Consider the following 72,089-nt stretch of genomic DNA (forward strand, 5'->3'; position numbering starts at 1 on the left):
GATGTTCAATGGAATGGGAAACCCCAAAGCCCACTTGCGATCTTACTGTGACCAACTGATCAGTATAACGAAGAACCAAGCACTCATCATGAGGCTATTCAACTGGAGTCTGACCGAAGAAGCCTCCGAGCGGTTCCTTTGCACAGGACACACGCTTGTGGGCCACATGGGAGACATGGCGAAATCCTTTATTGAGAGATTCTGATTTTACGTCAAGACTGTACCGGACCGATATTACTTGGAAAAGGTCAAACAAAAGTCTACCGAGAACTTCTGTGAGTATGGGCATAGATGGAGGGCCGAAGCCACCCGAGTGCATCCATGAATGAGTGAGGAAGAATTGGTCTCCATCTTTATCCGATCGCAAGAGACGGATTTCTATGACGAATGTTGTGTATGGCCGGGAGACCATTTTCTGAATTAGTAAAAATGGGAGAGGCCATTGAAGATGGACTCAAGTTGGGAAGAATCGTAAGTTTAGCTAGCAAAGCTACCAATCAAAGCACTGTAAGACCAACTAGGAAGAAAAAGGAAGACGTGGCAAACATTTCCCACACACCTAGCCCAAAACCCAAAAAGAGAGAAGAGCCGCAATCTCCCATTGAAGTTTATCAATCACCACCACCAAGTTCTTGTTTACCCGCACCATACAACCATGTGCCTGTCTTTTATGCACAACCTAATATCCAAACACCACCACCAAACTACCAAGCTCCACAGACAAATTTCAAAACACCCACCATAAATTACCAAGCTCCACAACTGAACTACTAATCCAAGAGTGCCCACAATTTAAAGTATTGATCCTTGTGCCAACTATAGCACCAATATCCCAAGAGATGGTGATTGCTCCAAGGAAAGAATTTATTGTCCAAGTGGCAGTTGCCCATGGAATGACTAGGTCTGGTAGATGTTATACTCTCGAAGAATTGGCCCAACGAACACCAAGAAAAGAAGGAAATCAAAGAAGGCTCATTTCCGAAGGCAAGGCCGAAGACTTCCAACGTAGAATGCAGCCAAAGGAAAACTCCATTGTGGAGCATCTGAAGAAAGCACCAGCTCAAATATCTATGTTGACACTATTGCTAAGTTCCTCTCAACACTTTCTAGCATTGGTGAAGGTGTTAGACGAAGCCCATGTCCCCGCAAGCACAAGTAGCGAAAATTTGGCCGAAATGGTGGCACATGTCATGGCCGAACATCAAATCTCCTTCACTAGGAAAGAGCTGCCCAAGGAAGGCACAACAAATAATAAGGCACTATATGTCACTATCATGTGTCGAAACAAGGTTATAACTAGAGTGCTAATTGATAATGAGGTTGGCCTCAACATTTGCCCTGAATCTACTCTTAGCCAACTGGGCTATGATCTTGGAAAGATCTAGCAAATCAGTACATATGTAAGGGTATTTGATGGAGCCCAACGAGATCCAATTGGAGAAGTGGACCTCTGTGTCCAAATGGGGCCCACCGAGTTCCATGTCATGGAAATTGTTGCCAATTACAACTTGTTACTGGGAACACAATGGATTTACATAGGTGAGGCCATGCCATCTTCTCTCCACCAAACGATAAAGTTTGTATGGGAAGGCCACGAGGTTGCGATCCATGGAGAAGGTAGCATTCACAACTACCCAAACAACTCTGTGCCAGTGATTGATGAGACTCCAAAAGGAACAGATTTCCACGTGGTAGAACTAGTGGGGGTTGCCCAAAAAGAATATTACACACAAGTGCCCATACCTGTGGTCTACAAAACGATCACCTCCACCATGCTCCAAAATGGGTTTGAACCCGGGCGAGGCCTAAGAAGGGACTTGCATAGCATCTTAGAGCCAATCCCAATTCCTTAGGATAATTTCCATTTAAGTTTGGGATATGTTCCCAATGATGATAAGGTCTTCAAAGCCAACAAAAGGAAAAAAGAGCCCTGCAAATCTACACAAGCCAATTCTGAGCTTGTACCAATTATTCCCAGTCTGAATGCCCGTGCCTGGCGAGAAAGATTCAGAGAAAGGGTTAGGGATGCTATTTAAGAAAGAAGCACTGAGATGCCCATCATCTGGGATGTTGATCCGGGCGAGCAACTATCCAATTGAACTTCTACCCCACTCTTGGCTCTTCAGTAGAGAAATGATGAATTTATGCTTTAAAATCGGGGAGAATCGATCGAGCCCCAATTACTCACCATTTGCACTTTAAATTATCTCATGATGTTTTCAAAAATGGAAATGACTCGATGTTGATCTGAGTCAGGACCACGGTCGTACTTTTTTTTTGTTGAAATTAATGAAGCCTCGGCTTATGAGAAAAATAACTCTTTTATTTACTCACGTATATGTTTTACACTAACCCTCGCTTTGCCTTGCTTTTTCAGTAATATAAATGATAAAAAATAAAAAATAAAAAAACTTTAACATCATGACATGTCGCAAAATGAGTGAGTCAAATGAGAAAAATGAAGAGAAATACAAAGAGTACGATAAGGAAACAATGTTACCTGAGGGTCTCGTGGAAGAAGTAGAACAGTTTGAGAATGAACAGAAACCTAACCTAGATGAAACAAAAGTAATTAATCTAGGAGATGATGAGACAGTCAAGGAGACCAGGATAAGCGCGCATTTGGAAGCACCTCAAAAAGAAGAGTTAATAAGCTAACTAAGAGAGTACGTGGATGTAACGACCCATTTTGTCGTTACTATGACTTCCGGGATATTCGCAGCATTGACCTCTTAAAAATGCCTCTGGATCCTTACGCTTTTAAAATCGCTAACTTGATCAGACCAGTCGTGCGAGTCGCGTGTAAATATTAAATTTGGGCCACTGGGCCCAGTTATGCCACTATAGCGATAGACACGCCACCCCTAACGCGCGCCGCGGCCGACATGAAGTGCGGCGAAGGGAGATATAGGATTAATCTTTGGGCCCCGCCCATCACCGGCCCCACATTGGACCGCCACGGCGGTTGACGGGCAGTTATTTCCCTATTTAAAACCCCATTTGTTGACTTGACCTAATATACATTGACCCAAGTACAGCCGCCAACTCGGAGATATTTTTAGCTTTTGAAACCAAAATATTGGGAAGGTAATCCCCTTAAATCCCTCATCTCTTCTCCTTTAATTCCTCTTTTACTTCTCACACCATTAGTGATTATGGTAGAATACTAAATGAGGGTTCTTTCCCAAATCTTATAAGACCCTTTGGGTAATGTGGTGATGATTGACTTAGAATAATTGGTAACTTCAAGATAATACTTTATTGCACACCTAGACTAAATTGTGAGTTATACACCTAAATCTTCTAATTTTCCTAAATGGGTTAAATTGTTGAAGGCTAATAATGGCTTATGAGAATTAGTAAGGTAAGTTTGACCTAGGAAAACCTTGTCTCCCATAAAAGAGGCGGAGTAGCTATAATGAAGCATCTAGAACGATTATTTTAGAAAAGATGACTTTACCCCTATGACCTGATTTCTTCAATTATTGCTTACTCAAATATATCCATCGTTCCAAGACCCTTGGATTTACAATCCCCTACAAAGATGGAAGATGGAATCCAAATGGACGTTCGCACGCCTGTTCAGCCTGAGGTAGGTTACGGCTTCATTTCCTTAGTAATGGATGGTTTGACGCGGCAAATTCAAGGTAAGGTGCCATGGTGCATGTTATTCACGGATGACATAGTCCTGATTGACGAGACCCGCAACGGAGTGAATGCTAAGCCGGGAGGTTTTGGAGACAAACTCGGAGTCTAAAGGGTTCAAGTTGAGTAGGGCTAAGATAGAGTACATGGAGTGCAAGTTCAGTGACGAGACACATGAGGCTGGCGTGAAAGTGAGGCTTGGTACCCAGGCCATCCAAAAGAAAGGAAGTTTAAAGTATCTTGGGTCTATTATACAAGGAGATGGGGATATTGATGATGATGCCACGCATCGCATTGGCGCAGGGTGGATGAAATGGAGGCTTGCTTTAAGAGTCTTTGTGTGATAAGAAAGTACCACCAAAGCTTAAAGGCAAGTTCTACAAAGTGGTAGTGAGACCGACTTTGTTGTACGGGGCGGAGTGCTGGGCAGTCAAGAGCTCGCACGTCCAGAAGATGAAAGTTGCGAAAATGAGAATGTTGTCATGGGCATGTAAGCACACCAGACAAGATAGGATTAGGAATGAAGATATTTGAGATAAGGTGGGAGTGGCATCGGTGAAGCGCGGCTGAGATGGTTTGGGCATGTGAAGAAAAGAGACACAGATGCCCCAGTGCGGAGGTGTAAGAGGTTAGCTATGGACGGTTTCAGAAGAGGTAGAGGTAGGCCGAAAAGTATTGGGCAGAGGTACTTAGACAGGACATGGCAGCGGTTACCGAGGACATGACCTTAGATAGGAGGCTATGGAGGACTCAGATTAGGGTAGAAGGCTTGTAGGTAGTCCCACATATCCCGTCGTACTAGTAGTTGCAGTTTTGATCTCCATTTTCTTATCCTTTGATTCGTGCAACTATAGTTTGTTCCTTGTACCACAATTATCGTATTTATCTGTGTTAGTCACTGTTTCTTTTTTCTCAGACTGCTTTATCATGGCTTTTTCGCTTTCGTTAGTTTCATTTTCGTATTACTTTGAATTGTTTGTGCTTATCTGACCTTTTCTCATCATGTTTTCTCTTGAGCCGAGGGTCTTTCGGAAACAGCCTCTCTATCTTCTGAGATGGGGGTAAGGTCTGCGTACATTTTACCCTCCCCAGACCCCACACTGTGGGATTTCACTGGGTATGTTGTTGTTGTTGTTGTTTTAAAATCGGCTATTTGTTAAAATTAAGTAATTGGATGTTTTTCCCCTTTTCTTTCTTTTAAGTGATCAGGCTCAGTCCAAATCGGACTGACCCGGCCCAATGCCCCTTTCTCTCTGCAGATTCAACCAAACAACCCGATATTTCATTATAGAAAAGGGTTGAGAAAACCCTAGCCGCCTCAGGTTTTTCTCTCCTTCACGTCACTTTTTTGCCTAAAAATGGCAAAGTTTCGGGCGAGGGTACATTTGGATAGTGTTGTCAAGCCATTTTGGGCAAGAGTAATTAATACTCTTTCCCTCTCTCATCCACGCCACCACGATTCAACCGTAGATGAAGGTAAAACCCCTCATCTCTCTCTTCTTTTGCTTTTTCTACTTGCAAGGACGAATCCTTAATAGTTTTTGTTGGTATTCAAATTTAAATGCTCGATTTTCATTGGTTAGTATTGGTTTGAGAGGGAATTCAAAAGAATTCCTGTCACGACTCAACCAGTCTTGATGGCACCCACACTAACCCCCCCTGGTGGGCGAACCATCCCCTTTACTAATCATTCAAACAATAACCCAATTATAAATCAATAACTATGAAGTAAAACCATAAACTGTCTAGTCATGCCATAATAAAATAAAATATGTGGAAGTCTAACTATTAATTACAACCCCAAAATCTGAAATTCATCGTACAAGGACTCTATAACATAAAGCTGTCTAAGAAATAATAGCTGTCTGAACAACATAAATGTCTGAAATGAAATAGACATCAAGATAAGAAAGATCTTCAGGCAGCATGGCATGGATAAGAGCTCACCCCTCTCGATCCGGATAGGAAATAGCCTCAAGCTAGATGTGAGGTGCGGAAGAAGTCTCGGCACACAACCGCACTCAAATAAAAAGTGCGAAGGGCATGACGTTACAAACAATACGTACCGGTAGATATCGTAGGCCGACTAAGATTAGTATCATGCATACGTTCATAAAATCAACATAATAGACAGATAGGCACAACAACACATAACCAAATAATATCCTCAAAAAGTCATCAACCAGTCACATAAATATGAATAAGTCAAATGTAATGCAACTAATGATAGCATCTTGATTGTACACACACGCCAACGACTATTTTCGCTCATTAGTCATGACTTGCGGGGACCCATGGTGTCCATATACCACTCACTCCAAAACTGACCTCAGATCACGAGTCCATAACTAGGTCAAATTCTCACCTCCTGTCAAATGTGCCTTTATACATATATATCTCTGTATCTGATCACGATATGAATCTCAACGTATTTCCAGTTCAACAATCAATACGGAACATGATCAGTCAATAACGTCAATGTTAATAAATGTAAGGCACCATCCCATAAGTCATAACAAGACTCAGATAAATCAATCCACAATAACATAAACATGCAACCATCTCAATTTAACAAGAAAAGTATATATTGACTCCTTTCTCCTCATAACACGGCAAATACACCTTAGGTTTCAGTTCATAAAGTAATGGCGACAAGCTCACACAATGAGAAATCATACCAACCTAAGTAATATCCAACCAGACATCATGTCCAAAGACCTAATCATGTTTTCTCCCATCAATTCTACTACATATACAATCAACTAACCAAAGTCTAACTCAAGTAAACAATAACCTACCTCAGATGTAGAACTGGAACAATGCAGGTTACTCCGTAAGAGCTTTCTCCTTTCGTAATGCTTCGGAACGCTCAAAGTCTATCAATATAACGCTAAGTAAGAAATAGACCTTCTAATCAAATAAGAACAACAAATGGGGAAGAAGACCCAATTACTTCTACCCTTTTCAAATGGGTGAACTATCATTTAATAAAGAATTTATCATAATCTTAATCCCAACAATCATAATCTTCCAATTTGTGAGTTTCTACTCCATTTACCCTTTTCGAAATAGATTTTGGGCCAAAGTTTCCATTTTTAATAGAACCTAAGTCTCAATACACAACTCTCATCATAAATAATCAATTTACAATCCCAAAAAGTGGTCGCCTACACTCCTAGATGATTAAACAACAATAAAATCAACCACCCATCAATTATTCAAGGGTTTAACAATTCTAGGGTTCTAGGATTTTCATTCACCATTAAAGAACCTTAATTAGTCATGGAACTTAAAGAGGAAAAGGAAATGAATAACATAAAGGTTAGGAATTACCCTCAAAGACGAACCAACCCAAGTCGTAGGAAAATCGCCTCTAACTTTCGTGGGAACTGTTTTTGGTGTTATATGGTGAATTACTTCAAAATTTACAATATAAAAGTGGGTTTCTGCCTCCCGTCGACTGCTGCAGAGGTCATTGCTTCACTGCAGCAGTCTCGCTGTAGCGAAAAATCCCACCACTATGGCGGATCTCATTAAACTCAAAATCCCGCGGCGGCGACCGCGCCCGGCGCGTAGTGGACTTCTACGGCGGTCCGCCGCAGCTACGCCGGTCTCATCAGACCAGTGACCTCTGGTTTTTTACCAGTTTTTCACCCAGCATCCCAACATCAATCTGAGGCCCTATAGACACAACCCAAACATGCACACATATGTAAAAACCCACTACGGACTCACCCATGGCCTCGGAATTCACAACAGAGGTCTAATTTACTAAGTCACCCCCCCCCCCAACGAATTTAAAATAAGTTTTCAATCAAATGCACAAATACAATCAAATGCCTATGTTTTAGAATTCTGAATCTTGAAGTTATCACTAGACACGCTCCTATTCTCGAAAAGGAACCGCAGGGGAAAAATGGTCAAAACTTACATAACGACCTAGCCGGTCATTAAAATTCCCCAAAAATCCCTTAGTCCCACATCGAAAATGAGGGTTTAGATTTTCAGATTTGGGGTTCTATATAAAGAACCCCATATCTCACAATTACACATCCATTCACAAGTATACACACCCAAAAAGCCTCAAATCAGGGTAAAGGGTTCAATATACTTAGGGATATAGCCTTTACAGGAACCTTTAACTTATTGAGCTTATGAGTTTAAAATTTAACTTATTTTCTTTTGTTTGTGGTTGAGTTTTTTTGAGAAAGGGATCTTCCAAATCCATTTTCGACCTAGGTTGCACAGAAAATATAAACTTTCTTCCTTTTACTTATTTTATTTTATTTTTAGTGTTCTTAGTATTTTATGTGTATTTAATTTAGTTTATGATTATATTTGTTATGTGTTCATATTAGTTTAGTTTAGTTTAGTCTAATCTAGCTACATGTTGATTAGTCATTAGCTTGTTTATGGTTAGTTTAGTAGTTTGTACATGTTCAGTTGTTAGCTTAGTTTAGGTTTAGCTTAGTTCAATCATTGGCATGTATAAGCATGCTTATTTAGCTTAATAAGTAGTAGTAATGTTTACTTAGCTTGTTTTTCTTTTGTTATTCAAACATGATTTTAATGTGATAACATGTTGTTAGAGTAGCCAAGTCGTTAGTGTGTACTATATGTTCTGAGTATTTTGCTCCTAAATTAGCTTGATTAGTTAGCCACTATTGACATGTCTATTATGTTCAGTTTGGATTAGTATAAGCTAAATGTTTCCCACTGGAATATGTGCTATGTTGACCCTCAGTATATTATAGTTTAGTCTAATCCATGTTTAGCATGTTATAGGCCCTAGTCAATCTTAAAATGATGGAAAATCTTGTACTTGGTTAGCATTTGTTTGAATTATTAAGATGTTAACATGGTTCAACCTGGTCTAGTTGATGTTCCAAATAAATGTGTGTTAAATCAGATTACTTGGCAACCAGCATGCCAACAAGCTCGGTCAAATTGAATATTGTTCAAACCCATGCTATGTGTGACATTTGTTAACCTATCAGTTTGTCTATAAGCTATTTTGGTTGAGTCCTGTTTGACTGCGTGTCATAAACATGCCTATGAACTTATTGGATGCTTCAATTACTGTTTTCTTACCTGACTATTAGCTCATATATGGATATGCCTAAATGATCTACGTCAATATCATCACATACTTATCAAGATAATTTCATATGCTGGCCTGTCCAGTTAGTTAGTCTGAATGTGATTTGTTAACATATCTAGTAAATTCTCCTTATATAGGAAGATCAATTTGACTCTCATATATGCATATGATTGATTTGTTAGTCCAAATCTTGCTTAAAAGATAGTGTGTCCTATGATGAAACCAAGCTTATGTCCCTGTAATCATGTTAAACAAATCATTGAACTAGATAAACCTTAAGGAATGCTCTATCTTATGTATGATCTATTACAGTTGTCATTACATCACTTGTGTCAATCTGTTATACATATTTCAGGCAGCAAATCAATTAATTTTTGTCAAACTTATGGCTATGCTTAAAGAGTGATTAAAGAATGATGTTGGACTTGCTACATATGTTGGTTTGATTTGGAGTAGTTTGAATATGGTAAGGTGTTTGATTAAAATGATGCATGACTAAGAATTCATGATTAGACTGAGTTAGTATGTTTCATGAAAGGCAAATGATAATCTTGCTTAAGATCACTTAAAGGTAAAAAGGGTTAAGAGGTTGTCAATCGGATATGACAAGGCAAGGATTGACTTACCTAGGGCTAGGGAAAAGTAAGGAAAGGCTTTGAGTTCATCAACTCAGCCTAGTACTACTGATCCTAGGTTGTTGGGGTTCCTCCATGTTGAGTCACACCCCATAGGACCCTCTAAGATTCTGGTGAAGGAGAAAGAAGGATACTGTATAAGAAATAACTTGCTGAATGAACTGATGAAGTCTGGGGTGCAAATATAGCATTGTTCCTGTTTGGTTCTATGTTCTTCTGACATTTATGTGTATACCTTGCTCTTGCAGCTCTAGATGTTATAAAGTTAATAAACTAATGTGTTGCCCCCTCTCCTAGGACAGTTTGAACTACGTTATTTTGCTATCTCCATGCTTAATGTATATTCCCTAAAATGATCTGAACTAGCTTCTGTCTTTCCCCAAGTATAAAGGAAGAAATGGTACTCTGCTCTTATGCATATCTTAAATTAACATGATGCCCGTTTAGTTTTCTAAAACTCTTAAATTCCAAAGCCTAGTATTTCTCCTTTTACTACATGTTATGCTAGCAATGTTAAACCAATGCATGATTTATAACTTAAGAAGTTCTTTTGTGCCTCTACCCTGTTTTGTTGAAAACTGAATAAGAACTTAAACTGCTACCGTGTGTTTTGAATCCTCATTTCATGAATATGTGGCAAGTAAATAGTTTGAGTATGGAAGTATACCTCTTTGCATAAACATATGGACACATATATGAGATTGATTCAAATTGGATATCCATGTTTGCCTCGTTCCAAATTGCTCCTCCTCCCTCTTCTCTCTTGTATGGTGTTGTTGAGACCAAATATACATTATGTATACAAGATATATACCTGCTTTATGTACCTCGGTATATATCGAGTTGTATATCACGTATACCCTTGTACATCACGTATACCCTTGTACATCATGGTGATTTCTAGAAAATAAAGGTTGTTCTTAGTTAGATTAGGCCTGTTTTCCTTTTGCTTACCTTCTTTGGGCTTCGTCTTACTGTCAGTTTATGTTTGTCTTCAATTTGGCCCTGTTTTACCTGTTCACTTTTCTAGAGTTGTTTTGGCCTACCCATATGTTCATTAACTGTCTAGGTATACGTAATTGAATTATGCATGGTATATATGTATAGTTTTGTATACCTGATCGTGTTTGAATATTCCCCTTTTTAATTCATCTTAAGTTAGTTATTGAGTTTAGGTGCTCTCTAACCGTATTTCTCTTTTGCCCCTCCCCTCTTTGCATGGAACCACAGCCGATAGGTCATTTGGGAAAAAATTCTGCATAAACCGTTGTTGGGCCAGAGACCTAACAACCCTTTTCTTTGATCGAGTCCGTGCGAAATGAAGGCCCAACCATGGGTGAAAATGCCAAGCGTGGGCTTCGGTAGGCCCATCAGTCCCTTTCTTTTATTTATCTCTCTCTCTCTCTCTCTCTCTCTCTCTCTCTCTCTCTCTCTCTCTATATATATATATATATATATATATATATATATATATATATATATTGTCTGTTTGTATTTGTAAATTGTAAACGAATGCTTGTAAATATTGAAACCCAAATTATTAGAACTTAGCAAACTTTCAACTGATTTTCAAATTTAGACTCAACAAGGATAAATGATGCATGAAACGGTAAAGGATTTTTCAACTTGACAAACACTCTTTCAAAACTAAAATGTATACGGAGTATATGTATATCTATACAAATCTGAGAAAAACAATATTCAAATATTGATGTAAAACTAAAATCATTTTTGGGACTGTCTTGACCAAAAAACTACAGTTTTTCTTTAAGGGTAAAGACCAAAAATTAAACTGATTTTCCTGAAGAAAAATGAAAGCATTTTAGAGTGGCCAAAATAGCTTAAGGATTTTCCAAACCTTTTTGGGCCTAAGCCCAACCTTAAGTCAAGAAAACAAGATGAAATATATTTGAACTTTGTTTTTAGAGAAGGGTTCTAAGGTAGTATATGGTTTTCCTTAAACAGCAAAAAAATGGATACTTGTATTTAAGAAAAAAACCTTTTTCACTTGTATATACCCATGGCATATTTATAAAAGAAATGCACTTAAACTCTTCAAATAAATTTATAAGGACTAAAAGGCATGACATTGGACCAAGTTAGTTGAATTCTACTTAAGAGAAATCTTAAGTGTGTTTTGGTCCGAAAATGAAATGACTTCAACCCTTATATACATTTTCCAAAGAAAATCCAACTCTTTTTTCCTTAATAAAAGAATTTTTGCCAAAAGATATTTTATGATATGTCATGACAGTTTTACAAGAAAGAAAATCATTTTAGCAAATAATTACAATTAATCACACATTGAAGCTCGCAGGTCAACTGTATTCTACAGATCATAACACTAGGGTGCTTAAATTCTTCCATAGCTGATCACCAGAATCCTTACCTCGAACTCTGATTTTAAATGTTTGAATAAACACTTTAACTTGATTTTCCTAATTTCCCTTATAAATTAGGTGGCGACTCTAAAAAATATAAAAATCCAATAGAGTCCACAACCTCTTAGTACCTTTTATGCCTCACTTAAAAGTGAACCGTAACACCCATAGCTCATGGAGATAGTTCATATCCAGACTGAGAAAGCATCTGGAAAGCAGCTTTTAAAACCTGTTGAGCCACTTGCTGAAAAAGGAAGTTAGTCAAGTCCTATCTAGAACTCCTCACACTAGGAGAAAAAAGAGGCAGGCTGATGCCGAACTGGAAAAAGCGTTGTTACGATCCGTTTTTACCCTTGCGTATAAAAGTTTACTAATAACTTGGCTCTTTGTGTGAAAACAGAGTCACCACCTAATTTTTATGGAATTAGAAAACCATTTACGGAAAAGAAATCTTTTAGTACCAAAGAAAGGGTAACAGTTCTGATGATTTCCTGAGGAAGGTGTTAGGCATCTCGAAAAATTTGCAAAAAGCGGTTACCGACATATTTTAAATATTTGGCTAAAAGAACATAACTTTTTTAAAGAAAGAGTGATCAGGAAAGAAAGTTATTAACTTAAAGAAATATTATTTTTTAGAAAAGATAGTGAAAGAAACGATCAAGAGTTACTTAATACTTAGCTGTTTATAAGAAAGAGGTGAGATCTTTGATCAAATCATACATTTGTATTAATATTTTTGTCAAATATGTACAAATTATTAATTTAGAAAAGATAACTTTAAAAATTTGATATAAAACTCACTTAATCCGCTCCGCTCTATTATATAATTCCACTTTGTGAAATAATTTATACGTTAAATATTTCAAGTAAACTTTAAACTTTATGTTTATCCGGGGTCTCGATCTTGAATAAATTCAATTTCGAAAACTAGATAAATACAATGTTTTAAGACCACAAAACTTTGAGAACTCTTTCATCAATATCCTAAAATTTGCCTAACGCAAAGGAAAGTAATAAAGGACAATCCCCTGTTTAGAATTTTTTTTGTTTTAAAACTAAAACAAATTATTTGATTTTCTATTAAACAGACTGATTAAACAAGAACAAAAGTTTCAGATTTTAATAAAAGGGAGCACTGCTTTTATTATTTAGAGAAACACGAGACAGAAACTCATTTTTTTGATAGGAAAAGGAATTGTTTATAAAAGAAAACGAGACAGAAGTTAAGGCAGAAAAAATATGAAATAGTAACTTAACGTGTTCCAAACGCCTGCTTGGGCTTTATTTAGTTAAAAAAAAAAAAGAATTTCTATACAAACATGCAAAGAGAGCAGATGCGGAAAAGGAGAGTAAAGAATTGGACCTCTGTCCCGAAAATTATTCTTATACTCGGGCTTAGTCCGAGAGCGTCTGAAAAAAAAGGCCCTGATCTAGATTCTCTCAAACTTCCGCCCGAGATTTGATTTCTTTCTTCAGGCTGCTGCTGCTGCTTCTCCATCTCACTTGGCTTTTGGATAGACCAAAGTTTTATATTAATTGTTGTTGCTGTTCAGACCCGATGAAAATATGTAAGGATTTTGTGTTGGTCTTTTAGCCCAACTCAGAATAGAAGACAGTCTGGTTGAACTCTATAGGTATATCATGCAGATAAAACAACGAGAGATCAGTAAGAGTAAAGGAAAGGATAAAATCAAAGTTAAAAAAAAAAAATCAAACACTTAACTGCAAACAGGTCAACTAGTCTCGAGTGAGGAGAACAAAAACTGGGTGTTTTAACATCTTAAACACTGTAGGATTTTATTGTTGCTACTAAGTTCAAACAAGAAGCTTAAACCAAACTTTATTATGGTAGTGAGCTGTTTTGGCAAATGACTTGTTTTTTAATAATACTCATGCCAACTCATTTTTATAAACCAAACTTTTATAAAGAAGATTTCCATTAACAAACTGAGCATGTAATTTCCAGAATCCTTAAACAAGTAGAAAAAAAAAAGGATAAGAAAATGAATTGTCTCCTCATCATTTTGGGAAAAACATACAACCAGGTATTGGCTATATTCTTAGTCCATTTTGAGTGACAATTCACCGCCGACATATTTTATATGCTAAAGGAAATAAAGGATATCAAAACCAATTCAAGAACAAGACACATTTACAAGTGGTTAGCTACTCCTGAAGGTATTCAAGCTAATGGTAAGAAATAGGGTGAACATCTTAAATTTTTCTTAGAGAAAGAAAAAGAAAGGAACTAGTCTAGAATGGACTTCTTACTCTATGTATTCTAACGAAATAAGTACCTAAAACAGGGACAAGGACACAAGTAAAGAGAGAACGGACTTGGACATAATAGTAAAAGAAAAAGACGAGAGAAAACTATGCTACCAATACATCAACATTAATCTAGAACTGAATTTTAAACTGAAACTTAAGCAAATCTCAAACCTAGCTTTAAACTAGATCTTCAAACTTAAACTTCTGTACCCGTTGATTTTCATAATCTTCAAACATTAAAACTTTACTAATGAGAGGTGAGAGGGCAATGACTCATTAATCAAAAACGGAACTAAAGTCGACTATTTTAAAATTTGCCTTGGAAACCTATTGCACTTTTAGACAAACTGAAGCTTGTGAGTGTTCATGCTGTCCACGAACATTTCTTAAAAACCTTAAACAAGTTATGACCTCAACCAAACACACATATATATATTTAACAAACTAAACCAGTAAAAAAAAAATTGGATTCTAATTAAACTTAAACAAGTTGAAGTAAATCTGGACAGACTGTTTAACGAGAAAACAAATAAATTTTGATCTTGATCTAAAGGGAAAAACTAAAGAAAAGCTGCTGCCCATTCTTGGCCCAAAAACCATAATCACAAACTGTATACGGTAAAAATCGGACAACGTTTGTCCGGTGAGAACCGGGGGGAATAAAGGAAAGAAGGCAAACGGTAGAGCTTGAGCTGAAGAAGCTTTGATTAAAGTCGTCGTGCCCGTTCATCTCCCCCAAGCAGAAACGGTTCAAACATAAATAGGTTTCTTCATGTCCATTCGGATCGTAGCCGTTGGCGGATAATCGGTTATTCGCCCGCCACGTGTGGTAATCTTGTTCAAACGGGTGTCGGACCGTACGACCTAACCTTATCCATATTAGGTTTTCTTTATCCTAAAAGGGCTGATTATAGAAGGCCCATAGGGGAAAACTATAAATAGGGGCATTCCCACTTTTGAGGGTTGGCTTTTCGGATCAAGAGCTTTGTACTTTGAATATATATAAAATTCTCTCTCGCTTTGATTTCTTGATTTTGGAATAAATAATTCATTGAATCACTCCATTCAAACATTGCACGGAATATATATAAAATCTTAGCTTAATTAAACATATAATTCCCAATATCTTTCCAGGTCATTTCAATCATTTCATAAGCAAATATATAATATCTTTTGTTCATCAAAGAATAGATTAAAGTGCCACATATCCTATACCTCATTTACAGATTTAACTTATTATCGGATTTCGGGGTAAAACACAAACTTTACGAAACTTACAACTAAAACAAAGACGTGATCATCCCCAGGCAGAAACATAACAAAATAGAACCGTAGCATATTCAACTCAGAAAACTTTCTAAATTCTTAATTTTTATCCTTCTGATATGAAGCAAATCAGAATAAACAAAAGAAAGTGACTGACTCTAAACTAAGACCCAAACTGAAATTAATATGCCCCTCCTTCAATCTCGAAAATAAAACCAACTAAACAACCATAGAGTGACAGAATATACAGTACTAGAAAAAAGCAAATCACATTGTTCGATCAGGGCTAACTAAATCAGAAAATAACACATTTTTTCAACCGGGATTTCAACCGTCTCAACGAGATCAGAAAAAAATACATATTTCAGTCGGCATTTGAACCGTCTAGAAAATAACACATATTTCAGTCGGGATTTCAACCGTATGAAATGATAAAATAAGAACGACGACGAGTAACATTTTCAGGCTAAAAACAGTAAAAAGCAAAAGAGAAATGGGAAGCGAGGTTACCTGATTTTGTGCAACGAAATGGGTCCAAGAGTATTCAAATCGACGTTTTACCTTTGAATACCTAGATCCGGAGCTCGAGCAAGAAATAAAAAGAAATGGTTTCAGAGAAGATTAAAAAGAGAAAATCTTATAGCTAGAACACTTGTTTATCTAAAACTTTCAGATTTCTCCACTCTTTGGCTCTCTAAAACTTAGTTAATAGAGGCCTTCCTCTATTTATACACGAAATTTAGAGTGTTGGGGTTTGATTTTGAATTCCAAAAAATGAAAGAAGAAACGGGACGGGAGAGGGTACTTACCATTACGAGATTTGGCGGAGTGGAAGCTTTTCCATGGCCTCGAGTACTATGGTGACGTTGTGCATAGTGAGGAAAGGACGAGAGGGGATGTGGGCTTTGTCTGCAATGGTTGTCCTATGACGTGGGGAAGGAAGGAAAAGAAGAGAGGAGAAGATGGGTGCAGGAGGCGATAGGAGGGGTGAGCAGCGGAAAAGTGAATTAGGTCTAGGTCTGAGGGGATGGGGGTTGAGCTAATGGGTCTAGACTCTAGAGTATGGGATTTAATTTGGGTGGTTGATCGGTTTTTGATCAACGGCCCAAATTGGAGGAAGCAATATATATATATATACACACTAGTTATGTGAGGCCCGGGCTTACCAAACTCAAGATATAAAAGTAGATATTTTAATTAAAGAAATATAATTTGATATTATATCTAATCAATAACAACAACCATATACCCATTGTAGTCCCACAAGTGGGTAATTACGTTAGTAATAATAAAATTTCATATAAGTATATTTTCAATATATGAAAGCAAAACTTTCATTACACTCCTTTAATGTTTTAACTTCCATTTTGATGAAATTATTTACTTCAAATCAAATGCGGACAGAATTTGACATTTATAAGTTATGTATCTAATTTTTGAAGTTATTTAGTCTAAATAAATAATCTATACATAGTTAATGAACTTTTAAGACAAATACATAATTTAACTTGCCATACGGATTGGAGTCAACTCCTCCTTAATTAGAGATTAGGGGTTCGAACATGGATATCGAAAAAATCTTTGGAGGAGCGCTTTTGAATCTTTTAATACTTCGAGAAATTATCTGGATTAATTGGGCTAAATACGAATATCGAGCACCAAAAAAACCGTGAAAAAGAACATATATATATATATATATATATATATATATATATATATATATATATATATAAAAAAAATTTAAAAAAATTAGAAATTCTTGTGAGGACTACAAAAGTCCCTAAGTTTAGTAATATATATTAATGAACAAAAAAAAGGACCGTTGGATGGGCCTGTACACGGCCTGGATAGATTTAAAGAAACAGAATTTGTGTCATGCCTATGTGGCATGCATGAATTGGGCGAAGGAGGATCTTTGGAAAATTCAGAAAATGGGCTAAGTGGATCATTTTTGCAAATATGGCCAGAACCATTTAAGAGCTAGCCAAATTTATTTAGATTGTAACAAAATCTTTTAATTGAAGCCATAAGTTACAGAACTGAACAAAATTAAACATAAATTAGAAATTAACTAGTTTTAAAAAAAATTGAGGTAAATTATTATCCAATTAATTAACTAAGCTTCTTGAATTTAACAAAGTTAAATAATTAGTTACAGACGCGGACTAGTTACCAAAATTAAATCGCGAACGATTCAAAATTGGCGATTCAAAATATGTACTAAGTAAAAATGATTTTTTTTGAGATAAAAATTGGTTTTCCAATTTAATAACATACTTTAAAATTACAAAAAAAAATATAGAAATATGTATAATATATAGCGTGATATTTTACCACATGAAATGGAAAATAACACCAAAATTAGTTAAGAAAATACTTTTCCTTCTACAAACGGTTATTCTACTTTATTTTATATATCAAGAAGCTTGACTAATTAATGAAACATGTGGAGGGCCAAATTGGGTGTCAACAAGAGTTGCAGGCCAACAGGAAGTCTAAATAAGTAAGCACTAGAGTTGAGGCTAATGCAGAAAGGGCTGAGATACATGGTGAAAGTTCTAAAAGAAACAACTAGAGAAAAGGAAAACCTGTTGTCACGACCCAGCCCCGTGGGCCGCGACTGGCGTCCTAGTTGGACACCCAAATGGATTTTCATATCAAATCGTCGGTCGCGCGTACAAAAATGTCATATCAAAGTCAGATGGGCGGCGGAATGTACATCGCCAAACATATATACACATATATAGACATATGGGCCGTTATGGCCACCATAACAAACGGGACCGCATTAAGATGCAAATCACATACAAAACAAACACACATAGGACCCTCGACCCACATATATGACTACGTGCCTCTACGTACTCATAACAAAGACATATGACGGGACAGGGCCCCGCCGTACCCAGATAGTCCAAATATACAGAAACATATACATGGCAAAAGCATATATACCAAAAGACGGGCTCCGGATCAAAAGGAGCAATCCAAGATAGCAGAGTGCGTAGCCTACACTGGTGGATCACCTGAACGTATATCTGTACCTGCGGGCATGAAACGCAGCCCCCGAAGAGAGGGGGTCGACGAAAGAAGGTACCGAGTATATAAAGCATAGAGTACGAAATCCAAACCACAAATGAAATAAGAGTACGAGAGAAAATACCAAATCAAGTATTAAAACCTATACTGAAAACATATGTATACAATGCAAATCAAAATCATGCATAGCGCTCAAGAACGTGGCCACCACCCGACGCTAGTGCCACAACACGGCATAGTCCAGAAGGTTTCAAATCTCCGTACAACTCTAAACATAACACATCATCGTACATATCATATCATAAGCCATATCACAACATAACTCCATATACGGTAACCGGCCCTATGGCGAGGTCTCGGAAACCGCAACACAGCATACTACCGAATTTATCATAAGGCGCACGATCACAAAGCCGGCCCGGGATCCGGCGAACGATATCATAATAACATGCACGAGCAGAGTAGTGAGAGACTAATGCAATTTACCCGTAAAAACATTTGTAAAGACGTAGCATGGACATATGACGACAATTTAGGCAAAGTATGTTTAAGTAATTGAGCAATATGGAATCTGTCTCACAAAAGTATTTCTACAATCGGATTCATAATTCAAATACATATTAGAACGTACTCGAGTCATTAGAACATCATTCTTTAATAACTATAATCATACGCCAAAGTTTCTTTTTAACGTCATGCCAAATAAGTCGAATAGGACATTCGGAGGAGATCTTGGGGCTAGTGGGCCCACCTCGGTCAAGTCGAGGTGGCATACATAATTTTACAAACATTAGACCCTATGGAAGCATCCATGAAAGTTTCAGAGCAATCCGAGTTCGTTTGGGAAAGTTACGGAAGTTTTAACATCTTTCCAACGAACATAAGGAATATAGTTCAATTATGCTGAATGAATAGTACCAAAAATCAAACTCGGATTTCCGTGAGCAGAATTGCCCCCGAGACGCGAATCCAAGCCTAATACACCTAAGACATGCCAAAAGAAGGAAAGGGTGAGCTTTACATACCTTACGTGCGTCTCACGCTCACTTAAACTCAAATCCCGTTTCGCCCAGAATCTACAAATGGTCACATTTACCAATTGTGAGTTATAGATTCTAAGAATTCAACTTAAACTCATATTTGTCTACCGAAATTTCGGCAGCACCTCCCCTATACATATAGCATCCCCGAGACTTAGCTCGGCCCAATATGTCAACAACAACAACCCAGCAATCCAACAACACCAACAATTCATTACAAAATACATTATGACATGAGTAGTCCTCTTTCCTACATAGTTCAACAACTTCCATTCCAACTTTCCGTTATCAACTAATATCAACATTGTTCATATCCTTTAACTATTTCAAGGTTATTCAAACATATTTCAATAGCATTCCAAGCAACATTCATGAATTCAAGTATTCCCGCCAATTCCATATTCTATCCGAAACTCCTACAAATGCGGCAAAGCTACTAAATCGCATTGTTTTCCTTTCAAACTCATCAACAACAACTATAATTCACATTTAGATTCTTACTTTCATAATTATATAAAAATCATATGAAAATCACATAATTTCCCATAATAACATACAACCAATTTCAATGCCATTTCGAATCGTTCAAGACTTATTTACGTTAAATGTCATAACGACGCAACTAACACGCTAAATAAATTTCATTTCATCTCTCCCCTTCTTCAACATGGCACACGGCCACACACTCTCTCACACACACACACACACACACACACACACACCACAATTCCATACTTCTCATTCAATTCTAATCATTATAACATACAAACTTGTCCCATAACATAAAAACATAGAAATCTTACCTTTTTCTTCAAATTTCAACTTCCCGCAAACGTGGTTCTTTCACTAAACCAATTGTACCACGTTAAAGAGCGTCTTGAGCTTGTTAAGAATTCAAGAAGAACAAGATTTTTGGATTGAAGTTGAAGACTTGGAATTTTTTTTTTTTTTCAAGGTTCGGCCGAATGGCCTTTAGCTCTCACTCTCTCTTTTGTTTTTGTTTTCTTGAAACTTCTAAGGATGATCACATATATATATATACTCTCTTAATTAATTAAAAGGTCACATGATCATCATGTGACATGGGCTTGGGCCAAGCCTTGTTGGCCGGCCACCCCATGAACATTGGGCCTCAATTTTTCTTTTAATTTTTGTTGAGCCCAATTAGCTACAAATCTTATTTTGTAATTTCCGAAACCAATTTCTAAAATTCCAATTTTGCCCTTGGCCTTCTCCGATGTCTTTGCGCCAATATTTTTCCATGAACAACATAGATATGTTAATTAAGATCAAAATATTGACTTATGACCTACAAGTCACATTTATTTCAAAATTTCCAAATAGGCGAAAACACGGGATATAACATCCTCCCCCCCTTAAAAACATTCGTCCCCGAATGTTTAATTAGCCTCGTAAAGTCTTACAAGCATAACGGGGAAGTTTCTTTTACGGGTAACACATATAAATCATTTATCACTTAATGCAATAAATTTAAGAACTTAAATTACCTGTGGGTGTAGGGAACAAGTGAGGATATTTCTTCTTCATGTCGTCCTCTGCCTCCCAGGTCATTTCTTCCCGGTTATTGTTCCGCCACAGGACTTTCACAGAAGGCACATCTTTGGTGCGCAGTCTTCTTACCTGCCGGTCCAGAATAGCTACAGGTTGCTCTTCATAAGACAAGTCCTCCGTCACCTGAATATCATTGGCTGGAAATATTCTGGAAGGATCACCAACACATTTACGGAGCATGGATACATGAAATACTGGGTGTACTGCCTCCAGATCGGATGGTAAGTCTAGCTCATAGGCGACCTCGCCTATCTTCCGAATAATCTGATATGGCCCGATGTACCGCGGGCTAAGCTTACCCTTTTTACCGAATCTCATTACACCCTTCATAGGCGATACCTTCAGAAATACCCAGTCGCCAATTTCGAATTCTAACGGTCGACGTCGTTTATCAGCATAAGATTTCTGTCGACTCTGGGCGGCCAATAATCGCTCCCGGATGAGTTTCACTTTATCAACGGCTTGCTGAACTACATCCGGCCCAATTAATTTAGTTTCGCCCACGTCGAACCAACCAATTGGAGATCTGCACTTTCTACCGTATAGAGCTTCATATGGTGCCATCTGGATGCTGGAATGATAACTATTATTATAAGCAAATTCAATAAGCGGTAAATGGTCATCCCAGCTACCTTTGAAATCAATAACACAGGCCCGCAACATATCTTCCAGCGTCTGAATAGTGCGCTCGGCCTGTCCGTCGGACTGAGGATGAAATGCTGTACTAAGACTCACCTGAGTCCCCAATCCCTCCTGGAACGACCTCCAGAAGTTAGCCGTAAACTGGGCACCTCTGTCGGTTATAATAGATACGGGAACTCCGTGAAGTCTTACTATCTCTTTGATATACAATCTGGCATAATCCTCAGCCGAATACGTAGTCCTAACCGGAAGAAAATGGGCTGATTTCGTCAACCTGTCAACAATAACCCAAATAGAATCATACCTGCGTGGAGTGCGCGGTAAACCTATGACGAAATCCATATTAATCATCTCCCATTTCCAGGCTGGAATTTGCATCTCCTGTAATAACCCGCCGGGCTTCTGATGCTCAATCTTAACTTGCTGACAATTTGGACACTGGCCGACAAATTCTGCAATGTCTCTTTTCATGCCGTCCCACCAATATAAACATTTAAGATCATGATACATCTTAGTGGAGCCAGGATGAATAGAATACCGAGCATTATGCGCTTCACCCATAATTTGCCGCCGCAGCCCAGCAACGTCGGGTACACATACTCTGCCTTCATATAATAATACCCCGTCCGGAGAAATTTCGAACTGAGTCTTTTCTTTATTAAGAGCCACATCTCTATACCGAACCAGAATGGGATCTTCGAACTGGCGCTGTTTTACTTCTTCCATAATGGATGATTCAGCAATTTCTCGAACAGAAACCCCAGCATTTCCAGAATCTGCCAAACGGACTCCAAGGCTGGCTAACTGATGAATCTCACGAATCAGTTCCTTCTTATCTGGCTGTACATCAATCAAACTACCCATGGACTTACGGCTAAGTGCATCAGCTACGACGTTGGCTTTTCCCGGATGATACAGAATATCAACATCATAGTCTTTTAGCAACTCGAGCCATCTCCGTTGCCGCAGATTCAGCTCCTTCTGCTTAAAAATATATTGAAGGCTTTTATGATCCGTGTAAATGTCAACATGAACCCCATATATATAATGCCGCCATATTTTCAAGGCATGAATTACCGCGGCTAATTCCAAGTCGTGAGTGGGATAATTTCTCTCGTGCGGTCTGAGTTGCCGAGAAGCATAGGCTATGACTCGACCGTGCTGCATCAAAACACAACCTATCCCAGTACCAGAGGCATCACAGTAAACAACATACCCGTCTGATCCTTCCGGAAGAGCTAAGACTGGGGCTGTGATTAATTTCTCCTTCGCCGTCCGAAAGCCGCGCTCACAGCATCAGTCCACCGGAATTTTGTGCTTTTTCTGAGTTAGCTTCGTTAGTGGTGCCGCAATAGAAGCAAAATTCTCCACAAACCTTCTGTAATATCCGGCTAACCCCAAAAAACTGCGTACCTCCGTCGGTGTGGTAGGCCTGGGCCAATTCTGTACCGCTTCAATCTTCTGTGTATCGACCCGAATACCATCTGCTCCGACGATATGCCCCAAGAATGCCACTGAGGTCAACCAGAATTCACATTTAGAGAATTTAGCATATAATTTCTGCTGCCGAAGTGTGCCTAGGATCGTTCTTAAGTGATCGAATGCTCCTCTCCGCCGATCGTGAATAAACCAAAATATCGTCAATAAACACAATCACGAACATATCAAGGAATGGCCGGAATACCCGATTCATTAAATCCATAAATACCGCGGGAGCATTTGTTAGCCCAAAAGACATCACTCTGAATTCATAATGCCCGTACCGGGTCCTGAAAGCAGTCTTCGGAATATCTGCCTCTCGTACCCGTACCTGATGGTAGCCTGAACGCAGATCTATCTTTGAAAAATATTTGGCACCCTGCAACTGATCAAATAAATCATCAATCCGGGGGAGGGGATATTTATTCTTAATAGTCACCTTATTCAGCTGCCTGTAGTCGATACACATTCGCAGCGAACCATCTTTCTTCCTTACAAATAATACCGGCGCTCCCCAGGGCGATGTACTGGGTCTGATAAAGCCTTTGTCCAATAGATCTTTTAGCTGCTCCTTCAATTCTTTCAATTCTGCTGGTGCCATTCTGTACGGAGGAATAGATATGGGCTGCGTGTCTGGCAACAAATCTATTGTAAATTCTATCTCCCGTTCAGGGGGGAGACCTGGAAGTTCATCTGGGAATACATCGGGGAATTCATTGACGACCGGGACTGCCTGGAGAGTGGGCGTCTCTGCTTTAATATCATGCACACGGACCAAATGATAGATATAGCCTTTCTGGATCATCTTCCTGGCCTTAAGGTACGAAATGAACTTACCCTTCGGCGACGCTGTATTGCCTGCCCACTCTATGACTGGTTCCCCTGGAAACTGGAAACGAACTACCTTTTTCTGGCAGTCAACATTAGCATAACAGGAAGCTAACCAGTCCATACCCATAATAACATCAAATTCGGTCATATCTAATTCTACCGATCGCCTTTGGTGCAACGATCACATATAATCAAAGAACAATCTTTATATACCGCTCGCTATAATAAAATCCCCAACCGGTGTAACTACTTCAAATGGCTCGATAGGTTCGGGAATTATTCCAATTTTATTAGCGACAAACGGGGAGATATATGATAAAGTAGAACCAGGATCAATTAAGGCATACACAGATCGAGAGAAAACCAGCAATGTACCTGTGACAACATTCGGCGAAGCCTCCTGGTCCTGACGGGTAGCCAATGCATATATGCGGTTCGAAGGACCGCTAGAATCGAAGCCCCGCCACGGCCTCGACCGCGGCCCGCCGGTGGCGGCGCACCTCGTCCCGCAGGACGTGTAGCTGAAGGAGTAGAGGATGAACCAGCGGCTGATCCCGTCGGCTGAACTGTACTACCAAAACCACTCGCCACCGGACAATCACGCATAACATGGCCCTGACGGCCACAAGAAAAACAGGCTCCGGTGGCTCGGTAGCACTCCCCTGGGTGTGATCTCCCACAATAAGAACAACGGGGCCTGGGTGGTCTGGACTGGCTGGAACCTCCGGTCATCTGCGAACCCTGCACTCTGGAACTCTGGCCGGCTCCAGATGGTCCTGCACCATCAAATCGCCTACCGGTGGACTGTGTACCCCGGCCTGACGGAGGAGGATATCCGTCCGACCGCCGTGATCGGGGCGCCCGCCTCTAAAATCTCTAGAATATCCCGCATCCGGCCCTCTTGGGCGGCCTCCCGTCACGATCTCTCGCCGGACCGATCTCGCTCGATGCCGGTCCTCCATCCCCCGGGCGTAAGCCCGTAACCGGCGATGTCCATATCGGTGCCGCGACGCCATCGCCATGCACCTATCAATCAAGTAGCGGTCCAACCCTATCACATATCGGTGCATCCGGTCGGCCATATCCGCCACTATGGTGTGTGCATATCGAGCCGAGAATCGAACTCCAAATTATACTCACGAACACTCCGACCCCTCTGTCGTATCTGCAAAAATCTATCAACTCTCGCCCTCCGCAACTCCGGGGGCAAAAAGTGACGGAGAAAAGCAGCCGTAAACTCGTCCCACGTGGCTGGGGGAGCACCCTCACCCCTGGATAGCTCCCAAGACTCATACCAATTAAGAGCGACATCCCGTAATCTGTGTGAAGCTAGCTCGACAGACTCGGTCTCTGAAGCCCTGGCCAGTCTCAACGAGCGCTGCATCTGCCGGATAAAGTCCCGGGGGTCCTCCTCGGGCGGGACCCGAAAAACTCGGGGGACTGCATGTCAGGAAATCGCGGACCCTCAGACTGTCACGTCTGTCATCATCATCACCCCTCGGCCCGCGTCCACGAGCCTGTCCCGCTACCAAAGTCGTCAGTAACTGTACCGCCTCCCTCAACGTCCTATCCTCCGCCCCGGGCTGGGGAGCTGGAGGCGCGGGCGCTGGAACCGCTGGAGCTGCTGAGGGACCTGCTCCGGCCTCCTCTGGTGGTGGAGTGGCTGAACCCTCTGACTGAAGTACAATACCGGGCGTAGTCTGAGCACGAGCCCGTGTAACTCTCGGCGCCCGACTAGTCTCTCCTGCCACCGCCTTGCCCTTCTGGGCGGCCGTTGCCTTCTTCGGAGGCATCACTGAAAAATATAGCAATCGGTCAGAAAAAAAAAAGTCGTCCTAATAGTACAGCTCTACCGCACGATCTAAGATTCAAGGAAAAGCAACACCCTAGATGTCCTGTAGCCTCCTGTTTATAGATGTGGTGCACAACACACCGATAAACAAGACTCTACGGGACACGGCCTGTAGACATTCCGAGGACAAACCGCTCTGATACCACTTTTGTCACGACCCAGCCCCGTGGGCCGCGACTGGCGCCCTATTTGGACACCCAAACGGATTTTCATATCAAATCATCATATTTTAGCTTAGCTCAGATATTACATTCACAATTTTAAACAGAAGTGGAACCAATGCTATCTTAAGCGGTCGCGCGTACAAAAATATCATATCAAAGTCAGATGGGCGGCGGAATGTACATCGCCAAACATATATACACATATATAGACATATGGGCCGTTATGGCCACCATAACAAACGGGACCGCATTAAGATGCAAATCACATACAAAACAAACACACATAGGACCCTCGACCCACATATATGACTACAGGCCTCTACAGACTCATAACAAAGACATATGACGGGACAGGGCCCCGCCGTACCCAGATAGTCCAAATATACAGAAGCATATACATGGCAAAAGCATATATACCAAAAGACGGGCTCCCGGATCAAAAGGAGCAATCCAAGATAGCAGAGTGCGTAGCCTACACTGGAGGATCACCTGAACGTATATCTGTACCTGCGGGCATGAAACGCAGCCCCCGAAGAGAGGGGGTCAGTACGAAAGAGGTACTGAGTATATAAAGCATAGAGTACAGAAATCCAAACCACAAATGAAATAAGAGTACAGAGAGAAAATACCAAATCAAGTATCAAAACCTATACTGAAAACATATGTATATAATGCAAATCAAAATCATGCATAACGCTCAGGAACGTGGCCACCACCCGACGCTAGTGCCACAACACGCATACTCCAGAAGGTTTCAAATCTCCGTACAACTCCGAACATAACACATCATCACACATATCATATCATAAGCCATATCACAGCATAACTCCATATACGGTAACCGACCCTATGGCGAGGTCTCGGAAACCGCAACACAGCATACTACCGAATTTATCATAAGGCGCACGATCACAAAGCCGGCCCGGGATCCGGCGAACGATATCATAATAACATGCACGAGCAGAGTAGTGAGAGACTAATGCAATTTACCCGTAAAACATTTGTAAAGACGTAGCATGGACATATGACGACAATTTTAGGCAAAGTATGTTTAAGTAATTGAGCAATATAGAATCTGTCTCACAAAAGTATTTCTACAATCGGATTCATAGTTCAAATACATATTAGAACGTACTCGAGTCATTAGAACATCATTCTTTAATAACTATAATCATACGCTAAAGTTTCTTTTTAACGTCATGCCAAATAAGTCGAATAGGACATTCGGAGGAGATCTTGGGGCTAGTGGGCCCACCTCGGTCAAGTCGAGGTGGCATGCATAATTTTACAAACATTAGACCCTATGGAAACATCTATGAAAGTTTCAAAGCAATCCGGGTTCGTATGGGAAAGTCACGGAAGTTTTAACATCTTTCCAACGAACATATGGAATATAATTCAATTATCTTTGAATGAATAGTACCAAAAATCAAACTCGGATTTCCGTGAGCAGAATTGCCCCCAAGACGCGAATCCAAGCCTAATACACCTAAGACATGCCAAAAGAAGGAAAGGGTGAGCTTTACATACCTGACGTGCGTCTCACGCTTACTTAAATTCAAATCCCGTTTCGCCGTAATCTACAAATGGTCACATTTACCAATTGTGAGTTATAGATTCTAAGAATTCAACTTAAACTCATATTTGTCTACCGAAATTTCGGAAGCACCTCCCCTATACATATAGCATCCCCGAGACTTAGCTCGGCCCAATATGTCAACAACAACAACCCAGCAATCCAACAACACCAACAATTCATTACAAAATACATTATGACATGAGTAGTCCTCTTTCCTACATAGTTCAACAACTTCCATTCCAACTTTCCGTTATCAACTAATATCAACATTATTCATATCCTTTAACTATTTCAAGGTTATTCAAACATATTTCAATAGTATTCCAAGCAACATTCATGAATTCAAGTATTCCGCCAATTCCATATTCTATCCGAAACTCCTACAAATGCGGCAAAGCTACTAAATCGCATTGTTTTCCTTTCAAACTCATCAACAACAACTATAATTCACATTTAGATTCTTACTTTCATAATTATATAAAAATCATATGAAAATCACATAATTTCCCATAATAACATACAACCAATTTCAATGCCATTTCGAATCGTTCAAGACTTATTTACGTCGTAAGCGTCATAACGACGCAACTAACACACTAAATAAATTTCATTTCATCTCTCCCCTTCTTCAACATGGCACACGGCCACACACTCTCTCCACACACACACGCCATGCACACACACACCACAATTCCATACTTCTCATTCAATTCTAATCATTATAACATACAAACTTGTCCCATAACATAAAAACATAGAAATCTTACCTTTTTCTTCAAATTTCAACTTCCCGCAAACGTGGTTCTTTCACTAAACCAATTGTACCACGTTAAAGAGCGTCTTGAGCTTGTTAAGAATTCAAGAAGAACAAGATTTTTGGATTGAAGTTGAAGACTTGGAATTTTTTTTTTTCTTTTCCTAGGTTCGGCCGAATGGCCTTTAATTCTCACTCTCTCTTTTGTTTTGTTTTCTTGAAACTTCTAATGGATGAACACATATATAAATAAGCCCCCTTAATTAATTAGTCACATGATCATCATGTGACATGGGCTTGGGCCAAGCATGTTGGCCGGCCACCCCATCTCTTGGGCCTCAATTTTTCTTTTAATCTTTGTTGAGCCCAATTAGCTACAAATCTTATTTTGTAATTTCCGAAACCAATTTCCGAAATTTCAATTTTGCCCTTGGCCTTCTCCGATGTCTTTGCGCCAATATTTTTTTCCATGAACAACATAGATATGTTAATTAAGATCAAAATATTAACTTATGACCTACAAGTCACATTTATTTCAAAATTTAGCCTCGAGGCGGAACTGAAGAGATATCAAATAAAGAGATGTGAGGTCTGTAAGATGCCTCGGAACACAATTTACACTCACAACCCCAAAAAGAGGTGAAGAAGTAGTATCAGTACAAACACTATGTACCGGTAGATATCATAGGCCGACAAAGATTAGTATCATGCATACATTCGTAAAACCAGCAAGAAAGACAAATAGGCACAACAACATAACAACAACAACAACAACCACCACCAATCAACAACAAATCACAGGAATAAGATGATGTCCAATGCAATGCAACCATTGATAAGTATCTCAACCTTACACACATGCCTAAAGGCCTTTTTCGCATGATAGTCATGACCCGTGGGGGACCCATGGTGTCCATGTACCACTCGCCCCGGAACTGACCTCGAATCACAAGCCCATAACTAGGCCACATCCTCACCTCCTATCAAATGTGTCTTATATATATATACCCAAGCTGAGTCTCAATATATGGTTCAAGTCTAGAACCCAATATGAAGCACCACTCCAATGTAAGTATGATCAATCAATAATATCAATGCCAAGGAAGTACAAGTCACGTTGCCATAAGTCATAACAAGAGTCAGATAAATCAACTCAACATAGCATATAACATACAAGCTATCTCAATCAACACGAAGAGTATATATATCAACCCCTTCTTCCAATAACATAACAAATACACCTCATGGTTCAATACATAAAGTAACTGTGACAAGCCCACATAATCAGAACTCATACCAACCAAGGTAATATCCAACCAGACTTCATGCCCGAAAGCTTAATCATGCTTTCTCCCGTCAATTCTACTATATATACAATCGACTAATCAAAATTTAACTCAAGTAAGTCATAACCTACCTCGAATGTAGAATAGGAATGTGAGCTACTACACCCGAGCTTTCCCTTTATGTAATGTCTCGGAATGCTCAAAGTCTAGCAATAGCAATGCTAAGTAAGTAATAGACTATCTAATTGGAAGAAGAATCGATTTGGGAAAGAATACCCAAAATACCCTTAACGAATCATATGGGTAAAACCAGAAATTAAGAGTGAAATTACCCTACCCTTAGTCCCAACAACATAATCGTCAAATTTATGGGTTTCTTATCACTTTAGACCCTTCAATTTCATAAATTAGTCAAAACCCCCCAAATTTAGGTGAAACCCTAAGTCTCATAAATAGATTCTTGAACTATAGAACAATTCCATCCTAGAATGTGTTAATCCACACTTCTAGATGATAAAAACAGTAAGTTAATCAACAATAACAATTTATACTACGGGTTTCATGATTAAGAGTCTAAGTCTCAACACCCAAGACTCTAGGACCTTAAACCACTATGGAAACTCAAGGAAGGAAGGTAGATACGCAAGATAAAGGTTTAGAACTTACCCTCAGAGATGATTCCACAAGGTCACTTCAATATTCACCTCCCAAAGCTCTTACAATTAGGTTTTAGAAGTGTTGGACTAATGGTTCGAACCTAGGAATATAAAAGGAGTTTCTAGTCCCGTCGATCTGCTGTAGCAGTCACCAGGATCGCCATGGCAATCGCGCTGTAGCGGTCGGGCATTCCCCTATAGCTGAAATTCCGACATAAGTTTAAGGCCTCCCGTACACAAACCAGATATGCATACAAACATAAAAACGCGCTACGAACTCATCATGGCCTCGAAATTCCCAACGGAGGTATAATTTATCAAGTCAACCCCCAAATAGATAAAATCGAGTTTCCAACCAAGTACCTAACACCTCAGTAACTGAACCATCCACCCCACCAAGTCATAATCGACCCTCCGAACCTCATGGAGTCGACGAAAATTCAAAAAAAGTCTGTTTACCCAAAAGTCAACTATTGGTCAAATACTTTCACTTAAAGATTCTAAATTCTTCAGTTATCACTAGAACCGCTTTATAGTCTCGAGAATTGATCGACAGGGGTAAAATGGTCAAAAGACAACATCATATACCAATTAAACAACCATTTGTCCTTGAACGGACAAGGAAGGAAATAAGAGAGAGGGTACCTGACTGGGTGAAAAGTTGGGGCTATCTACTACGCATTGTTGACACCTAATTTTTGACCTCCCATAATTTATTTTAATTATCCAGAGTCCTTGGATGTCAAACGCAGTGAAATATATATTTTTAGAAGTTCAAATGATTTTTATAAAATTATTTAGATAATGTTTTACCATTCTTAATTGGTAAAATAATTTCTATAACATTATAAATTATTTGGAAATTAATTTACATATTTTTACATGTTATTGCAAAAATTATGATACATTTGCTAAATTTAACCAAGAAAAAATAATTTATTTAATTGTTTAAATTGTTAAATTGTCAATTAGCAAGTATTTCACTCTGTTTAATTCAAGGAATTTGATTAATTAAATGAATTGATTACTTTTACCCCTCTCCAATTCTATTTTTCGCATGTTTGAATTTTAAAATAATTAATTAAGTGTTCAATTGTGGTTAATTCCATAAAATTATTTATTATACGGCTAAAGTGGCTATAATTGAAATAATCAATTGCTAGTTCAATTATGACCATCAACTGAAAATCAATTTTCATGGTTTAACCCAATTGAGGTCATTATTGCAAAAATAGTCTCTAAATTGTTTGTTCAGTTTAATTGTGACCTTATGTGAAAGCCCAAATTCATTGCTTGATAATTAAGGTCATTTTTTCAAATTTTACCTTAAGTTGGCTAATTGGACCAAATGGGATCATAATTGAAATGACTTATCTTATAAGTTAAGATCAATTAAGGCTACATTTGCATTTTGAGTCCACTAACTATGTTTAATTGCATTTTTTTGACCATAATTAGAGGATTTAAATTAAGTGATCTTTTCTTAATTATGGTCATTTATTAAAATAAGCGTTAAATCCTCACATATATACATGTATATACACTGATATACGTGTACTTGATATACGTATGTGTACACGTATATCAAGTATATATACATGTATATGAGGCCCCAGCTCTTTTATTTCAGTTTTGGACTGAGCCCAGCCCAACAAGGGGCTTGACCCGGCCCAATGTAGCGTTAATAGGGGAAAAAAACCCCATTACCCCCTTTATTTCCCATGCCTTCACGCACCAAACAACCCCTTACCCCTCCCATCTTCCCAAACCCTAGCCGCCAGGAGAGGATTTCCTCTCTCCTCATCACCACCACTAATTTTGGCAAATTTTCAGGCAAGAAAAGGCTTTTGCCAGGTCTGTGTGACCACATAAGGCAAAGCATTTATTTTTTCCGCCATTTTTCACCAAACTCAACACCAAACACGATATATTTCTTCATCTCTCTCTATTTCTTTTACTTTTTTGTGCATCAACAGTCAAGTGGACTGAATTTCTTAATGGGTTTTGTTGTTACTCGAATTTGAATCCACGAATTTCATTGGTTCATGAAGATCCAAGTGGATCGATCGACTGAGGGCACAATATGACCTTTTATTTGTTTCCTACGTTTAATCTCAACCCTTCAATGATTGAATGTGAGGAAGAAATTCAAAATTTGTGACTTGTCCCACATCGGCTGAAATTAGTGTTTTACTTCAATTTGGGGTCTATAAATAGAACCCCCAATTCAGTTTTGGACCAAAACGGAATATCTCACATGCTCACAAAAATTCGAAAATACCTAGGGTTTCTAGCAAGTTGTTTAAGACCTTTAATTTTTTGGGTTAAGTTAAATTTTAAAGTTTTAATTGTTGTTTTCTTGTTAATTCTGGCTGAGTACTGGGAATAAGAGGCAACAAAGCTCTTCCAAGTTCAATCTCGACCTAACGCTGCTCATATAAGAGGTAAACATCCTTCCCTTTTTTGTCTAGTTTTTTTCTGCTTAATCTCTGCTATGCTTGTTTGTTGCCATTACTGCTTTGTTTGTGTTTAGCATAGCATGATTAGGATATAATTACTGTTAATAGTAGTTTAATATGATTTAGCATGTTTTGCTTGTTTACTGTTAGTCCCTCTTTGATTAGAGTTTAGTATGATTTAGTGGTTTTGTGGGCTAATTGCTTGTTAATGGTATTAAGCATGATTAGGGACTATGTTTTGTCTTAGTTACAGTATGACTAAGGGATAAATTATGACAATTGATTAGTTATAAAGCATGATTAGAAGGTTAATATTAGCCTGCCTTGATGATTCAGTCAGAGTTATTGATATTATGAGCATGACTAGGCTAAAAATATGTGAATGATTAAGAAATCTTTGGCATGCTAGTTAGGGAAACTTGTCATTAAAATGCTTCTCTAAATAGCCTGTTTGGTTGATTAACTGGTCTATGTATGATTTAAAGAGTACATGTTGGTTTCCGTTGGCATGTTTAACCTCTAAATGTTGATTATTGAGTATGTATCTAATGTGCATTAATACTGATCTTCTGTAATATGGTTAACTATAAAAATGAGGTTATTTTGAGGTATTTCGAATGCTGTCTATGTGTCTCTGCTGTTAAAACATGATGTTAACTAGCACTTATGTTTGCATAAGCTTTTCCAGACCTGAACTATGTTTATTGAAATTAAAAATGGCATTTAACTTGATTTAGTAAGTGAACAAACCATTTATCTGTGTCCTCTAATGTTCCTGTCCTATTCATGAAAATGTTTGCAAATGACTTGCTATTGGCTTGGTTGATATGTTTCTATAAATCACAGAAATAGGCTTAATAAGGATAAAGAGCACTTTAAATTCGGTTTAGTATCTTTTTCATATATATATATATATATATATATATAGTCCCCTGATTGGATCCTGTAGGGATTTTTTAGGCTCACTATTGATAAAAATGATAATTGCATTTTGTTTAAACACTCTCTGTCAAAGTTAAACTGGTCCTGCCTTCATTAGTATCATCTAGGGACACTGTATGAATCATATGAGTGTATATCCCTATGTAATACTTGTTTGAACCAGTATGAATGTTGGAGTTGCTATATCCTGTTAGTATGTAAGAATGAGGATGCCAAATACAATTCATATGACAATACACTATGTCTGATGTGTGTTTTGCCTGTGCCTATATTTGAACTACTCATGCCTATTGAAAATGAATACCGTCCCCTTTACTTTCCCCTCTGTGTGTCTGATTGAATATGACTACCTGAACCTTAATATAATCTAGAGTTTAGTATGTGATGGTGGAGTTACTATATCCTGTTAGTATGTTTTCTTTGTTGGTTTTCTTTTGATTGATTGATTCTCTCCATGGTATCTGATGGGATATACCCAGATATACAGAGTATATCCAGTCCTGTATACATACAAGTGTATAGAGGCTGGTATATTTAGTATATGGTGGGTATATCACTCATACAAGTCTATTAATATTGGCTGTTGTTGGGTCTGTTTGGTTTTGGGACTGTTTCTCTTCATCTTGCTGATGGACCTCCATTTATGTGCTAAGTTTGATTTGTATTTGGGCCGGTCTGTGCGATCTTAAATGACTCGATGTGTGTTGGACTTTGTTTGTATCTTTCAATTTGGGCCTAAGACTTTGTTCTTTAACATTTCTGCCCTCCTTGTATATATATATTTTTTTTTGTGCACTTGAATGACTTAAGTATGAACTACCTATTCTTTAGTTTAAATACATAGAGCTTAGACATATGCTAATCCTTATCCTTTTCTGTGTTTCATGTAAATTCAATTCTGGGCCGCTAGGGCCCCTCTTTGCATTCAAACCTACTGGGCCAGAGGCCCAAACCCCCTCTCCTTTGATCGAGTCCGAATAAATTTGATAAGGGAAGCTAATATATTGAAGGCCCAGCTATGGGTGAAAATAGGAGGGCTTAGGTAGGCCCACCAGCCGAACTTTCTCTTTATATGCATTTTTATATATATGTATGTATTTTTAAACACTTGAAAAAATATTGAAACCCATGTGGATGTAGAACTTAGGAAATAGTTAGTGATCTAGGGAAGTTGCCAAACCGGATTTAAACTCGGACAATAATAATTTGCTCGCATAAATTGGAACTCCATCACAAGATTTCAAGTTCAAAACTCTTTTAAAAACTGTGGTTGAGTATTAAGAACGAAAGAATTTGATTTGGTTGAATTTAAATCGGTTCAATTTTTAAACAAGGTAAAAACATTTCTTCAAATACTAAGTAAAAAAAAATTGGGCTTCAAACCCGTGATTTAAAAGATAAACTGATGGATATTTTTGCTTCAAAAAATTAGTTAAGAAATAAATGGACTTCGGAAACTTATAAATTCTGTGTACCTAAAGAGCAAATTCTGGACTTGGGTTAGGTTGGACAAATCAACCAAACCGGATTTGGACTTAAATGAATTTCTGAGGAAAACAAAGTTGCTTTGGGCCTGGAAGCCCATGACTTATTTTGGACCGAAAAAGAAAACAAGAGAAGAAATATGTTGGGCTTAATTTGAGGAAGATGGACTCTGGACTTGGAATACAATTTGACTCTATGGGCTTCAATGATAAAAATTCGAGTCAAGTAATAAAAACTTGTGTTTTCTTTTATATATATATATATCGAAGATATGCTCCATATTTTCTATATATGTATAATAAAATCCGTAAGAACTAAATCTATTTTATTAGGACTAAAATAGTAGTGACTCTACTCGGGAGAAATCCCGGGTGCGTTTTAGTCCGGCAATAAAGTGAGTTGAATACTTATGTGAATTTTTGAACCCTAAAACACCTTTTTTAAGGGGACTTTTTGCCAAATTTTTCTTGAGTTTATGATTAAAAAAAAAAATGAATGACATTTTTGCGGAAAACCAAACACTTTTAAGCAAATAATACATTAATCACACATTGAAGCTCGTAGGTCAACCGTATTCTACGGATCTTTAATACTAGGGCGCGTAAAACCTTCGCTAGGGGATCACCAGAACCCTTACCTCGAACTTTGGTCCAAAAAGAATTTTTCTCTTATTTGACAAACCCTTTTAAACTCGGTTTTCCTAGTTTTCCTTTAATAAATTAGGTGGCAACTCTAAAATACTAAAATTCAATTAGAGCACCGACAACCTCTTAGGAGCTTTTATGCGCCCGCGTAAAAGTGAACCGTAACACGCATATCAGACTTGGTCTCCCAAGTTGCCTCCTCGAATGGGCGATGCTTCCACTGGACCTTCACTGAAGTTATTTCCTTTGACCTCAACTTTTGAACCTCTCTATCTAAAATGGCAATCGGCTTCCCCTCATAAGACAAGTTCTCATCAAGCAAGACCGAATCCCAACGGATGATGTAAGAACCATCCGAATGATATTTCTTCAGCATGGACACATGAAACGCCTGGTGAACACCCGACAACCTGGAGGTAAAACCAACTCATAGGCTACCTTCCCTACATAGTCAAGAATCTCAAATGGACCAATGAACCTAGGATTGAGCTTTCCCTTCTTCCCAAATCTCATCACACCCTTCATGGGTGAGACCTTCAACAGAACCTGCTGCCTCAACATAAACTCAATATCTCGGATCTTCCGGTCCGCATACTCCTTCTGTCTACTCTGAGCCACTAAAAGCTTATCTTGAATCACTATAACCTTATCCAACGACTCTCTCAAAAGATAGATACCCCACGGCCTCAACTTAAAGGTATCAAACCAACCAATAGGAGATCGACATTTCCTCCCATAAAGAGCCTCAAACGGAGCCATATCAATGCTTGAATGGTAACTGTTGTGGTACGCAAACTCTGCCAAAGGCAAGAACTGGTCCCAATGACCATCAAAGTCGATCACACACGCTCAGAGCATATTTTCAAGGACTTGAATCGTCCGCTCAGACCGACCATCTGTCTGAGGCTGAAAATCTGTACTGAGATCTAATCGAGTACCCAACTCGGCCTGTAAAGTCCTCCAAAAATGGGATGTAAACTAAGGGCCTCTATCAAAGATGATGAAAATAGGGACCCCGTGTAAACGAACAACCTCGCGGATATAGATCTGGGCCAACTTCTCTGCGGTGTGGGTAACCCGAACGGGGATGAAATGAGCAGACTTAGTCAATTGATCAACAATAACCCAAACTGAATCAAACTTGCCCAGGGTCTTCGGAAGACCCATAATGAAATCCATGGCAATCCACTCCCACTTCCACTCGGGAATGGGCATCCTCTGAAGCACAAGACCAGGTCACTGGTGCTCATACTTGACTTGCTGACAATTCCCACACGTAGCAACAAAATTGAAAATTTCTCTCTTCATCCGACCCCACCAGTAGTGTTGTCTCAAATCACGATACATCTTGGTAGCACCAGGATGAACAGAATATCTAAAACTGTGGGACTCCTCCAAAATTGTCCTAATCAAATACTCAACACGAGGAACGCAAACACGTCCCTTGATCCTCAAGACTCCCTCACTATCAATCATGGCCTCCTTGGCCTCACCACTCAAGACCTTATCACGAATCTTGCACAACTTTGCATCCTCAAACTGTTGTGCCATAATCTGATCCAGAAGCGACGATCGCGCCTCAACATAAGCCAACACTCTACTCAAATCTAAAATGTCAAGCCTCACAAAACTATTAGCCAGAGTCTGAACCTCCATGGCTAAAGGACGTTTTGAAGCGATCTATCGAGCCAAACTGCTCATACTCACTGACTTCCTCTTAAGGCATCTACTACCACGTTTGCCTTGCCCGGATGATATAAGATGGTAATGTCATAATACTTAAGCAACTCCATCCATCTCCGCTGCCTAGAATTGAGATCCCTCTGAGTAAACACATGTTAAAGGCTAAGATGGTCGGTGAATACCTCACAATGGACACCATAGAGATAGTGTCTCCAAATCTTCAAGAAAATACCACCGCGGCTAACTCCAAATCGTGAGTAGGGTAGTGCTTCTCATGAATCTTCGGCCCGGAAGCATAAACAACCTTCTTTCCCCGCATCGACGCGGCACCCAACCCAACGAGAAGTATCACAATATACCACAAAATCCTAGCCCTCCACGGGCAATGCTAGAATTGGAGCTGAAGTCAATAAAGTCTTAAGATTTTGAAAGCTCTCCTCACACTTGTCGGTCCACTGAAAAGGTACTTCTTTCTGAGTCAAATGGGTCAAATGCAAAGCAATAGAAGCAAATCCTTTCACGAACCAACCGTAGTAACTGGCCAGACCCACGAAGCTACGAATCTCTGTCACTGAAGTGGGCTTAGCCCAATCTCTCACGGCCTCAATCTTCTTAGGATCAACCATAATCCCGTACTTTGATACCACATGACCTAAGAAAGATACAGACTCAAGCCAAAACTCACACTTGGAGAACTTGGCATACAACTCCCTGTCTCTGAACAAACCAAGAATAATCCTCAAGTGTTTCTCATGATATTCCCTACTCCTCGAGTAGACCAATATATCATCAATGAACACAATCACGAAGAAATCCAAGTATGGCTTAAAAATGCCATTCATCAAGTCCATGAAAGCAGCTAGGGCACTACTAAGCCCAAATGATATGACAAGAAACTCATAGTGCCCATATCGATTTTGAAAGTCTATCTTAGGAATCTCTTCCGCTCGGATATTCAATTGGTGATAACCCGACCTCAAATCAATCTTGGAAAACACAGAAGGCCCCAAAAGCTGGTCAAATAGATCATCAATACGAGGAATGGGGTACTTGTTCCGAATGGTGGCTTTGTTCAACTGGCGGTAATTAATGTACATCCGCATAATCCCATCCTTCTTCTTCACAAAAATACAGGAGTGCCCCAAGGGGAGACGCTTGGTCTAATGAATCCCCTTGCTAAGAAGGTCCTGAAGCTGCTCTTTCAACTCTCTCAATTCGGCTAGCGCCATCCGATACAGCGGAATTGAGTCCCTGGCTCCAAGTCAATACAAAAATCAATATCACGGTCGGGTGGCATACCCGACAAGTCCGCTAGAAACACCTCCGCGAACTCACATACCACGGGGACCTACTCAAGAGATGGAACAATAACACTGTTATCGAGAATATACACCATATAAGCTAAATAACCTTTATCAACTAACTTCTTGGCGTGAAGAAAGGAAATGATCTTCTTTGGGGAGGGACTAGGAGTACCCTTCCACTCAAGTCTAGATATACCCGGCATAGCTAAAGTAACTGTCTTAGCAATGACAGTCCAGAATCACGTGGTAAGGAGACAATCAATTCATACCCGGAATAACATCAAAATCTACCATATCAAGAATCACCAGGTCTACCCACGTACCATAATCCATAAAAGTGACTGTACAAGACTGGTAAACTCTATCTACCACTACCGAGTCTTTAATCGGAGTAGATACATAAATAGGAGCATCAAGCAAATCACAAACCATATCAAGACCCCTAGAGAAGTATGTGGACATATAAGAGAATGTAGAACCTGGGTAGAACAACACAGTAGCCGACCAGTGACAAACTGAGATGTTACCTATAATGACTGCATCGGAACCCTCAGCCTCTGATCTGCCAGGAAAGGCATAGCAATGAACTTGTCCGCCACTAGCCTGCGAACCTCCACGATCACCCTGTCCTGACTGAGCCCCGCCTCTACTGGACTGATGTCCACCTCTGCCTGAATGAGATCAGCCTCTGCTAGGCTGGGTGCCAGCTCTACCAAATGTGTGACCACCACGCCTAGTCTGAGTACGGTATCTATCATAAGATCCTCTTCCTCTAGCTGATGAAACTGGAGCCTTGGGAGTCTGGTACTGAGTACTCTGGCCACTCTGTATGGGTCGGGGACAGTTCCTTTTGAAATGCCCCTACTCGCCACACTCGAAACATCCACGGTCTAGCATAGGTCGCTGAACAGAAGCAGAAGAAGCAGAATAACCACCATGGTCAGAAAATCTGGAATGTGAACCCCCTGGCTGACTCGAAGAGTAATGACCAGCCCCTGATGGCCCTCCAACAGAAACCTTCATAGCTAACTGGATAGGACGACCTGAATAAACCTAGAAACTCTGCCCATGCTGACCCTGCCCTCGGGAGAACGTACCACTGAAACTACCACCCTTGTAGGCCTTCTTATCTACATACTTGCCATAGCTGTCCTGTCTCACACCCTCAACTATGGTGACATGATCCACCACCTCCTGGAAAGAAGCTCCTGAAGCTACAAGCTGAAGAGTTGACAACTGTAAAGCAGTGTTCAACCCTTTCACAAACCTACGAACTCTCTCAGCCTCTGTAGGCAACAACTGTAGAGCATAACTGGACAAGGAGTGAAAACGGGCCTCGCGCGAAGGCGAAGAACCCCCGCTCGATGTATTCGAACTCGTCACACCTTTTATCCCTCAAAGCACGCGGAACGTACTTCTCCAAAAAGGCTGAATAAAACTGATTCCAAGTCAACGGAGGCGACCAAGCTGGTCTAAACTCCACATAAGCTCTCCACCATAACTTGGCATCACCCAAGAGCTGGAAGGTCACAAACTCTACACCATGGCTCTCAATCACCCCCAACTTATGGAGCCTTTTATGACAATCGATAATAAACTCATAAGTAACCTCGGACTACCGTGCCATAGAAGATGGGAGCATCTACTTGGTAGAACCTTCAAAATAGATATGCTCGTCACCGGATCACGGACACTATTGGTCTAGGGAAATATCTAGCCCTCGAGCCTCATCCAAACGTGGAGCCATAGCTGCAACATGCCGCGCTCTTAGAACACAAAATCCGTCAGGAATTTGGTTAGCTAATCTCACACCCTGGCCATATGGAGTAGCCGGTAATACACCTACCTCAGTAAATCTGTAAGCAGGTTCAACACACGAACTATAACATCTGATAACACTAGAGTAGCTATAATATCCGGGCCGAGCTGGTGCCGCCGCAAACCGCCCCCCCCCCCCTCATCCGGAACTACCACGGGCGGGAAAAATCGATCTAGCGATGAGCCCCGGCCACGAGAGGCCCGCCCCCCGGCAAAGCCGCTCCCCGCCTCTACCGCATCCACGACTTCTAACCTGGCCTCTACCACGAGCTGTGGCCCCGGCGGCCAACTCGAGTGCCTCATTAACAGATGCCCTAGCACGAGTCCTCACCATATGTGAGAGAATACAATGGAAAGTCGAATACCAATTTGAATCATCCAGATACCAATTGGAATCAAGTAGCACGAACGAAAGAAATAGTTTGAGTTTTTCTAGTGTCCTATAGCCTCTCGAAGATAAGTACAGACGTCTCCTTACCGATTCTCAAGACTCTACTAGACATGTCCTTGTACAATCAAATCGACGAACCTAGTACTCTGATACCAACTTTGTCACGACCCCACCCGCCGTGATGGCACCTACACTAATCCCCCTGGTGGGCGAACCATCCCCTTAACCAATTAATCATCCATTTATCCACTTACAACTTAAAGAACAAGAGAACCAATAATAATATGACTAAGTCGTGCCATAGATAATAAATAAGTGCGGAATACTACATATTACAACCCCAAAATCCGAAAGTCATCGTACAAGGACTCTAACCATAAATAATGTCTAAGAAATACATAAGTGTTTGAATATAACAATAATGTCTGGAACTGGAATAGACATCAAATAAAGAGAGATCTTCAAGCGGCATGGCATGGATAGGAGCGAACCCTATCCGGTCGTGAAGTAAGCCTCGTGCAAGATCTGAGGTCTAGAAAACGACTTCTCGAATGCAATGCAACTCAAAAAGGGTACAACAAGGTAGTATCAATACAAACACTATGTACCGGTAGATATCATAGACCGACTAAGATTAGTATCATGCATACATTCATAAAACTAGCAAGATAGATAGATAGGCATAACAATAACAACAACAACCAATCAAGAACGAATCACAGGAATAAGATGATGTCCAATGATAAGTATCTCAACCGTACACACATCTAAAGGCCTTGTTCGCACGATAGTCATGACCCATGGGGGACCCATAGTGTCTATGTACCACTCGCTCGTGGCCCGAACTCGAATCGCGAGCCCATATCCTTACACATCCCGTCAAATGTGCCTATATATATATATACATATATATATATATATATATATATATATATATATATATATATATATATGTATATATATATATATATATATATATATATAGTCCGTACCCAAGCTAAGTCTCAAGATATGGTTCAAGTCTAGTACCCAATGTGAAGCACCACTCCAATGTAAGCATGATCAATCAATAATATCAATGCCAAGGAAGTACAAGTCACATTGCCATAAGTCATAACAAGAGTCAGATAAATCAACTCAATAATAGCATGAAACATACAAGCTATCTCAATCAACACGAAGAGTATATATATCAACCCCTTCCTTCTAATAACACAACAAATACACCTCATGGCTCAATACATAAAGTAACGACGACAAGCGCACATAATCAGAAGTCATACCAACCTAGGTAATATCTAACCAGACTTCATGCCCGAAAGCCTAATCATGCTTTCTCCCGTCAATTCTACTATATATACAATCTACTAATTAAAGTCTAACTCAAGTAAGCTATAACCTACCTCGAATGCAGAAGAGGAACGAGAGCTACTACACCCAAGCTTTCGCTGTATTGCCTCAAAACACTCAAAGTCTAGCAATAGCAACGCTAAGTAAGTAATAAACCATCTAATTGGAAGAAGAATCGATTTAGGGAAGAATACCCAAAATACCCTTAACAAATCATATGGGTAAAATTGGAAATTAAGGGTGAAATTACCAAACCCTTAGTCCCAACAATTATAATCTTTAAATTCATGGGTTTCTAATCACTTTAGACCCTTCAATTTTATAAATTAGTCAAAACCCCTAAGTTTGGGTGAAACCCTAAGTCTCATAAATAGATTCTTGAACTATAGAATAATTCCATCCTAGAATGTGTTAAGATACACTTCTAGATGATAAAATAGTAAGTTAATTAATAATAAACAATTTATACTAAGGGTTTCATGATTAGGAGTCTAAGTCTCAACACCCAACACTCTAGGACCTTAAACCACCATGGAAACTCAAGGATTGAAGGTAGATAGGCAAGATAAAGGTTTAGAACTTACCCTCAGAGATGACTCCACTAAGTCTCTTCAATATTCACCTCCCCAAGCTCTTAGAATTAGGTTTTAGAAGTGTTGGACTAATGGTTCGAACTTAGGAATATAAAAGGAGTTTCTGGTCCCATCGATCCCGCGGCCCCGGTCACCTAAGATCGCCGGTAATCCCGCCATGCGGTGGGGCATTTCGCTATAATGGAACTCATTAAAGGCCCCCTCGTGGCGGCCGGGAGACTATGGCGGCGGTCGGACCATCCGCTATGGCGGAAACAAGAAATCGATGCACCATAGTTATGGCGATCAAAACCCCGTACGGCGACCGGCCCCATGGTGGTGGTGCTATGCGCGCCTTGGCGGCCACACCAGAACCAGCAAAAATCTAGTTTTTCACAAGTCTTTTTCGAAATCCCGACGTAAGTCCGAGGCCTCCTATACACAAACAAGATATGCATACACACATAAAAACGCGCTACGAACTCACCCGTGGCCTCAAATTCCCAACGGAGGTCTAATTTACCAAGTCAACCCCCAAATAGATAAAACTAAGTTTCCAACCAAGTACCCAAAATGCAACCAAATGTCTTGAGAACCGAACCATCCCCTTCCCCCCCTCCAACTAAGTCATAATCGACCCTCCGAACCTCACGAAATTGACGAAAATCCAAAAAAGTTCCATTTATCCAAAAGTCAACTATTAGTCAAATACTTTCACGTAAGGATTCTAAATCCTTCAGTTAGCACTACAAACGCTTTACAATCTTGAAAATTGGTCAATAAAGGTAAAATGGTCAAAAGACACAGAACGACCGTCGTTACACCATGATGATACTGCTGATGTTGAGGCCTATAGAGATATGACTGAAGTAAAAACCCCTACATTTGAGAGGGTTGTTCAGTTTCAGTCATTATCTGTGTTGAGGGGAAGGGTAGTTACTAGTCATGGAGGTCCATAAATGCCTACCCTACTGGAAAAGATTGTTGTGCAAGGTTGGAGCAGTTTGTTTCTTCCTAGAAAGGAGGGAGGAAAATGGAAAAGGAGCAGGTTATTGAGTTCTACATCTATGCAACCTACCCTAACACTTCATTAACTAGCACTGTGCTTGGAGTGCAATTCATACTTAATGCCCAGGTATTGGGGGAAATACTACATGTGCCTTCTGAGGGTTGGGCACATTATGTGAAGAGTGATTGGCCACCATTGAATGGCATGGCCACGGCTTAGGAAATCACCAAGAAACTATTCAATAATCCTGCTGCTGTAAGGTCCAAAAGAGTTCAAAAAAGAGAAATGGTAAGACTGCATCAGCTTTACTATAGTTCATAGGATGATTCTTCCAAAGAAGGAAGGCAAGAGTGAAGCCAGTTTTCTGGACATGACCTTAATGGAGCTGATAGACACTGGTGTTCAGATAAATCTACCTAGCCCTATTCTTCAACACATGACAAGGATTGCTCAACAAGGAAACAAGGAGTTTGCACTTGCAGATGTGTTTTGGCTAGCTGACATCATGGAGCACTTTCAAGTGCCAGTTAAAGTCTTGCAGTATCACACTTCTAAGGATGTTATTAGAGCCTCGGAACAGGTTTTCAACCTAATCCAGTTGAAGAGGGTGAGGCGGAGTGACAAATCTTGAGAGATCTACTTGCAGACAAGGAGGCTGAAATTGCAGCGCTGAAGTTCCGGCATCAGCAAAATATGAATCAGCTTCATAGCAAGTATGATCTTGAGCAAAAGAAGTTAAATGCTCAGATTGTAAGTCTACAGGCTGCACTAGATAAGGAGAGGGCAGATAACACCAAGGCTATACAGGATTTAGTCCAATCCCTTACCAAAGATCCCTCGTCTTCCTCTAAGCCTTCCTCATAGCCTTCTTTAGCCTATCCAATCGCTGTGATTCCTAGTCTTTGTTTTTTTTCGAGGTCTTCTTGTTGATTGACCGGTCTGGTTGCTTTTAAATGTCTATGGTTTGATGATTTATATCTTCTAATGGAAACTGTTTAGCTCTCTTATATTTCTGTGCCTAAAATATTCAAAAAGACAAATTGAGCTAATGGTTCTACTATGTGTATATGCAATAGCCCCTGTGGCCGTGAGTTTAATATTAATAAGCTCAATTGATCAATAACTGAACTGAAGCAACTTTTTAATGATGTCAAAAGGGGGAAAATGTACTGTGTAATGCTTATGACTCATATACGCTAACCTGATTCAATCTTAGTATGATGTTCATTTTCCAGGCTTTGAGATGTTTGGAACAGGTTACACAGAGGCTTAAAAGAACAAGGGTTTGTCATCATCAAAATGGGGGAATTTGTTGGCATTAGCACATATCAGTTTTGATGATTGAAAAAGTGAATGAACAAGGCGAATGAACCAGGACATGGTCTATCCAAGAGATAGTTGCAAGATAAAGTGAATGAACCAAACACAGAGCAAGATAAGGGCGAGTGAACCAGGTCAATGGACATGTTCAATCTCAGACACTGAGACGAGTCAGAGTTGAATGAACTAGGTACTTGAACTAGGTCCAAGAACATGTTCCAACTCAGAGTCCTATTGCGATTAGGATTTGTTATTTATGGTAAGGACTTGGCGGAAAAGTTGCAGGATTTCTTGCCATAATTATCAAGATACTTCAGACTTCTAAAAAGGACACTGAAGCCGTGTGAATGCAAGAATCCTAAATCAACTCAAACCCTAACTCTCATAACTGGTCGTGCAAAATAGCAATACGAAAGAAAGAGTTTTTAATGGATTTTCTTGGAATTAAAGTTTTTTCAAAAAAAAAAAAAAAAAGGAAGTAGATTTCTTGTGTTCGGTACGTAAGCAAAAAAGAAATTTCTTATAAGCATTTGGATATAATTTAAACATACTGTGGAAGGTGAGATTGGGGTAGGGGTGTGGGGTGTGGGGTATGGGCTAGTGGGGATAGGGACTACAACGGTGGGATAAAGATGGAGTGTTGTGGAGGGTGGGAAGGACATAATTGATGTGGTGCTACTTATGGAACTTGTTTCCCCCACTTTCATTAGGAAAATCATTTTCCTAAAGAAAAAATTTCAAAAATTATAATCAATCAAACATGAGAAAATTGAAAAATATTTTTCTATGTAATGCTCCATACCCTACACACCCATAATGTTAAAAATTAATAGAAAATTATCATATTGGTCAACCTCTGCCACTTCCTCCACTTCTTTATGGACAGTGTAGTCCACAACTTTCATTTTCTGGCCCCTTCTCTTAAAGAGACTTCAAGAAAGCTTTTAAATTTCATAATCAATCGAACATGAGAAAATTAAAAAAAAAAAAAAAACATTTTTCTATGTAATGCTGCATACCCAACACACCCATAATGTTAAAAATTATTAGAAAAATATCGTATTGATCAACCTCTGCCACTTCCTACACTTCTTTATGGAAAGTGTAGTCCACAACTTTCATTTTCCGGCCTCCACTTCTCTTAAAGATACTTCAAGAAAGCTCTTAAACAAACAAAGTAAATTCAACACCACTTTGCTGTACGTATTCCACGCAAAAGCCTCATTATTATCTTGATTGAATATGAGCATTACCTAGCAGATATTGATAGGACAATTTGATTAGATTACTCAATGGCTTCATCTCCCGCCAACTCCTAAAATTATTTCCATTTCTTCTTTCTTTCATGGCCTACGGTGGCACTGACCTAAAAAATTTAATAAGGAGATTCGGAAAATTCGAGTGTGAGATCTAAAATAATTTTTGAACTAGATTTATCACTATAGTGAAAATTTTCCTTATGTCATCGGATTCAAATATATATATATATATACAAAAAAAAAAAAAAGTTTCTGCTCTATTTATGCTGTACCGTTTTCAATTGAACCCCCTTCATTGGTTGTGACTCCGCCAGTGTGCATCTACCTTCACTCGCTAGTAAAAACGTATATTTTCATGGAAAAGGAAGAAGAAGAAGAAAAATAATAGTGTATATTCCCTTGGTTTTATTATGCGTCGTAATTTGACTGGACACGAAGTTTAAGAATGTGAAGAAAAATTTTCAATTTTGTGGTTAAACTAAATGCATATATTTGATTGGACAAGAAATTTAAGAATGTAAAAAAATTGATTCTTGTGATCTTAGACTAAATGTGCGACATTCCAAAAATTACATCTGAATTTTATGATTTTCAATATGACATTCATTCCTATAAAGAAGTAGCACTAAGAGCTCAAATATTGAAATGGTGCAATTAAAAATTTTGGCATTCTTTTTGTCGAAACACGGGAAACACATTGTGAGATTATACTAAATAAGTTGTTGTATGTGCGGGAAACACAAAACAAGTATATTGTGTTTCCACCTTATTAGATTTAAAATTTTAAATTCACCAGAAAATGTCACTTGAGATTCCATGTTGACAACTATCACTCTATCAGGATACATTTATTACATAACAAAAGACACATATATGTTACAAATAGTGAAAGCATAATACACCATAAGAAGAAAGAACAATGATAGGCCGTACAAAGAAATTAAAAGCAAAGGAGGAGGAGGGAGAAGTAATGCATAGCGAGCTTTTAAGGCCAACCACTACATTAACTGCTGATGGAAAAATTACTTTGAATCTTTCCTAAAATAGAGTTTGATGCCATTGAATCACTCTTGAGACGGTTGATAGGGAGTGGCAATCAAGTAAAGGTTACTCTTTCTAGTACAACTTGCTCCATCCGACTCAGTCATGTCAAGATCACTTCGATTAATTCCAGTAGGAAGTTTCCAATCAAAGTGATACAACATTTGAGCCAAAGGCAAATAAACATTAGCTAAACCAAATGATATTCCAGGGCAAATCCTCCTTCCACTACCAAAGGGAAGAAATTCAAAGTTATTACCAGCAAAATCCACTGAACTCTGCTCAAATCTCTCAGGCTTAAAGCTTTCTGCGTCATCCCAGTATTTTGGATCTCTTCCAATAGCCCAAATATTAACTATGACTTTTGTTTTCAAAGGAATAGTGTAGCCGCTTATGTCTACTTCTTCCCTGCATTCTCTTGGGAGCATAAGTGGTAGCGGAGGGTGGAGTCTTAAAGTTTCTTTAATGACTAATTTTAGGTATTTTAACTCTTCAACGTCATTTTCATCAAAAGTTTCTTTTCCTCTAAAGGCTTCTCTTACCTCTGCTTGAGCTTTGGCGATTATACCTGGATTCTTAATCATTTCTGCCATGGCCCAGTCCAGTGTGGTTGACGTTGTTTCTGTTCCCGCTGCAAACATGTCCTACGTACATTTATGAGCAAGTTACGCGTGTTGTTTATCTTGTGCAAAGTTTTTTACCTACTTCTGCTGAAATATTCAAATAGCTTATTTACTCTAAGCTTGTGTTACGACCTTTGTTCTTTATTGAAAGGTAATCATAAGAGTAGAATTTTACAGTATATAGTACTTACATAAATAATAGCTTTGATATTGTCGTTGGTGATTGGAAATTGAAGGCCTCCATCTTTCATAAGTCTCAACAGTACATCAATTAAATCTTCACGTCCTAATTCACCATTGGTCTTGCCAGTTGCAAGATTTTTCTTGTGCTCATTTATAACATTCTCAGCAATGGTATCTACCTTATGGTGGAGCTCCATCATTTTACCTTTCATTCCACTAAGCACATGAAGAAATTTAAGCGAAGGGAATATGTCAGCCACATCAAAACCTTCCAATAAGGCTGTCACTTTTTTCATTACTTGTATAAATTCGTCTTGCTCCTTGAGTACGTTCCCAAATGCTGATCGACATATTATCAAGCTTGTGAATAAAGCAATCCTTTTTGTTACATTAACTGGCTCACTTGAGGATGATGATCGAAAAAATTCAACGAGACGAAGAACTTCATCTCGTCTAATCGAACTGGATGACCGAACATTTTTGGCATTGAGCACTTCCAAGACACAAATTTTACGCATTTGTTTCCAGTAATCACCATATGGGCAAAAGGCAATATCGGAACAGTTATACAAGACAAGTTTGGAGGCCAAAAGTTTAGGCCTAGATGCAAAAGCAAGGTCATGAGTTTTTAGTACTTCTTTTGCCATCTCAGAAGAAGTGATCACAACTACTGAAACTTCACCTAGTTGAAGGTGCATAATTGGTCCATATTTTTTGGCTAAATCTCTAAGGACTCGATGTGGAAGTCCACCAACCATATGAAGCATGCTTCCAAGAATAGGTAATTTCCAGGGACCTGGAGGCAATCTTTTGCTAATTTGGCTATTGGAATTCTTCCATATCTTTAATAAAAAGAGGAAAGATACAAAAAGGAAAATGGAAACCAAGTTGAGGACCTGCATTTTGGGAGAGAAAGGGTGGGTTTGTTTGGTTCAAGTGTAGGGCCTTGAAAAAGTTGTTGCATATGCTGTTTTATAGAGTTCTCTTTTGTTTGAAAAGAAATGGAACTTAAAGTAAAGACAAATATGAAAGACACATTTTTTTAGCAACTTTTGGTTTTCAAAGTCTGATCAAAACGGTTACTCCCTCTTTCAATTTATATGACACATTTTTATTTTAGTCAGTCGCAAAAGAAATGACACATTTTTTTTATTTGACAATAATTTAATTTTAAATTTTACCATTTACGTTTAACAAGATGATTTATAATCACACAAGTATCATAGGTTTGTTTTTGAGACTACTACAAGATTTGAAAGTATTTTTTATTTCTTAAACTCTGTGCCCAGTCAAACTATATCACATAAATTGGAACAGAGAAAGTAGGTCTTATAAAAGCTTTAGAGCACACAATTGAGGAATATCGAAAATACCCTCATGTCGATATGTTGGCAAGACAACGGTCAGCAACTTTAAGCCTCTTTTATATATTGAAAAAATAAACTAACATGATTATATAAATTATGTTAACATATCGTAATAAACAGGTTATATATGACACCAATTATATCTACAGCACTTCAATGAAGGCATTGAAGTCAGGAGGCCGACCAGGAGGATTTTTAGCAAACGAAAAATTCTGATCAAGTTCAAAAAAAGAGAAGAAAGAGAAAACAATTTGTTTGACGCTTTTCACTTTTCAAGAGTCAAATTTTATAATTTTATCTGTGTGTTTGAACATAAAATCTTTAAATTATTCAAAATAAAATTTATATATTTGAAAACTACATAAAAAGTACTATAAATTAGCATAATTAATTATTTAAAATATCTAAAAGACATATGGAAGAATACAATTTGTTTGAATCTCAAAAAATAAAAAGTGTCAAACAAATTGAGACGGACGGAATACATACTTTGATTTCACTGAGTTAGGTTTATGTCACCATCACATTAATCCAGAATTTTATTACTTTTTGGCATTTGAGAAATAGTATAAGACAAAGGTCAAAATGCTTCTAACCAATTGAATTTAGCACAACATACCCTCCCTGCTACCTATTAAATAAAAAATGTCTCCAACCACGTTTTCGTTTGGCTTAAAAATGCCTCTAACACTAACGGTTGATTAGCGTCTAGATGGGGGTCAGGTTTTACACAAAGCCATTTGATGGTTCATGATTATCCAATGTGAATAAATTACCCAACTCTTACGTATATGTGCAATTATAATTTTTAAATAAGAATATATATAGTCCGGCTGATTCGATTTTTTAATTATTTTTTGCTTAAAACCAAAATCAAAGTTTATCGGTTTCTAAAGTTGAAAACCAAAACAAAATTAAACCAAAATAGTTTGTTGGTTGTTCAAGATTTGGATAACTATGTCTTACATATAACAGTTCTGTACCTTTTAATTGTGAATTTTTGAGATGTTGTGACCTATAAATTAATATTTTGGAATAAAGAAATTTTCTTTCATCAGATAGGTGAAAAAAGAGCATTTTTGAGCAATCTCTGATACATTAAGGACATTTTGATCCAATATGTGGAACGAGAGGTAAATTTAACACAATAGGTGGAAGGGAGACATTTTTTAGCCATTTCTAATATATTAAGGACATTTTTAGCCTTTTTCCGTAAATAAAAGAACCCTATTTTTTTGTCCAAGCCGAAAATGGTAAATACCAAAAACCATTATGTATAATAACGGATAAAGCACATAATTCGAAGTACCAAAATACCCTCTTGTTGACAAAGACTCTTCAGCTTTGCCAACATTTATTGCTTTTTGGGCTTTGAGAAATAGGAAAAGAAATAGTCGGCTCTTAGGATATGTAAAGAATTAAATAAACGAAACAGAGTCAAAAATGCTCCTAAGCTACTGAATTTGACTAAAAAATATCCTCTTTCTACGTTTTTTTTTTTTTTTTTTTTTTTTTAAGTAAAAGAACTCTATATTAAAACACATCACATGCATATATTGACTTGATATAAATACTCGAAACGGGTAAATTTTTACCTTAACAACAAGTAGCATGGTCTTTTTTTTTTTTTTTTTTTTTAACCAAAACCATTCAACCCTTGGGAGGTGAGGCAAGGGGCAGGCTGGCGCGGGGGGAGGGGGGGGGTGGCAATACCCCTACCATGTTCAATCACAGCAAAAGAAGCATACAATCTTGAAAGAGGTCTTGAGGCCTTACCTTCTTTAACTTCGTAAGAAAGAAAATTCAATACCTATTCTAGCTAATGATCCAAGGATATCAAAAGTGTCCTCAACATCATATTTTGGCTTAAAAATGCCCCTAAAGCTAACGGGTTACTAGTTGGCTAGATGAAGGCTTTACAAAAACCATATAATAATCTGTGATTGGTCCAAGTATAAATCCAATGTTAATTAAATTACCCAATTCTTATGTATATATGTGCAATTATAATTTTTAAATGTGTAAATAATTGATTTGGTTCGATTTTTTCAGTTATTTTTGCTTAAAACCTAAACCAAACCAAATCAAAGTTTTTCGGTTTCTAAAGTTGAAAACCAAAACCAAATCAAACCAAAATAGTTTGTCGGTTGTTCAAGATTTGGATAAATATTAGTTTTATATATAAGAGTTTTGTACCTTTTATATTTGTGAATTTTCAAGATTTTTTTACCTATATTAATATTTTGGAGTAAAATAATGTTCTCCCATCCAATAGGTGAAAGGAGGACATTTTTTGAGTTATTTCTAATACGTTAAGAACATTAAATTTTATCCAATAGATAGAAGGAGAGACAAATTTGATCCAAAATGTAGAAGGAGGACATTTGTGAGCCGTTCTAATACCTTATGAGCATTTGTAACCCTTTTCCATTAAATAAAAGACCCCTGTTTTTTGTCCAAATCGAAGATAGTACATACAGAAAACCATTACATATAATAGCTTTAGACCACATAAATCCGAAATATCAAAAATATTGTCATGTCGGTGGCAAGACAACGGCCAGCTTTAAGCCTCTCTTTTATGTATATAGACTAGATGGCGTATGCCCGTGCGCATTTTAGATTATAGTGTATTTATGTGTAGTTGTTTTTTGATATTGTTTGATTTTTTTAATATGTGGTCTATTTTTTTTTATTGCTTTTTTTTTTTAATATGAGGTCCACTTTTTTTTTTTAAACATGAGTTGGAGGTGGACGACGATACCACCTCCAATGCCCGTGCCCTTTGGATTAAAGTGTATCTATGTGTATGTAGTTTTGTTTGGGTAATGATAATATATATATGTATATATATTATATTGCTAATAAACACACACATATACTATGTTCAAAACACGATTAATATAACATTGTAGTTTGTGCTCCGTATTCAAAACCATATTATATTAGTGTTTGCAACGAATACAAAGTTTGCAAAAATTTATTAATATTTTTTAAAAGAGAAGACTTGTTTAAAACGAAACTATTTTCCTCTCTTTCAGACAAAATAATAAAGAATATTTAAGCATCGGTTGCCGATACTTTAAATTTTAATTCGATTAATTTAAAGGTGTAAAATATTCTATTGTTAATGTATGTAGATTGGACCAAAACAATACTTATTATTTTTATCAAATGTTGATTTGGATAATTCTAATTCAAATTATTAAATTAATTTTACATGTTTAAAATGAAACAAAGTAGAAATTTGATTTTCTATTTAAACGAAGAACTACTCTTTTTTTTTTTTTTTTTTTTAATTTTTGGTGAATATTCTTGGTTTAGCTCATTTTACTTGTCATATTGTCTTTTGCACTTTTTTTTTTTAAGGAAACGTCAATTAGAATTATAATTTGACTAATTTACCTTATTTATTATTTGATCTCCATTTAATATTATTTTTTCTTTTACGACATTAATCTCTTTTCACATTTATTAGAGTAATAATAAAAATTAAAATATAAATATTTTCAGTATATTTATTTTAGTAAACATAACAAATAAATGACATGGCGGAATAGCAAATGCAACAGTTAAATATCTAGATTAGATCTCAGGCTAATATAAGAAAAGAAAGAAAATTGTATGGTTTGACTACTTAATCTTTTGAAGAAAAGCAATAATATGGGGTCCACATTTTTTGCTGTACAATAATTTCATTTGCTCCCGCTAATGGGTTGATACGCATGTGGTAATTAATCCACCATTATTGACTTAATGGGAATACTTTAGGAATTACATGAATATTGTTTGATATTTTAATATGGGGTGCACTTTTTTTTTCTTGATATTGCTTTTTTTTTTTAATATGAGGTCTATTTTTTTTTTTTTTTTCTATATTGCTTAATTTTTTTAATATGATATCCACCTTTTTTTTTACATGAGCTTGGAGGATTTTTTTAAATATATTTTTTAATTTTTTTAACAGGGGTCCACTCTTTTTTTTTTTTTAATTTTATTTTAAAACATGAGTTGGGACAGACGACGATCCATCCCCCAACCCATGCTTATATATAATATAAATATAGATATTGAAAATATTGATGATAGAATCTTGCACGCGAAAGACTCCTTATCCACTTGTGTGATTGATGCTTATATAGTATATATTTTTTTTAAACATGAGTTGGGGACGGACAACGATCCATCCCCCAGCCCATGCTTATATATAATACTAGATCTTTGGAACCCGTGCCAGCACGGGCTCAACATATATTTATAATTTAATCGATGTAATTATAAGAATCTTTCAACATATTCTGCGATATTTCTTTGTTATAATTAATCAACATTTCAAAACTAATTCAATTTTATCTCTATGCAATTTTAAGAAATTTTCAACATATTTGACGAAGTTTTTTGAAAGTCACGTGTGAAAAGCTAGAAGTTTTGGAAGCATGGGTTCTATAATTTGTGTTATAGTATATTTTTTCAGATTATTTGAAATATTTTGAGACATTATATATTTGTGTGGTAGTAAATTATTTCATTAAGCGTAAAATTAATACCGAATAAATATTTTAACATTAGTAAAATTATTATTAAGAACAACAACAATATTATAATCTTTGAGTTCCTTATTTCATCTTTAATATGTTGTGTAAATAAAATCTTAATAGTGGAGTAATTAACAATTGAAATATACGAAAAATTGAATCACTAAAATGAACAAGTTATGACAAAGCGCATTGTGATCCAAAATTAATAGGTGGGGTCCACCGGTGTTAAAGAAAATCCAAAATCAAAAGGCATGAAAATAGAAAAAGAAGATGGCCCCCACAACATAGGAAGTTGAAGTGCAGCTCTTTGGGAGAACACAAATGTCAAAAGTAAAATATGGGCTGCTTTTGATGTCTAAGAATGAAAAAGTACACATCATAAGGCAGTTAAGTACAATATTCTTAAGGCATGAAAATGAGGCAATACCGAAAATACCATTTGATTGGCTAGCCCACATGTCGGCCAACACCTGTTTGCTCTAGCCTCTTCTAAATAGTACTATGTCGACGATCCTACATCTAAACTCATTATACGAAATGCCCCAAACTCCCTCTTCTAAGTAGTAGAAATATAAATATAGATATTGAAAATATTGATGATAGAATCTTGCACGCGAAAGACTCCTTATCTACTTGTGTGAATATATTACTACTACAACAACAACAACATGTCTGCAGAGTTGGACAACGTGAAGATGCAGGGAGGAGGGTAAAGTGTCTGTGACCTTACCCCCACCTGGAAGGAGGAGGTTTGTTTGAAAGACCCTCGGCTCTAAAAAACAAGGAAACAAGGAAAAGAGTCGAGATACGGATAAGCAAATCAAAACAATAGTGAAAATGAGAAATAGAAAGAACGAAGTCGTGATAAAATAACAAAGATAGACAAGACCAACACATAGAAGCAGGATAAGAAGACTCCTAACACGAGAGTGAATATATTACTACTACTTAACAAAATTTGATAGGCCAATTTGAGCCTCTTCTATTTTTGTTTTGACAATTTTTGGTTTACAAAGTCTGATATAAATAGTGGGTCTTTGCTTATTATCCTGCTGAGCTTTCTTCTCGGAAATAATTCAGTTGACTTATAGAACAAAATGGGGTAAGAAATTTTATTTTAAGGGGTGGTTTGGTATATAAGATAAGGACATTTGAGATTAACTTTATCCCATATTTGGTTTGAGGTATTAGCTAATTCTGGAATAACTTTTACACTAAAATGGTGGGATTATTAAGGAGTCGGAATCGAAAGCAGGGAAACTGACCACATGATCGGCAATGGGCATAAACCCTAAAGGGTTAAATTTACCCTTATACTATCTTTTATAGTTTGAATTTACTCTCCGTTAAAATTTTGATTCATGTTTACCCCTACCGTTAGCAAACTTGTTTAAAATGCCCCTTTTAACTAATGGAGGGGACACGGGTTACAATCAGATTTTTCTAAAAAGTAATATTTGAATATAAAAAAAAAAAAAAAACTAAAGTATTTTCTAAACCCCACGCCACTCAACCATCACCTTCCGTTCCTTCTTCTTTTCTCTGCCAATGTTTTCTTCAGCATTTGTAAAACCAGTACCCCTTCCATTCCTTGCGTAATTGCAAATCTTTTAATCCTTCTTTGCCAAACAAGAAAGAAACATCATCTTCAATTCCAAACCACTTGGGTAAAATTCAAATCATCTAACGATTTTGGAATTCGTTTGAGGAGGACTATTAATTCTCCTAAAATTCCAAACCACCAATCTTCTTGACATTCAGATTGAAAATACCAAATCGAAATAGAGGATAACCAGTTAATTCCATACCAAATACTCCCTCTGTCTCAATTTGTTTGACGCTTTTCGCTTTTCGAGTTTCAAACTTCTTAATTTTGACAGTGTATTCGAATAAATAATCTTTAAATTTTTAGAAATAAAATTTACGTATTTGAAAATTAGATAAAAAGTATTATAAGTCACCATAATTAATAATTTATAATATTATATTTAAAAGAAATATGAAAAGATTACGGTAAAAAAATCAACTTATTTGACTCTCGAAAAATAAAAAGTGTCAAATAAATTGGAACGCAAGGAGTAGCTTCATAATTCTCGACCCAATGTATACAGGAGCAGCTCAAAGATTCAATTGCTGATTTCCCAAGTTCCACCTTCGAGTTCTTCTTAGTTTCTCCATTAAAGTCCATTTCAAGCTTTGTAGGAAAAAAAAAAAAAACTTCCACAACTTTTAGTGTCATTTGAACTAGAACTTGACTTATTAATTGAAATTGTTAGCGGCTGGAAGAAAGCGTGGGGGTGGGGCTTAGAAATAGGTTTTCTCTTTTTTTTTTTTTTTGGCTGAAATAGTCTTTTAATTAATAAAATTGTTTTAAAAATAGATTTTTTTAAACTCATAATTCATTTATTATTAATTATTTTAGGTACAAAAAAATCTGATTGTGACAGGTGTCCCTTCCAAGTTAGAGGGGCATTTTAAACATTTTGCTAACAGTTGGGGTAAATATGAACCAAAATTCTAACGGAGGGTAAATCCAAACTATAAACCATAGGATAAGGGTAAATTTGACCCTTTTCCCAATTATTAATTCCATATAGAAGGTGGGATATCTCACCAATGTACCAAACTGATAACTATTGATAAATCAAGAATCATAAGAGATGGAAAAGTATTCTCTTATTTATTTATTTACAATTGATGAACTAGAGACTATTTATACACAAAAACATATATAATTACAAGCATCTAGCCATATATCTTGCAACATCATGAGTGTGATTCTGCATAGTTAATAGGAGAAAATTCTATCAGATCTTTGAAATGATTTTGTATAGTAAAATCATAGCTGACATGTATCTGATATGGTCAATATCCCCCCTCAAATTTATGCTACTTATCAAGAAGCATTAATTTGAATAATAGGATTTGGTGTTGGCTCCTTATCATTGCTTTTGTAAATAGGTCTGACAATTTATCATGTGAGATGATATGTTGAAGACTGATGACTTGATCAACAAGAAGATCCCGAATATAATGATAGTCCACTTCGATGTGCTTTGTGTTTTCATGGTGGACTGGATTTGTTGCTATCTATCTTTCCTTGGTATTGTCAGCATGTAACGTAGTGGCGCCATCGATAGGGATATGAAGTTCTGTCAACAGCCGACGTATCCACACAATTTTAAAGCAAGTAGCTGACATTGATCTATATTCTGCCTCCGTTGATGATTTGAGATTCTTGACTGTTTCTTGTATTTCCATGAGACAAATGATAATCCGATTAACATACACCATCATGCTATCGACTTTCAAGAGTTTGGGCATCCTGCCCAATCTACATATGCATATCCTTCGAGATTTAGAGATAATACTGAATGAAAGAATAGACCTCGATTAATTGTACTCTGACCATAGCAAGTGATCCCGAGGAGTGATGTTCGATCCTGTCATTGTCGAATAAATTAGACAACCAATGAGCCTCCGGTACGGTGTTTGTTCTGCAAAAGGGTCGTCATCATCATTTTTGTACTTCACATTGATCTCCATGGGTGTGTGTACTACCTTATGAGCATTTAAACATTCTTGTGTAACAAGATCTTCCGCATACTTTCTTTGACTTAGCATGATACCATTCTGCAAATATTCAAACTCCAACCCCAAAAAAATGTTAACCTACCAAGGTCCTTCATTTTGAAGGCTGCATTAAGAAGATTCTTGAGCTATTTAATCCCATTCTCATCATTCTCGGTTATAATGATATCATCAACATAAAGTAATAAAATGGTCATATTAGTATTGGAGTGCTTGATCAATAATGAGTAATCACAAACCGACTGAAAAAAAACAGCATTAATGATGGTAGATCGAAACCTCTTAAACCATGCACGTGGTGCTTGCTTGAGACTGTAAAGAGACTTCCGGCATACCATGTCAGATTGGCCTCGGTTATACCTTGGAGGTGGCTTCATGTATATAACCTCACGTAATTCACCATGGAAAAATGCATTTTCACATCCATTTGATGAAGTTTTCACCATTTGACAGATGAAATAGTGAGCAACACACGAATTATCGTCATTTTTGCGATAGGGGCGAAAGTCTCATCATAGTCCAACCCATATTCTTGTTTATATCCTTGAGCTACTAGTCAAGATTTGTACCTATCCAGTGTACCATTAGACTTCATCTTCACCGAATAAATTCATTTACTCCCAATAATAGAATCTTGAGCTGGTTTAGACACCAAATCCCATGTATGATTCTGTTCTAAAGCCGAAAGTTCCTCTTCCATTGCCTTTTTCCAGCAGTCATGACTCAATGCTTGTTGGTGAATAGTTGGGCAAAAATAGAATTCAAAGTAGCAAGTAAGGTATAAGATTGGTTGTATCTACCCGGAGAGTATCCATATCGATCAGGGGTAGATGCTTTACGTTCAGATTGACGGGAAATGGAAATTAGAGGATTTATCCGGTCATTTGAAACAGGTTTACGTCAGAATCATTATTGTTGTCAAGTGACTTAGTGAAAGAGGTATAGTATTACCTGAATCATTCATAGTGAATGTATCGAACTGAATAGGATCATCAGTAGTTCCATTAGGGTCCTCGTTGGGAGTTGCAAGATTTTGTACATGTTGATTCTCAAACTTGTACAAAAAGGAGACAAAGTCGGATGTTGTTGATGAGGTTGCAGGATAAGCAAACAGATGCTCAAAGAAAATCACATGTCTGGAAACCCTTAACTGTCGTCTAGAAGAATCATAACAAAGATAGCCTTTTTGAACGTCATTATAAGCTAGGAAATACACCTCACGGCTTTCGCAGATAATTTGTCTTGGTAAATGGACAAAACACACACAACCAAAACCTTTTTTATGGGATTAATTAGGGATTTTACCAAACAGAATGAAATATGGGTTATCATCTTTGTTGATGGTGTTGGTGTGTCTGTTTATTAAATAGACAGAAGTTTGAATGGCTTCAACCCAAAATCTTTTATGAACATGATGTATCAGAGGAGCTAATGTGGTTTCCAGAACATGCCTATTTTTTCTTTCTACAAACCCATTTTGCTCAAGTGTGTATTGAAGAGAGTGTTGCAAAAATAATCTATGAGTTCAGAATTCATGGATACCACACCCCAATCAGATCAATGTTTTTTTTTTATTTGCTTGTTAAACTGAGTGTCGACATAAGTGATAAATTATTTTATGAGTTTAGGAACATCACTTTTGTTTCTAAAAAAGAACACCATAGTATACCGTGAGACGTGGTCAATGAATAAAATACAATATCGATACCCCAATATAGATGAAATAGGTGCAGGACCCCATACATCACTGTGAACCAAATTAAAAGGAGAATTGGATGAAGTAGTACTACAAGGAAAAGACAGTTTATGACTTTTGCCTGTAGAAAAATTTTACAAGGTAATTTTGATGACAAAACCTATGATATCTTATCCAAATGATGATAATATTGTAACATAGAGGAATGTTTTTGAACATGTAGAGCCCAAGACGATGATGACATAAGTACCACATTTTAGTTGAGTGGTGATGTCTTCTTTAGAGGCAAAAAAAAAAGCACGGTGAGGTGGTTCAGACGTGTACAACTGGAACATCCTCCCAACTTTACGACCCTTGGCGATCACCTTCCCTGTGTTCAGATTCTGAACAACACAACCAAAACGTGAGAAAACAATAAGGCAATTTTGTTCCACCAATTGTCCAACCGAAACGCAGTAAGTTTAGGGACATAACTGACATTAGTGAAACAAGATGCATTTCCAGTGCCAGAGGCAGTTAATGTATCACCAATGGTTGTGACAACAAGATAATTTTCTGATAGAGTTGATAAAGAGTTTAAATTGTGAATATTTCCTGTCATATGGTTAGAAGCAGCCGAATCTATATGCCAAACTTTTGAATTCTTATTTAAGTTCTTATCAGGATAGGAAACATTGAGAGAATTGGAAATAACCCCTGGGAGAGTAATCTTGTAACACATTTTGAAGTGCTTTTGGATCAAAGGCAGATGGTGGTGTGTTCTCTGCTCGACTCATATAAGCTTCGACTGCTTGATAACCTTTGTACTTGGTTTCACGCGTGTTTGGCGTGGATTGCACTCCATAATTATATGGCCAGGCTTCTTGCAATAATTGCATATATTTCTCTTCTCAATGTGACGCGATATGACCATACTCTTTGTACTCAAAGCGTTGTGATCTAGACTTTTGAGTATATAGCCGTGTCAACTGTGTAGGACGAATCCATGGTTGCTTGAGTATTGATGCACGTCTCCTCACGAATGAGTTCTCCAAAAATCACATCGATGTCCGATATAGTTTCTTTGTTAAGAATGTTAGCTCTAATGGGTTCAAAGTCAAGCTTCAATTTCATGAGAAATTGGATAACCCAAGGCTTCGTCTTCTACAACATAACTTCTTTGAGACCTGTAGAAGAAAGTTTTCCTCCAAAACTTTGGTCCTGTTTGGACCATACTGCCATAAGTCCCGAATAATAACTCTGAAGGTCTTTGTCGCTCCGCTTGTATTCTGAAAGAGTATGTTCTAATTTAAAATCACGAGCATGGTTACATTGAGCATATACCTTTTGTAGATGCTTCCATATCTTCAATGCCAAGTTGAATGTACGCAAACTGAGTGCAACATCCGTGTGTACAGAATTGAGGATCGACAAAATGACACGAGCATTGTTAGCATGCCAAACTTGATTTTCCTGTCTCATTTGGGTCAGTTGTTAATCCATCCAAGATTCCAAACAAGTTTTTCCCTCGAACAAAGATCCGAAAATGAAATTCCCACATATGATAGTTTTTCCATCAAATTTGGTAGACAAGTATCATGAGAATGTGACTCCATTAGGAAGACAAAAAAAAAATAAGTTGATGACAGAAATCAAATAGCAATAAAGTATAAGAAGTAGAGCAATTTCGGGGAGGGGGGTAGGTGTGTGTGTGGGGGGGGGAATAGGCTCTTGATACTATGATAACTATTGATAAATCAAGAATCATAAGAGATGAAAAAATATTCTGTATTTTCTGATTTACAATTGATGTACTAGAGAATATTTATACTCAAAAGCCTATATAGTTACAAGCATGTTTCTAGTCCTGTATCTCGCAAAATATCATGAAATATCTTGCACAATATCAAGGTGTGATTCGGCATGGTTAATAGGAGAATATTTTACCAAATCTTTGGAATGATTTTATATATAAAATCATATATGGTCAATACAAACGACCTCTATGTATTCTTTTTCATATTTTTGACACCGAATTTTGGCTCGCCATATTTAAAAATAACGTCTCAAGAAGCCCTGATTGTTAAAAAAACACAAAATAGCACTTTTTACACATTTTTGCATTTTTCAGCAATTTTTTGATAATTATCCTTATTTCTGCAAATATTAGGATTTTTATCAATTTACTGTCACTTAAATTAATTTCAGTAATCATTGTTTTTCATAGCAAGCACATACACAACACTAAAATTTTATTTCAGTAAATAATCATTTTTTAGTTCTTTACAACACAATACATTTTTCAAGTATCAAACACATTTTATTTACATTTTTTTAATTGCATATTAATACTTATATTTTCATATATGTATATATATTTTAATACATTTCATCAGTTCAGAAAAGCCGAAAGAGTTTATTGCTAATACAGGTAATTCAGAGGCGTCTCAAAATTTACTTTATATTAATTATTCGGCTATTGGTCAGTGTAAAATTAAATTTATCCACCCACTTACGATTCCACCTACCCCATCTTTATCTCTCCCCTCATTTTTCTTGATTTAGGCCCCATCTGATTTGATTTTTTCCTCTTTGGGCCCCACATCTTTTCCTTCTCTTTTTAACTTTATCTCTTTCTTCCCCAAAATCACTCCCTCATCCGTCTAATTCATTCTTGTTATAAAATAATACAAAGAGAGTGAAACAAGAGAATTAGAGAAGAAATTTATTAAGAGAGATTTTATTGTCATATTTTTTATGATGTACTCTCCTATTTATAGGAGAGAATACTCTCCTATTTATAGGAGAAAAATTTCTTGGTCCCGAAGTAACTAGATTAATTTCATAGTAACTATGTATGTTCTTAATTACATTGGCTCTAACCAAAACTTGCTCTCCAAGTACTTGAATAATACATGGACATTCACTATTAAATAATATTTACAACACTCCCCCTTGAATGTCCATTAATAGATAATGTGTCTCGTTAAACCTTACTAGGAAAAAGTCGTAGTGAAGGAAAAAGAGTACACATATCTAGTAATACGCTTTGATAGCTGCCTCATTAAAAACCTTACGTAAAAACCCAATTGAGGCTTAAGGGAAAAAGAGTGCAGCGCGTATTTTAATCCCCTGATCAAAACTTCACTTGCTGTCTCGGAGACGACGCATTCCAATTTTGTATCTTAGCTTCTCAAATGTTGAGGTTGGTAATGCTTCAATGGACAGATGCGCCATATTATCAATCTAGCGAATTTATTGAATATCTATTTCACCTTCTGTTGAATATCGTGTCTGAAAAAGAAATCTAACAAAATGCTTTATTCTGTCTCCTTTGATATATCCTTCTTTCAAGTGAGCTATGCAAGCTTCGTATAATATTATTGGAATCTTCATCTCCAAATAAATATCACATGATTGCAGAATGTGCTGAGGTACTGATCTCAGCCCGATACATTCCTGACTTGTTTTACAAGTTGTTGTTATCTTGACAGACTTGAATAAATATCAATAATTGAATGTCATGTAGAACGTCAGATTATGGCAGTATTCTCACATGCTCATATATAATTTGTTTGAGATCAAACTTTATATAGATCATATAAATGCCCTGTATTTCATAACCAACAAATCTTGATAATATTGGTTAGAATCAATAAATTCATATCATTATTTGATTCATTTTGATGTCTCCACAAGTAAAAGTGAGGCTATATCTTGCCTGCAGATCAATAAAAGCATTATCTCATGGATAGTAATAGCAGGATACATTAGTGCATCAATTGCACTAAGACACGGTACTTTCCAATCATTTTCGTGAGATCCAAAATTGATCTTTCTTTATGTTAAGCGATCTTACAGCCATTGGGGTATTCAATGGAATCGCTTTAAGGTCTTTTCAATCCTTTAAGAATTTTCACATAAACTTCACTGTCTAGTGTAACACCTCGTAGCTTCGGGCTAAGGTTTGACTCGTAAGATGATAATATAATGGAACTAATATGAGGGTTATAGGAAGTGTTTTTAAAACTAATCAAATCATAAGAAGCGTTTTTGGTCAAAGCAAAGTTGGAAGCCACTCTACGGGGCATGTTTTCAAATGAGTTGTAGAAGGTCTTACTTCCAGTGATCATAACCCATTTATTAATTAGGAATTTGGGAAAACTTCCTTCATGAAATTTGTAGTCCTTTGAAATACTTTTCCAACGGTATATTATGGGGTCAAGGGGACATCTGTACAAAAAGTTATGGCCATTTTACTGAAGGATTGCGGAAAGTCCGCTCCTTTGGTCATGTTATATGAACAAGTTATACGGTCCATATAATTTTATACGGACCGTATAATTCGTCCATATTTCATGAAATTTCAACTCTACATTCTGTTTTACGCTATGATAAAATATGGTCATATTATATGGACCGTATAACTTTATGGACCGTATAACTCGTCCATGTAATTCTCCGCCTCACTTTAGTATAAATTCAAGCCTTCAGTTCTTTTATTTCATTATTCGCAATTCTAAGTCCTAGAAACAATCCAAAACATCAAGGTAAGTCAATCCAAGTCCTTCCAACTCAATTCTAACAGATACTCTAATAATCTAAGCAAGAAATCATTGTTTCTAATCTAGGGTTTCCAAAAAAAACCCAAAAGACTGAAATTACGAAACAACCTTCAATTGTAGAATTCGTACGTCAAATTTGAAATTCCTAAATTTTTAATTAATTTTAGATGCCTATGTTCCTTATATTATAATTCTTTATCGGTACGGTACAACTAGTTATGATTTGTTAGCAATTTATTAGTCTTTTCAATTTCATGAAATATGAAAATCAATTGAGATTATAAAATTAACAAGTATTTTGTTTTCGTTTATAACATAAAAAGTACAAAAATATAATTCTTTGCGTACTTTTGTTTATAACAGCAAAATGAAATCTAATTTTGTTTATAACAGTGAAATGAGATCTAAACATCAAATGCCCGTGTACATACATAACAACGCACCTCACTATAGCTGTTACACCTCGAAAATTTTCGCATTGGTTGCATTGTAAGTAAACTAACGTAAGCCCGGAGAGGTCATGGAACCCTTATAAGGTTAAGGAGGACTTCTAACAAGTGCTAAACAAAGGTCTAAAGGTTTCGGGATCAAGTGAATCGAAGAAATTAAGTTTGTTGAAAATTTGGGAAAACTTGGCAGAATTTTGGACAGGAAATTTTGGGTCAACTTGAGAGAGGAATATCTCCTAGAATATGAGGAGTTACGGAATCCATAACATATGTAAATTGAAGTTCAGCGAGTTTTCTTTCCAATGCAACTGACAGATCGCATTTCTGTGAAGTACGAGATGAAGTACGTCCCGTACATTTTGGACGTACTTTTCCTAAAATTTCCAAAAAGTTGAAATTTTTACCTCCAAAGTACGGGATGAACAGTAGCACGTCCTTTGAAGTACGGGATGAACAGTAACCCGTACTTTGCTCGAAATTTCTAGAAATTTGAGTTGGTGGAATTCTTTTCTAAGCCTATAAATAGGTGTTTCCACGACCTAGGCTTCATTTTCACCCAAAATAAATCCCTAATGCCTCTCTAAGCTCCCTCTAACATCCACAAACACCTCAAAGAAAATCAAGAAAGGATCAAACTCCTAAACCCTCAACTAGTTCATAAAAAGTGTTTGTTCTTGCTTCTACATGGAGTAGTGATGAACTTGGTCTTGGAACAAGTTGTATGAGTTAAAGTTCTTCAAGTATAAGGTATGTTCTTCATCTTATCTATTATGTTAAATTGATTAGAAGGTTTAGCAAGTCTTAAAAGTGGAAAGAGTTTTGGAGAAAAGTCATAAAGTATTGTGTTGTAGTTGTTGGCTATGAATTGAATTTGAAAAGAAGTTTTGGATGGATTTGCGACTAGTTTGAATGTAATTTCTTGGGTATGATATTATTGATGTTATTTTATTATTATGCAACTTTATTGAATGAAGAAAAGGTGAAGAGAAGTCCAAACATGAGTTAGGAACTATGAAGAGAAGTCCAAATATGAGTTAGGAACTATGTTGAGCTCATGGATTGTTTTGAACATCTTTGGCTGTATTGTTAAGTTAATTTCCATGAATATGAGTAGTATCTAATGTTGTTGATTAGATTATACTCGTTGGTTGGGAAGAAAGAAAGTGTATATTGTTATTGTATATTGGTATACTTTGGGTTGTTTGGTGTATATTCTTTTAATGGACAGTGAAAGGAGTATTTAAGGACTTTTGTAAGCTTGTTGTTGTTATCATGGGACTGTTGTATATGTTGAGGTGATTGGAGAGTAAGGGGAAATGCTGCCCGTTTTACCCTAGAATCAAGTTGTCGTTGATATACATGATATACTAGCGTCATCTAAGTTTGCATATGTATTCCTTGCTATAGGATGGCGTGCTAGTTATGATTAGCCGATTGTTGGATTGCTTGGGCGACTTGAGGTATGTTAAGGTTGTTACTTCTTTTCTTGGCATGATTCCACATAAGGTAAGAGCGTAATAAACCTTGTGACTAGAGATTTGTCTAAGTAGAGCTTGTCATATTGTTGTATGGTTTCCGAGTGTTATGTTATTCTTTCTGAGGGGCCATATCCCCTCCCTATGTCCTTGAGTTCATAGAGAGATTGAAGAGACATGTTATAGTATCGTTATCTTTCAGCACATGCATGATATACATATATTTTATTTAGCCTGCCACTTGATCAGTGAGACAGATATGCCCGGCCTACGGCTCAGTGAGACATTTTATTTAGCCAGGTCACTTGGTCAGTGAGACATTTTTATTTTGCCGTCGACGGTCGGTGAGATTTTACGTTCGGCCATTTGGTCGCCGAGACATATGATATTATTGTATTGCATTTTATATGAGAAGATCGTAGAGATATCAGGCATTCTTTGGCCTCCGGTTGTATTGTTTTTTCGCCCCGTTTCGGTTATTCCATTACCTTACATACTCGGTACATTGTTTCGCACGACGTCCTTTTAATCGCGTCTTTGCGTTCATGCTCGCAGTACGAATATACGTACTCCATTGACCTCCCAGTAGGTGGGACCAGATATCAACTAATTGGTGAACTCCCTTTATCCGGAGTTGCCAAGTTTATTTGGGAGTTTTTCTATTATATATGTAGACTTAATGGTGGCGGGACCCGTTCCATCCATGATACGAGTTGTTTACTCTTTAGAGGCTTGTAGACGAGTCCGTGTATAGTAAGTCGGTATTGTAGCCTTGCGGCCTTGTATATGTTTACCTTGACATCGTTGGTTGTGTCGTTCATCGCGGCCTCGTCGGCTTGCTCGGTTATACTCGCCCGCGCGTGTGCGTGCCCCGTTCAAACGAGATAGCCAGTCTTTATATATATATTCGGAGAGTACGGCACGCCGGCTTGTTGGTATTGTACGTATTAACGAGTGAGCACTATCGGTTTTAAGTTGGGGATTACTCCTCCAAAGTTATAGATTTAGAATTGTTCGCTCGGGCCTAGTATGGCATCGAGTGCCAGTCACGCCTCTCGTATTTGGGGCGTGACAATAGCAGCCATATAATTTTCACAAACGCTGCCATTATAGAGAGGTTTGACTGCAATATGCTAATCACACATCATGACGACGATCCTGCATGTATTACTTCTATTTGAATTAATACTAGATGGCTCGGCCCGTGCTGAGCATGGGCGTTCACCCCATATCGTTTTAATCGTTTTACAAAAGAGATCCGACACTGAGAAAGGCAATATCATACTTAGTTTAATTGTTTAGTAGGATTACCCAAAATAAAGGAAACAATACCATCAAGTAAGTAAACATCAATATAATATGATTCGTACTATTCATTTGCGGAACAAAGTTGCATAATTACATTCTTGAGCTTGCTAATGAGAAAAGATTTTTTTTTTTTTTTAAAAAGTCAGATTGTTCATGTTCCCTTTGATAACGTGATTCACACAAGTAAAGTTCGGAATTTGTTACAAAAGAAACTTCACTTGTGCCAACACACACCCAATATCAGTAGTGTCTTAATTTCTGTACAACTTCCTAACCTGACCACCCAAAAACATGTTATTACTGGTTGGAAAATTCAATCCCTATATCAGTAAAAAAACAGAATGCCTAAATAACTGAAATCACATGTTCAACCCAATTCAAGGAAAATATTACTAACCTAAAAACACGATTGGTACTTATTGGACATCCTTAAAAAAGTAACACCACTTCAGAAATTGCATTACAGATACATGTTGATATCTGGAGGCAAGAAACAGAGAATCGGAAAAAAATTGTGCATTTACCACACCGGGTCTATTAACACTTGAAATCCACTGAAAAGAAGTTTATAAGAATAGAATTACACAAAAGTTCATTCAATAGATAGGATACTGACAACATTAGAGGTGGTCTTCCCGTAGTCGCTTTCGTTGCCATGATTCTGTAATATCGAACATTAAACACTGGCCTCTTTGCATCATAAATATTCACCTTGAAGTTGTTCGGAAGCTTTCTCCTATCAACGGACAGATGTCCTATGGAAGGTTCGAAAATTGCAAGTCCTTGAATATGCTTTCCTCATAAATACAAAAAGTAGCACTATTCAAAATTCTGCTCTACATTAATGTGATTATTAAGTTGTTCATTACACGCAGCTACAAAAAGTTCACGAGCTAGCTTTGTAAAGCTAGTTTGCAACAATTAAACAGCCACAGCTGGTATCTTTGCCAGATTCAGAATAACCATCAGTATGGATCATGAGTTAAGCTAAATAATAGACCTTTCCCTGAATAACCTAGTGCTTCATGACATAGATACCTCTCAAATCTGCTAAGGGCTTTCTTGTTGATCAGGTAATTTGTCTCAAATCTGTCACAAAACATGAAATATTGGCATTAAGTCCAAAGTCACTAAACAACAGTATTAATCTCCCAACAACAGTTCATCTCAACTGATTATAAAGTGAAAATGGTTATTCAGTACAGGGTACTTCTTAAAGGAATTAGATATTAAGACATGAAGGCGAAATTTTATACCATTCTAATCTTTTTGACAACACCAAAAGCACACAACAGATCGATAATGAAGAAGACGATTCTATATTGAAGCTACTGGTACGATCTATGGTTAGTACGATTATTAGTAACCAATAAAATCAATAAGTCTATTTTCATTTTTTAAATGTTTGTGCTTTCAGACCAGAAAATCATGTATCAAGCAGCGCTAATTTAATGGCCATTCTATTGATCAGTTGGCTAATTGAACCAGTAATGCTACTCACTTCATTTGTCCTTTTTATTGACTTCTTTGTATTATTATAGAAACCAAGCTCGACATGTCAACAAAATAAGAAATTTAACAAAATCTTTTAATCACAAAAGCTCCAAAGGCAAACTAACAAAAATTATATATAACAAACACATTTATTGAAATGGATCAATAAGTCATAATATCAACACACTTCTGTCGGCTTCTAAAGCAAGCAAGAGTTGCAACATATTTATAGTACTAGTTATCAAAGTAATTCTCAAAAACATAAAATTATAGTACAATTAATTAACACCCAATGCAATTCCCTATATATAGAACCATCCAAAGAATCAATGCCTCGTCATTTGAATTTGGATTCTCTTACTATTGTCTTTGATGATTGGGGTTTCAACCTTGAGAGAAAGTGCGGGAACCTCATGTATATTGTTCAACAATAACATTCAGTGAAGAAAATAATGTACCTTATATTTGAATATGTTGCTAACAGGTCCAAATGGTAAATACTTGCTCACATGAAATTGTGCATTTCTCAGATCAAAAGAAAGCCGTTGTGCCATGCCATATAGCTGAGCAAATTAGAGTTTTTGACTAACCTTTCTGATTCCTAAATCTATAACCTTGGATGCAACAAGTTTTCCTTGTTAACCAAAACATTTAATATTGGTTAAGCAATACTGAAAATAATTAAACGTGTATCATCAATAACAATTTAAATTTTTAGATGAGTTGGTCACACAATTCAGCACGGTATCAAAGATTCTCACAACCATTCATTATCAAAAAGAATTTTCACACGCTTGGTCCATAAAAAAGAATTAGGCTCGCATGTGAAAGGACATATTGAACATATGATTAAGGTAATAAAAGTGTACCCTCTATAAATTTACCTGACTCAATATTATGAGTTGCAAGAACAACTGCTCCCGAGCCATTAGTAATCTCGTCAAGCCTATACTAAATTTTAACTCATTCATGCATTACCTTACTTTCAAGTAAAACATAAAAGTTACAACTAAGAGATTTATTTGTGGAGAACTGTTGGCTTGTACACCCATTAATTACTCGCACCTTCTTAGGATGGCCACTTTACTCTTCTTCTTCTTCTGAGCATATTGTCGAAACATAAAGAACATCGCAAGAAAGTTATATCTTTCACCTTTTATTGTTCTCTCTTATATTTTCAAATGAAGCAGACAAAAATATTTTGTTTAATCAGTACCCTTTGGTTTTAGAGACGATCAATGATGAAATTTCAAATCAATTAATTGAAACAACATACCCTGCTGCTTCATGTCCAAGAATGCGAGGAAAGACTGAATTTCGCTCCTACATTATCCGAAGGAGTTAAAAAGAAAAAGTCGATCCAGCTTGTGATATTTACTGAAATTAGTAAATCTTTCACTTTCTCGATCAGTAATTTGTTCCCTGGCTCCCATGCCACAGCACCTACAAAAAACAAAAAAAAAACCATCGTTGGTTCAAAATTACTACCGGAATTCTCAAAAAGAAACAAGAAAGTTTATGTTATGTACAAGAAATGGAATGAAACAAATGTCACACCTTTGCAACTAATGACTTGCCTGACAGTGCTTGACATTTTTTCTTGATTTCTTACTAACCACTGAAATGTGAAAACTTTATGTCAAACAGAAATTTGGGTATTTTTTGAATACCGAGTTGGATTTCCTTGAGGTGTGATGAGAAATTGCATTAGTTGGTTTGTTACAAACACCAAATATTAGTGTTTTAGGATGATCATCCTAGGAAAAACTCTTTGAAAGTATATATTTGATGTAGCAGTTATTCCATGTTCTTTTTAGGTGATACAAATTGAATAAGTATCTAGTTTAAGAGAGTAATTTTAGTAAAGTATGATAATTAAAGAGCTATTGAAGAAGATATACAGAAAAATGACAAAATTCTTCCCAATATAAGAGGATGGCCATTTCGGCTAGCTGCATAATATAAGACGATGGGAGTTTTGGCTAGTTGCACAATAGACTTCAGCATGAACTTTTAGTTGAACTCCATCCACTCTGTCTGCGCTTTTGCTGCAGTTGTGTAAGCAACTACACATCCTCGTTGGTATGTTGTTTCAAAGTCTCATATATATTTTACTTGAAATTATTTAGAGTGTTGTTTTAGGCATATTGTCAACCAATTTGGCTGCATCAAAGTTCTTCCCTTGTTCCTATATTTTCTTTCCAGATTGCAATTCAATGTGCTGAGTGCAGTTAGTGTACCTAAGCTGAAAATTCCCCTAGACAAATTGAACGTCAAAAAAAAGGAATTAACAGAAGTTCTGCAAGAGATTAATTGTTGCGACCAAAAAGTAAGTCAAATTTATAACCCAAAAATCCCCAATTTTCAATCAATAAAAGAATGATCTGAGTCCTGAGGAGGATAGGAGGTGCAAATAGAGTGGGGATCGGGGATGATATCAGTGAATCCCGACACAGTAGTCCCATTATATCAATATAATCTCGACTTCATATGAGAATTTTTATCCAGAATAGTTGCAGAAATTCAACATTGGCGAACATCAAAAGAAAGCTCTGTGGTCAATCCATCGACTCCAATGAAAGACAGAGAACACAGATGAGGAGGTGAAAAACTGAAAGGTGATTGAAGATGGTAATCTCTATGTTTACGAATTTAGAAGGAAGAAAGGAATACTAACCGCCTATTTGGATGGTGGTTTCCGGTCGTTCATTAATGTATGGTTTTGTTTGACACCATGTTTATGGTATTCGCAAATTATACGGTATGGTGTTCAAATCTATGGTTCGTCCCATGGTTATATGACGAAAAGTCTCAATTTTTCGTAACCACAACGGTTAGTGATTTTCCGTGGTTACGTTTCTCGTTTTTCCATTATACCCCCGCCTTCCGTGCACGCACCCCACCCCCCCGCTCACCCCCACCCCACCCCTCGCTCCACCCCCCACCATCACCCCGGCTCCCGCCTGCCCTCACACACCCACTTCATTCTACCTTACCGCCCCACGCTCCCCATCCGCCCCACCCGTTCCACGCCGCGCCACTTACCCCCGGCCCACCCCCACAACCACCCACAACCACCCACCTCACACCACCCACTCCCCCCCTCCACCACCCACCACCCCCACCACTACTTACCCCTTTCACTCATCCCTACCACCCATTACCCCATCCTCATCTCATAAACACCACTCCGGACACCCACCCTTTCACCACCTACTTGCCACCACCACCCACCGCACCCCTAATAACGATCACCCCCGCTACCACCCACTACCCCTCCCTCGTCCCACAACCACCACCCCTCCACCACCCCGACTCACTACCTACTTTTTTTTTTAAAGTTCCTATTTT

The 72,089-nt window shown here is 37.6% G+C and overlaps 1 protein-coding gene and 1 long non-coding RNA gene across 2 annotated transcripts; one reads left to right on the forward strand and one right to left on the reverse strand.

The window, feature by feature from the left end:
• The first annotated feature begins 31,926 nt into the window (after positions 1–31,926).
• LOC132032447 (uncharacterized) lies at positions 31,927–60,422 on the forward strand. Its single transcript, XR_009408447.1, has 2 exons — positions 31,927–32,637; positions 60,132–60,422. It is a non-coding gene; the product is annotated as an uncharacterized LOC132032447 (long non-coding RNA).
• LOC132032445 (premnaspirodiene oxygenase-like) lies at positions 47,249–49,250 on the reverse strand. The gene is made up of 2 exons (XM_059422065.1): positions 48,285–49,250; positions 47,249–48,114 (listed from the first exon to the last, which is right to left on the reverse strand). Exons 1-2 carry the CDS (start codon positions 49,176–49,178, stop codon positions 47,494–47,496), a joined length of 1,515 nt encoding a protein of 504 aa, XP_059278048.1. The 5' UTR covers positions 49,179–49,250; the 3' UTR covers positions 47,249–47,493.
• Positions 60,423–72,089: the final 11,667 nt, after the last annotated feature.

Source organism: Lycium ferocissimum, chromosome 10, assembly GCF_029784015.1.
Source record: "Lycium ferocissimum isolate CSIRO_LF1 chromosome 10, AGI_CSIRO_Lferr_CH_V1, whole genome shotgun sequence".
NCBI lineage: Eukaryota > Viridiplantae > Streptophyta > Magnoliopsida > Solanales > Solanaceae > Lycium > Lycium ferocissimum.

Coding starts and splice junctions, on each gene's coding strand:
- LOC132032445 (XM_059422065.1), bottom strand. CDS start 49,178: ATGCAGGTCCTCAACTTGGTTTCCATTTTCCTTTTTGTATCTTTCCTC. Junction 48,115..48,284: donor ATATCAAAGCTATTATTTAT/GTAAGTACTATA, acceptor AAATGTACGTAG/GACATGTTTGCAGCGGGAAC.